At 34.0% G+C, this 63,240-nt stretch overlaps 3 protein-coding genes across 7 annotated transcripts in view; 2 read left to right on the top strand and 1 right to left on the bottom strand.

Annotated features, from left to right (window-relative positions):
* NUCB1 (Nucleobindin 1) overlaps positions 1-7,380 on the bottom strand; it is an 8,788-nt gene extending 1,408 nt beyond the window's left edge. Inside the window, exons 1-10 of one of the 5 annotated variants that reach the window (XM_085205971.1) lie at positions 7,180-7,380; positions 6,603-6,719; positions 4,552-4,659; positions 4,198-4,305; positions 3,658-3,843; positions 3,164-3,286; positions 2,410-2,509; positions 470-703; positions 285-388; positions 1-47 (exon numbers count right to left, since the gene is read on the bottom strand). The exon at positions 1-47 is cut by the window's left edge and continues 1,408 nt beyond it. In XM_085205971.1, the coding sequence (XP_085062097.1) occupies positions 1-47; positions 285-388; positions 470-703; positions 2,410-2,509; positions 3,164-3,286; positions 3,658-3,843; positions 4,198-4,305; positions 4,552-4,659; positions 6,603-6,713 (1,121 nt within the window). In that variant the 5' untranslated portion in view covers positions 6,714-6,719; positions 7,180-7,380. The other 4 variants (XM_085205966.1, XM_085205969.1, XM_085205967.1 and 1 more) reach the window with 4 other exon arrangements.
* Positions 7,381-8,912: 1,532 nt separating this feature from the next.
* LOC146527256 (transcription initiation factor TFIID subunit 7-like) lies at positions 8,913-11,784 on the top strand. Its single transcript, XM_085206212.1, has one exon. It carries the CDS (start codon positions 9,103-9,105, stop codon positions 10,342-10,344), a length of 1,242 nt encoding a protein of 413 aa, XP_085062338.1. The 5' UTR covers positions 8,913-9,102; the 3' UTR covers positions 10,345-11,784.
* Positions 11,785-15,170: 3,386 nt separating this feature from the next.
* LOC146527255 (N(G),N(G)-dimethylarginine dimethylaminohydrolase 1) lies at positions 15,171-62,998 on the top strand. Its single transcript, XM_085205710.1, has 5 exons — positions 15,171-15,431; positions 18,588-18,690; positions 19,849-19,946; positions 20,214-20,441; positions 56,347-62,998. The coding sequence occupies exons 1-5, from the start codon at positions 15,171-15,173 to the stop codon at positions 56,452-56,454; spliced, it is 798 nt and encodes a 265-aa protein (XP_085061836.1). The 3' UTR covers positions 56,455-62,998.
* Positions 62,999-63,240: the final 242 nt, after the last annotated feature.

Here is a 63,240-nt window from a genome sequence, read left to right as displayed (position 1 = left end):
TGGATTTGATGCTCTGAACCGGGCACGGGGCGGCCATGAGGATCGATCTGAAAGGTATAATTATTTATAATTATTGTATTAATTTAATGTACCTATAATGCATTATTTAAACAAATATTAGCATTCTGCACTATTTCTCTATATAAACTATAACTGTGTCAATTTTTTCAACCAACCAAACAAGTTTGTGCTTTTCTTATGAATATATAGATATAACGTGTAATATATACATATATTGAGAACGTAAGTTATATATAATTAGTTAGTACATCTGAAATATATACCAAGCCACGTTGTTGTAGATAATGTATAGTGTCGAGTCTCTTCTTCTCGTACGTTTCGTACTCAGCCTGAGTGTAAATCTGATTCTCATCTATGGGTTTCCAGCCTAAAAAACAAGATATTTATCACATTTTTAATATACGGCCTCTGTCTTAATTAATAGCAAAAAAAAACAAAAACCAAATACCTTCATCCTGATTAAACTCCTCCTTCTGCGTTTCGGCCATGAACTCGCTATATTCAATCAGACCGTCGTGATTCCGATCGTTTTCCTTGAAGAAGTGCTCCCTCATCCTTTCCATTTCTTCGGCACGCTCGTGGAGGTCCTTGTTGGGTCCTTCCGGTCCGTACATCTTGTCTAATTCCTTTATGAAAAGTGCCTTAACTTCATCTGGGTCCCAAGCGCCATTGCCGTCGACATCTGTGACAATTATCGATATATTTTTAAATAAATATTAGGTTCCTTCTGATTGTTTCACTTAAAATTCAATCTTATCATTTATTTATTTTTTTAAAATCTAACGGTCGCTTAAGCTTTCGATAATGTAGAATGAAAATCACATTTCAAGAATTATACGGGGTACATACCGATTTCTTTTATCTTCTCTTTTCGTTATTTTCGTTATTAGGTATAACTAAAAAAACGAAAAGGGAAGATAGAAAGCTTAGAGTGTAAACCTGCTAATAGCCTATTAAGCAAATTCTCAGGAGAGACAATACACATTTAAAAAACTATTAGGATATATATATTACAGGGCCTTTTACAATTTAGTAAATTGGTTTGTATTCCCAACTATATAAAATAAAATAAAGATCGATTTTGTATTTTTTTTACACCTTAGAATGGTAAAAAATGTAAGAGTATTTAAAAAACGGTCTTAGCAGGTTTACACTCTAAGCAGCATACAATATGTTACTACAAATTAAAATAAAGCAAACTAATAAAAACTTATAAAAACTTCAACTTTACCTTGCCATACAAATAAAAAAAATATTCATTCCAAATGCACGTGGCTGGGAAATTTTGACAAAAGATCATTCATTTCCTTCAAAGTAGCTGCTAATTTAAAGTTTTTTTTTTCAAGCATTCAACAAAAGTGAGTACAATATAAAATTGTGGGATTAAAACAAACATTAGTAATTAAGTAATTAAAATAACTATTACATGAAATATGTAATAGTTATTTTAGTTGTTATTTTTAGTACTTAATGTACTGCTTGTGTACAAACTGGCTTTTTCTTTCGATTATTTTTCTTAGCATACATTCCAGTTGCTTATACATAACGTATGTCATATAGATTTTATTTCAATAACCAAAATTCATATTTGCTAAACTTTTTTTTTTAATCTATCTATATATATAAAAGGACTTGTCCTCACTGACTGAGGTAAGACGCACGCACAGCCGTAACCGCTGTGCGTAGAAACGTGAAACTTGAACAGATGTTTACTTTTGTAATCTGGACATCCACTAAGAAGGGATTTTGAAAAATTTTAACCCTAAAGGGGTGAAATAGGGTAGGATTAGGTTGAAAGTTTGTATGGGAAAATTCTTAAATCGCCACTGATTTTTATAAAATTTGATATTTAGACTCTTAAAAATATTTCATTGAACACATGTTTCATGGGTTATTAGAATTCACCTTTAAATACACAAGCGAAGCTGCGCGCGTCCGCTAGTCTATCAATACACGAAAATACAATACTAAAGGAAATGCAAATAATTTTATCGACCTAAATCAATCTAAGTACCATGCAATATAATAACAACTAACACAACACGAACTAAAAATATATATCTATGAACAATTATTAGCAACATCCATATACGGAACTGACTAAATATGTTAAACTATACAACACTTTCAAAATGTGATATATCTCATGATAACTACAACAAATAAAGACACAACAACAACAACAAAAAACAAACAAGAAAATAACAAAATCAATCCTACCAACTGTACAAAACAATCTTACCATGCATCACGAAAAACACTTTCGGATCGAAATCCTTCTCATCCATATTGTCCGATGTTTTCCATACATTTAAGACTTGCCTCTTGGACACGGGATGGAGAAGCTGCGCAGAGAAGAATATATGAATGTATGTTTGTATTACTCACCGTGCATCATGAAGAAGGCTTTTGGATCGAACTGTTGGTCCATGTGGTCCTGTTTCTCCCATACTTCCTCTAACTGTTGCTTAGAGCCAGGATGGTGAAGCTGTTACCAATGTTTGTTTTTAAAGTGTTTAATATTAATGCTATTGGATTCTCCGCCATTTTTGTACATACCATAATATGAACATTTATTGTTTTTTTCTAGCATATTATTGTGAATGGTATCCGTTTAATACTACAAATAATCAGTTTTTTTTTCTGATTAATATTTTAATTTAAAACAACAAAAATGAAGAGCTAAGTGTTGCCTAAACGAGTATTTGTCGTAGGGTAAAATAAAGAGTGATTGCCCACTAACAATGATTAGCCAAATTCAAAATTCTCATCTGTTAAATATGGAATTTGGACTAATTAGGTTCAGTTATAATTCTCTGGATGTTCCTGTGGTTATTTTAAAAATAAAATAATAATTATACGCCAATAATGTTTATAAAAAATACCGTAACCGTTGATTCTTAGAATGGCAATTTTCCTAAGGGCTTACGTGAAAGTTCTATTTGTAGGTATTTTTATATATTCAACTGTTTACTTAACATATAGCAAAATAATTATTCATTAAGAAAAAAATACTATATTCAAGAGGTATCTCCCTCTAGTAGCAAGGTAGGCAAAGGGAACATAGTGTTAAGACACTGTTCCCAATTTCTAGAGTTCAAATTGTTAAACATTTTCTAAAAATACTATAGACCTTTCTTACCGGTTCGTGATGTTTTTTAGCTTCATCTTCTTTCTTCAATGTTTCCATGTACTCCTTTTTGTGAGACTCGTCCATTTGTTCAATTTTTTGTTGTTTCTCAAACTCTTTTTGCATTTCATATTCCTTAAATTATAAAAACATTTTTATAGAAATACATTAAAATTATTTCTTATTATTATTTATAGTACAATTAATATTTCATTTTCATTTCCTCGCTATGGTAACTAGCAAAGCAAAAGCGAAAGTATCGCCACTCAACATGCAACGCCTCCAGAATTCGGCGGACTAAGGAGATTGGACGTGTCTTAATGGAAATAGAGTTTCTTAACAGTGGGTGATGTGATCTCACATCTATGGTTACAATCTAATTGTGTAATACAAAAGCTAATGAAATTCTAATTTCACGCATATCCATAATTTGAATATTTTTGAGCTATTTAATTTTTAAAATCTATAAAAATAAATTACCCTGAAACTAAAATTATAATAAATACCTTAAACTGTTCTCTACGTTTTTTATCAACGGCTTCCAAATCTTCGGTGGTTTTTTGAATAAGCTTTTTCAAATCTTCAACTTCAAATGTATGGGGATTTTTGTGGTCCAAGTGCTCACTATCTAAGTTTGGGTAAACGGGAGGTACCCGCACGGGCATGTCAAGGTCGTTTGTTAGTTCATATTCCTTAAATATTATTATGTTTTTATAAAATATTATTTTGTTTACATTTATTAACATTGTTAAGATTTTTTTTCATACAGTATCCTATATATATATATATATATAGCTAGGCAGACAGAACCTAGTGCTAAGATATTTTTATCATTAAACAGATATTTAAGAATGATTTAGGATTCCAATTTTCTATTATATAAATATTAGTTACTAAGGCAAATGATTGATAAAATATTAATATATTTTGATATCATATTTTATTTTAAATCGTCTTTTTTAGTATTGCAAATGAAATCAATAGGTAATTTAAATATAAAATGTCTATTTCAAAAATAATATTCATTTCTGATTTATTAAAATTACCTTAGTAGCGAGATGTCGCAGCCGCTCTATCTCCCTCCGTTTTATTTCATCCAACTGGGTTCTTACATTGTGGTGTACAAAGTCGAGATCCTCAGCTATCTTACCTGACTGAAAAATATAATCACAATTATTTTAACTATAAAACTGACTAGATGTGGCAAGGACAGCCAAGTTGTGTGACGTCAATTATGTCTCACGGAAAAGCAGGATTTAAATCTATGGAATTGTTACTAACATATTAAAAAAATAATTAAAAAAGAATTTACATAGGACGTAAAAGAATAAACAAAAAGCGAAACCACGTCTGTTCCACCAATGTCCCGGACATTTAAATTTTAGTACAGAAGTACTTACCCGAACATCTTCTTCATTAGCTCTTTCCAATCGATCTCTAAACTGGGGATCACTTTCAAGCGCTTGCACAACCTCTTTCAGGTACCTATGGTACTCTGTATATTGCGCCTAAAATTGAAAAATAAATAAATCGTAAGTTAAATATACTATTGAATAAATTAATTTAAAATTATGTTATTTGTAGATGTATATTATATAGCTTAGCAATAATGTTCATTCGCTTTTAATTTCTAAGCTACTTTCGCTTCGCTATGATGTTATTGTAAACAAAAGTTACATTCTGCCCACATTTACAAATTCTAAATAGATATAATCATCTTCGCCATTACAAGAGAATATTTCCAAGTACTTATTTATCGAAACAGCAAAATATTAAATCATAAAATGTCAAACAACGACATTTCAGTTCTCAGATAAGGCCCAGCATGTTGACATTAAGATAGCTTTAAACGCCGCCATGTTGTTTTTTAATAAGAAAAAAACAATATAAAAATATTGAAACTTCTAAGTAACAACATACTTATAATGTTAAATAAACAATATCGCATGTAGCTAATAATGAATTAAAAAATTAAAGGTTTCTGATCAATTATAATCATTCACATTGAAATAACAAGGCAACTTAATTACAGCTTAGATTTCTATTAGCATTTTCAATTTAAGTTTATGTATTAACTTATGCATGACTGAATTCAATATACTCCAACTGACATCACGCGTCCCGCATATGGCAGGATAGACAGAGAAGGAGGAGGTTTTCTTGCCACCCAAAATTTGAAACTTTGAGTGGTGTACGGAAGCACTTTTCAACCAGAGCGAAGAAATACAAATAATATAAATGTCATTCAATCATTTGTATGAGTGGGGATTGAACCCACAAACAATCTTTAATCTTGTGAATTCACAAACAATCTTTAATTAATAAATTATAAAATTGATAAAAAAATTATGTCTATAACATTTCAAGATTTGAATTACAATCTGCAGATTTAAATGATTTCTTATCATTAATTACTTTAGTTCAAGATAAATAACAAAATGGAAGCAAACTTGTTATTAATTTATAATATTATAACACACACTTTATGACTAACATATACATGTTATATGATGGACACTTAGCCTCTTTACCAGAGCAAGGAAATGAATTATTTCAATGCCCCATGTGGGAATTGAACCCACAACCGTTACAGTCACATACTTGTGCCCTTGAGCCATGACACTCTTCATTGAATAACTCTTTGATAAATAAAACTTGTATAAATTTATTAAATCTAAAAATGGCAAAGCTAAATGCTAATGACTAATGTGACAAATTGATTTGATGATTGATAGCAATTGCCTTAGCATTACTTTTCTAAGTAAATTCAATATTGCATAAACACACATTAAATGTATAGGTTCAATAATTTATTACTATAAAATATGGCACCAGGTAAAGATAAAGTGACATTTTCAAGTCAAATATAAAATATTAAAAAAAAACTAGTTAAATAAAGGCCACTGTGGTGGGGTGGAGTTGGAGTTTCCCCACTCAATAAAATTGGACAGAAATTGGAGAATACAGTGTCTTAACAATAGGTTCATTCTGCCTACTCAACTATATGCAGGATACAGTGTAAAACTAAAAAAAAATGCTTTACATAAACTAGATAGGTAATTTTAAACATTAAAGTAAACCAGTTTAAGTAACCTTTTCCATCAAGTGAAAAAAGTACCTATAAGTAGACCCTTTCATTAAGGCACTGTCAATAATTAAAAGGAAAAAATATATATTTAATATTCAGAGGAAATAAACATGATTAATAATAAAAATAACAATTACACATTTCTTGCAAATCCAATTGTTTTATTAGATTTTAATATAAATATTACAAATTAGCAACTTTGCAAATAAGTGCAAAATGAATAAATTCTTAAAAATTACTTTGTAATCCATACAAAGTAATGTTTTAAACAATCTAAGCACTATATTCTTATAGTTAAACGAAATCAGTTTCAAGTCTAGTAAGTTTTGTTTTTAATCTGCATTTACTAAAAGTTTAACTTACCAAATCATTTTCATCCTTTTCTTCCTCTTTACGTTTATCAGGCGTAACAGGGGGTGCAAATGAACAATGTAGTATAGCAGCTATAAAAGCTAAGTAAATAAAAATCCTCATTGTGACCTGCAAAATTGAATTAGGAAATTTACTTTAAATACACTTACAATTTGTTAGATTTGTAATATAATAACACAAACGTCACAGAGCTTACGTAAATAAAGAAAAATTATAAATCAACTTCACGCTGTATCCCGCACAAAGCAGGGTAGGCAGAGGGAACCTGGCGTTAAGACACACCTTTCCTCACTTAATGCCAAATTCTGGAGGCATTGCGTGTTGAGGGGCAGAACTCAACGCCGCGCTTTGACGGCTTACGTAAATATATATTTCGTTTATACAATTAAGTTCTTTTAACATGAATATGAATCACACTTTGCTCAGTAGTTAGTTCATTCCGTGTTTCCAGAAAAAACGGGAATTACCGACAGGAATAAAACCAGTTCTGACAAACTAAAACAATGTATTGATTTTGATTATCTAGGTAATGTGAAAGGTCAATCCAATGAAAATAATCAATACTGACCTTAGGTAAAGTTTCTCGAGTATCATATAGCAAATTTTAATCACTACTGTTAATACATTAACAATTTCATAAGTCTCTACAGTATATATTATGTTTGGAAAAATTTTGAAAATTTTTCCAACACCATGACGTGTCGTGTCCCAATCAAATATCAATTCAGTTCATAGTCATACACAGAACTAGTGTTGCCGATCGATAGTCGACTATCGATAGGCTATCGTTATTCTATCGATAGTTGTCCGATAGTAGGACTATCGATATTTTAATCGACAGTATCGATATTTTCGATAGTATCGAAACTATCGATAGTTCAACAGAGGACAAATGCAATACTATCGATATTATCGATAGTATTGTATCTCCCAGTCAGAAAGATATCGATACTATCGATAGTATCGATACTAATGAATTTCCAGGAAACGATAGTATCGATAGTATCGACAGTATCGATCTATATCGATTATTGTGAACTATCGGTCGCATGCTAAGTTGCGATAGTATCGTTTACTATTTTCATTTATAGTAACCAATCATCATAATATTAGAAACGAAGTTGAAGTACCTAACTATATTTCAGTATTAAGTAATCTTTCTTTTCACCAAAATATGAAAAAACAAAAGAAATGTAACAAAAATGTTTCTTGTTCTTTTCATTTCATCTTGTAGCTATGCTTAAGAATCATATTCAATACTATCGCGAATTAACATACAATTGATAGTCCAAAATTAAATAGTATCGATACTATCGATTGTATTGATGCTTTTCTGATTAGGAGATACGATACTATCGATAGTATTGCACTTAGCCAATAGTATTGTATTCTTTTAAACTATCGATAGTATCGATACTATCGATTGTCCTGTCGATCGCATAGGCTTTCTTAGATTAAAACTATCGATTGCGAAACAATTGATAGTTTGGCAACGCTAATAGATGACTAGACCATCATAGACAACTTTTTATTTTGTAGCATTGTATTCGCATAAGTAGAGTCTTACAAATCTCGACGTCGCTTTGGAATTTAATATATCAATTTACGTCAACAGATTTCGCTGCAAATGGATTACTAACTACTTAATAATATTAAATTAATTTATTAATTTTGTATACTTATAACAGTAATTATATTTACCACAAATAATTTATTGTATAGCTCATAAAAAAAGTGATATATTTTTCGCAATCCATTTTTAACCGTCTATGGTAATTTTCTCTGACTGAGTCTGTGGTACTCTAGTCTATGTTCTATATATATTGAGTATTAAGTAAATGTGTTCTGTGGAGTGTGGACTAGTGCTGACAACTATCGAAAGTTTCGCAATCGATAGTTTTAATATAAAAAGCCCATGCGATCGATAGAACGATCGATAGCATCGATTGCATAGATAGTATCGAAACTATCGATAGTTCAAAAGGATACAATACTATCGGACTATGCAATACTATCAATACTATCGATAGTTTCGTATCTCCCAGTCAGAAAAGTATTGATACTATCGATTGTTGTGAACTATCGATTGCATGCTAAGTATAGTTTTCTGACTGGAAGATACAATACTATGGATAGTATTGATAGAATTGCATTGTTCAATAGTATTGTACCCTTTTGAACTATCGATAGTTTCGATAATATTTAGTCAAACGATACTGTCGATTAAACTATCGATCGCATGGGCTTTTTATATTAAAACTATCGATAGAATATCGATAGCCTATCGATCGGCAACACTAGTGTGGACATCAAAATACGCGTTCTGCGCAATTTGCCGCACGTGCTTCTATAATCAACACACAACAACAAGTTTGTCAGACTATATCTCGGTTTAAAGCTTTGGGATTTGATTTCTTCTTTCTAAAATATTCTCTATTACTTTTATTGTGCGGAGTTTCTCAATTATGGAGACGCTTATTTTCGTGTGATAATGGCCAAATTGCCAACAATGAATAGAGATAAACGCAAGGTAGAGGTTATGGCAGAACTTGAGTCACAATTTATTATGCGACTGCCTGAGGAGCCTTCAAAAATGCTACGAGAGCTACTCAAATCCGGTGACAACATCAAGAACCGATTGACTATCCAAATAGATAATGATATGCGACATGGAGTGGTTAGGTTCGACCATTGGATTATGCACGCTAAACTTGTAGATTTACCTACAATCACTGAGTCTTTGAAAACAATAGATAACAAGAATTTTTATAAAACAGCAGATATATGTCAAATTATGATATGTAAGGAAGAACCAGATCAAACTCCGACAGAAGAAGAGTCACCTGCGAAGAAAAAAGATCCATACAAAGTTGACAAAAAATTTCTTTACCCTCATGGACTGACACCACCTACTAAAAATGTAAGAAAAAGAAGATTTAGAAAAACTTTGAAAAAGAAATATGTAGAAGCACCTGAAATAGAAAAAGAAGTGAAAAGATTATTAAGAGCAGATAATGAGGCCGAGAGCTCCACTTATGAAGTGATTAAAGAGGAAGATGAGCAATATAGCAAGCCTGAACCAGCTCCACCAGGAACCAGGAAACAAGAGAAGAAAACAAAAGCTGAGCGTAATACTGAAAAGAAAAATGAAAAAGAAGCAATTGCTCTTGCAAATGCCAATGCTGCAAACCAGGGACCATCCAATGTAGTAGATATATTTGGAGGTGCAGTTAGTGACAGTGATATTGAAGATGATAATGACAATCTTAAAGAGGAATTGCAAGACAGTCATTTATCTGCGTACAATAGTCGATTATCTGACAATAGTTCCATGCTTGGTACAGAGATGCAGAGACGGGAAACTTACCCAATCGAATTTGAATCACAAATGTTCTATACTCAAAGTTCTCAATTGATAAAATCAAGCAGAAGTCGTGCAACATCACCAGCTACTTCAACTGTTACCAGGAGGGGCATGTCATCTGAAGGGGATTATGACTCTTCTCTAGATATACATATAAATAAGATTTCTTTAAGAATAGAGCAGTTACGGACCAAATTGGAAGATCTGAAGAAAATAAGACAGAGAACTCAAAATGAAATTGCTGGAATGGAAAATCAAGCACTGTGTCAACGTTTCCAAGATTTCTTGCACACTTTGAATCAAGATATTATGTATAAGGAGATGGAATACCAGGGACTTATAACGGTGCAGAATTCTGAGGACATATGAGGAACATATTTTGTTAACTACTAAACCATAGGAGTTAAATTCTTTGGACTCCAGTGAAAGTGATACTTGGTTAATATTAGGTTCTTTAAGTTTCATTTTATACACTTTATATTTGTTGTTTAATTCTAAGTTTTAAATGTAGAGTTACATTGCTAACCTACTATTTACATATATTGCATTGTTTATCTCATTTGCAAAGTTAATTGTTATTTTTATTTCTGTGTTATTTTTCCAGATTTTGAATGTATAATGTATACAAACTTCTCAACTTGTGTATAATATTGGTTGGGATATTGTTAACTACTCATAGGTAAGTGAAAGTATGTTTTTAGCATAGTAAGTATTAGTAGTAGTATTTAAATGCTCTATGTTTATGGACCTGATGTAAACATCAGATCCTTAAAATGGATACATTGTATCAAAAATGAATATATATATTTAACAGGCTTACTTACTAATTAAAATTACATATATAATAGGCATGTGATATTGATATTGTTTTACCTTCAATAATACCTATTATATGTAATCAACGAGATTAAAGCTTATTAAAGTTTACATAATAATATATCAGAAAGAAGACATTTAGTTGAACATATCATTTTTCATTCAGGTTTCATTTTTGCATGTTCTTGGTGCCCTGTTATTCAAGGAAGGAAGCAGTTTTACTTAATGATGAAATTATACTTAAACTTTATTAGTAGGTAAGCTTATGTTAGTAAACTTTGTTAATTTATAATATATTTTTGAGAGTTATATTTATACTTACTTCTATTTTTTTAATTAATATTTTTAAGATTAAATACCTTAGATTTAATATTACTAAGGTGTTTAAAGTATAGTATTTTAAAACAATATAAAATGTATGGTTTTAGCATATGTGATTAAAAAAGACTGGTTTATATACAAGGGTAGGATATACAATGGGTACAATTTATTATAGTAGTATTCATATCCAAAAATTTCTGTTACTTTTAATTTGGGATGTTTTTGTGTATATATGTATCTCAATAAAATATTTTGAACTCCTCTAGTAGCTCAACCTGTCATAGATGTTTTAAAATAAGGGAACAATCACAAAATATTTGAAATGAATATTTTATCGTTATCAATAAGATACATAGAGCTTGCAAGGTCTAAGCTGAGCTTTGAATCTGTTAATGTATAGTCTAGGTGTAGCGTAAATTGCTTAGCCTAAAATTATATTGCTTTTTGATAACCATTCGATCACACCTCTTGTACTGGTATAATGGTATAAGCGTCTCATATATTTTTTTATATATGTGTACGATTTATTAAGTGAAATATAAAATTGGCATTATCATTCTTTTACAAAATAGAAAATGTACTTGAAAAATGATGTGTATCATTTGTAATAGTTTCAGTCAATATTAAGTGTATCACATTTAATGTATTCTATAAATACATTAAAGTTAGAAATAGTTGCCTTTTATTTAAACCCCAGCGATCCGCACGCATCTTTGCCCATTTGTGTTACGTAATTTTTAATTTATTACTTTGTAATATTTTCCTATTCTAATGATAATATTATTTTGAAAACCATAGCTAAGTATACCGATATTGAAAAATGAAGATTCAGTTAATTTATATACTTAACTAGCGGACGCGCGCAGCTTCGCTTACGTATTTAGGGGTTAATTCCAAAAAAAACCACGAAACATGTGTTCAATGAAATATTTTTAAGAGTCTAAATTTCAAATTTTATAAAAATCGGTGGCGATTTAATGATTTTTCCATACAAACTTTCAATCCCTTATTTGCACCCTGAGGGGGTGAATTCTAGAAAACCATGAAACACATGTTCAAATTAATATTTTTAAGAGTAAATTAAAATTTTTATAATAATCGGTGGCGTTTTAAAGATTTTTCTATACAAACTTTCAACCCTTTATTTGCACCCACCCTTAGGGGAAGAATTCAAGAAAACATGAAACATGTGTTCAATTAAATAATTTTAAGAGTCTGAATTCCAAATTTTATAAAAATTGGTGCCGATTTAAAAAAAATCTATACAAACTTTCAACCCTTATTTGTACCATTAGGGGGAGAATTCTAGAAAACGATGAAACACGTGTTCAATTAAATACTTTTAAAAATCTAAATTTCAAATTTTATAAAAATCGGTGCCGATTTAAATTTTTTTCCATACAAACTTTCAACCCTTATTTCACCCCTTTAGGGTTAAAATTTTTCAAAATCCCTTCTTAGTGGATGTCCAGATTACGAAAGTAAACATCTGTCCAAATTCCACGTTTCTACGCACAGCGGTTTCGGCTGTGCGTGCGTCTTACCTCAGTCAGTTAGGACAAGTCCTTTTATATATATAGATTATATAAAAGGACATGTTCTCACTGACTGAGGTAAGACGCACGCACAGCTGTAACTGCTGATGGTAGAAACTTGAAATTTGGACAGATGTTTACTTTTGTAATCTGAACATCCACTAAGAAGGGATTTTGAAAAATTTTAACTCTTGAAAATGTTTCATTAAAATTCACCCCTAAGGGTGCAAATAAGCAGGCGAAGGCGCGCGTCCACTAGTTCAATAATAAAGTTATAGTATTTTTGTCAAACAACACAAGCGAAGACGAAACGAAAAAATTAACTACACTTATGATATTAGCTGACAATTTTTTTTTAAATTGTATTTGGTTCTATTTCGTTATTAAATGCTAATGCGTTTTAGCACGTTTATCAAAAAATATAAAAAAGAAACTAAATTTTAAGTTGTAGCCAATATAATCAAAACACAAATTAAGTATTGATTATATATAGTATTCTGATTTTACAAAAATAGTCTTCAAATATTTATCGAGTCTAATAGTTAAGTTTTAATCTATACTAGTCTATACTAATATAATAAAGCGGAAGAGTTTGTTTGTTTGTTTGTTTGTTTGTTTGAACGCTAAGATCTCTGGATCTACTGGTCCGATTTTCATTGTTTTTGTTTTGTATGAAAGCTGCATTCTTCAGAAGTGCTATAGGCTATATAATATTACATTACACATATATACTAATATATTTTAAAATACTTTCTAATTTGACATGCAATTTATTCTGCCATGTTAATAACAACCGTCGTTGCTACGCGACCGCTACCGCGACGTTTTGATATTCAACCTTATGAAAATAAATATAATAGTCACTTTTAGCATTTTATCTAGATTGAAATTATAGTTTACTGAGAGAATGTATACTGTATAACATACTAATAAATAATTAAGGAGATGTCACTGGTTCCAAATGACCTAGCCACCTAGCGGGCGGCACAGTATGACCGACGCGAACGGGCAGATGACGTTGACGGTTTTATAAATTTTCATACATTTTCGAACTTTAGTTGTTGTTTATAATTAATTTAAAATACACTTTGATTCTCTTCTTATTTTATTTGATATTGCCCGCTAAAATTATCCTACTTAATAGAGAGAAATGTTTAGTTATTTCGTAGAGTCGATATCTATGTACGCACGTACGGAAAACTTTAGGTACTTTTTCTAATATTAAGAATATCTATCCTTTAGTTACTTTTAATCCTTTTGTTAGTTCATTTCAATAACTCAGATATTTTTTTCTAATAATGTGTATCTACTTATTATTCTTTTTGATTATTTTAGCTTATATTTTCTTACTAATTCTATTGAGAATTGAAAATAATTTCATGAATATATTTAATAAATATTCTTATAGTTGAAGCAGGCGTAGCCGCGTCCGGGTCCCCTAGTGTCGGTATAATATTTTAAAAACCTGTACTAGGGTTTTTTTAACTAATATGTAAGAAAAATACAATGTCCTGGAAAAGATTATGTGTAGAGTAATGAATTTCTAAACCATAACCGGTATTATAATTGTATTATGAGTATCGACTATGATACTACTAGTCGAATAAAGTGATCTATGATCGAATACCTTGTTCGATTAATTTATATTCGAATTGCTCGTCTATTTCTTTAGCTTAAATCAGTGACCAACCGAATGTTCAGTATCTATAATATCGACCAAAACTGAACATATTGTTCAGTTTTGGTCGATATTATAGAGGCAAGGATGAGGTCTCAATAACTATTCACATTCTCAATTATATCGATATTACATGTGATACAGACATTAGACTGTAACGATAATTCCGGTAGGTACACCCCTAGAAGCTGTGCTGTAAGTTGACGTCCCTGGGCAAGTAGGCAGTCTCAGACACAGAGCTCTTTCAGTCAGTGTAATTTGGCAAATTTGAATTTTGGTATAAAATTGGGATTTTAAACATAGTATCTTTTTTCATATATTCATATTGTAACTAAAATTAGAATTTTAAAATATATATATATCTCTATCATATTTGACACGTAAATTTGTATACTCACAACTCACAACTGCCACGTTTACAGTGACATGCCTGCACTCTATAATATCGACCAAAACTGAACAATATGTTCAGTTTTGGTCGATATTATAGAGGCAAGGATGAGGTCTCAATAACTATTCACATTCTCAATTATATCGATATTACATGTGATACAGACATTAGACTGTAACGATAATTCCGGTAGGTACACCCCTAGAAGCTGTGCTGTAAGTTGACGTCCCTGGGCAAGTAGGCAGTCTCAGACACAGAGCTCTTTCAGTCAGTGTAATTTGGCAAATTTGAATTTTGGTATAAAATTGGGATTTTAAACATAGTATCTTTTTTCATATATTCATATTGTAACTAAAATTAGAATTTTAAAATATATATATATCTCTATCATATTTGACACGTAAATTTGTATACCCAGCCGGCGTTAAATTTATTCACTAAGGGATCAACAAAAATGGATTTTAAATTGCATGAATATACCCACGCTGTTGTTGGTAAAGTAACCGCTCTACGTCTCACCGATAAAGCAGATTTAAATGATGCCCGTCGTCAATACGATTATTATCTTCGACTTCTTAAAGAACTGAATTTGGAGGTGATCGAAGTCGAGACAGACGCGTACTTCCCTGAAAATATAGTATTTGAAGATTTAGCCATCATCTGCCACGGCATCGTACTCATGCCCAAACCTATTTCTGCCACTGAGCAGATTATAGTAAGTTTTTTTTCGCTAATTTTCTCCATAAAATATATTTTATAAAGAACACAAGTTGGTAAAATAAATGTGTTGTAGAAACAAGGTTTGTTTATGCCTTAAGTATTTTATTACAATAACATAGAGCTCCACTTGAGGAAATGAAATATTTATTTAAATTTATATTTTCCTTTTTTTGCGCTGGTGCCAAGGCAAAGTATGGCGTAGAGTTTTCTATATATATATAAGGTGTGTTAAGTAGCTAAAGCATCTAGAATTCGATGGAAAACAAAGTTTATGTTTTTTTTTAATGGAAAATGTGAGAGAATGAGAATAATTTTTGTTGTTCTCATTCAATACTAACATAATATTATGTTCTGTGAATAACTTACATTAAGGCTGAGATGGTGCAGTTATTTACATATCTGACTAAATGTGACAGTTGTGGATTCTTTTTTTCCCGTTCAGGGGAATGAAATATAATTCTGTTTCTCAAAATGCTATGTCTCAAAAACGTAATAAATATGAAGATGTGAGGTTGAATGCTTTTGAATTTTTTACAGAATATGTATGAAGCAATAACATTATAACTTTTATATTGAAAAGCGCAACTAATGAGTTTATTGCCAGCTGTTTCTTAGCAGAAAGGCCTTATGAGCTGGTGGTATGCTATGATCATTAAACAATTCAAAATTGTGATTGCAAGTCTTTTTAAATAAAGACTATTTTGAATTACAATTTTTTTAATGGCATGCAATTTATTTCATTTACAATTTAAAAATATTTTTAATTTAATATAACATTTCTTTCTTTTAAAAATTATGAATACAATATATGCAATTTGTATTTTCCAAAGTTGAAAATATATTGCAATAAAAAATCTATTGTATTAATATTATATGAAGAAGAAGAATACATTTTACTTGATTAATGGAGTGCTTTAATATTAATACAATTATTATTTATGTTTACAATTTGTATATTAAGATATTTGTCAAATAACATACTAATTAGTCTAATTTTATTCTGTTATAATTTTACTTAAGTTCAATATTATAATTGACATTTCTTATGTAAGAATCTTTTTCTTTATTTACTCTATCAAATATTCTATGGCGGTTGTGGATCAAGGTGCAGGCATGTCACTGTAAACGTGGCAGTTGTGAGTTTGTTGGGGGAATTAAATATTTAATATAAAAGGACTTGTCCTCACTGACTGAGGTAAGACGCACGCACAGCCGTAACCGCTGTGCGTAGAAACATGAAATTTGGACAGATGTTTACTTTCGTAATCTGGACATCCACTAAGAAGGGATTTTGAAAAATTTTAACCCTAAAGAGGTGATATAGGGGTTGAAAGTTTGTATAGAAAATAATTTAAATCGGCACCGATTCTTATAAAATTTGAAATTTAGATTTTTAAAAGTATTTAATTGAATACGTGTTTCAACGTTTTCAAGAATTTTCCCCCTACGGGTACAAATAAGGGTTTGAAAGTTTGTATGGAAAAAAAATTAAATCGGCACCGATTCTTATAAAACTTGAAATTCAGACTCTTAAAAGTATTTAATTGAACACATGTTTCATGGCTTATTAGAATTCACCCCTAATTATGCAAGCGAAGCTGCGCGCGCCCGCTAGTATTTAATATTTTCATTTCCTTGTTGTGAAGTGTCTTAATGAAACTGGAATGTCTTAACACTAGGTTCCCTCTGCCAATCCAGTTAAATAAAGTATTTTGACAAAATTTACTTTACAGTAATGTTTTTAACTATGCCTTATTGGTATTTAACAGTTTTAGCAATCTACCATAATAAATCCCAAACTGATTTCTTTTAACTCCTGTCTTATCAATATCATACCTGACAGAATATAAATAATACATAAATGATAAATAAAGATGTTATAATAGAAGTAAGAGCTAGCTCACATGACCTAATTTTCTATAAATTGCTATTTGACCTAGTAATTAACCTGTATTCTTAATGTCTCTAAAGTAATATAATTTTAACAAAGCATTTAAATGATATATAAGTGAACAACCTTAACATTAAACAATTTAAATATATATATTTAGAATAACTGTAATAAATAATATATAAATAAACTGTAAATGCTATCGGGGTAAAGAGGGATAGTCTAAATATCTTTCATATATATGGTTGGCTTAGAGTATAAACCTGTTAATAGGATATTAAGAAAATTATTGGGAGGCATAACAGACTTATTAGTGATAATATTATCTATCATATTTTTACTATTTTGAAAATGGATTTGAAGAGAACTATTATATAACATAAAAGTCGATTTAGTTTGTTTTTTACTCTTAAATGCCATAAAAATGTACATAGCGATGAAAAACGTACTTAGCAGGTTTGCAGTCCAAGCCAACGATACTTTCTTGATGATAGATTATTTGTAAGTTTTAGATAAATAAAAAAAAAACATTTACAATCGGCCAAAAGCTATCCTAATAAAATTTAACAAAACAGGAACATGCAATTTTTGTAAAAAATATATAGTTTATTATTTGATATACTCGCCAGTTATTATATTTGTATTTTTTATGGCAATACTATAATTTATAATGCTGTTTTTAAATAGACAGAAATCGAATGACAAATATATTTAAAATTTATTTGACATTTACCCAAAAACATGGCGCTTAGCGGTTATAGGTAAATTTTATTGGCTTCTTTTATTTCTTATTAGCGAATTTGTACATATATTGAAATATTTTGACAACAGGAAATAAAAATATCTATATAAATAAAAGTAAAGCATCAAGCATGTAAGATTATCTATTCTTTAAATTTTCGTACACATTTTTCCTTCCTTTCAACTCACGCATCGGATTTTAAGGTCGTAGTTTGGACAAACTGAAGTTTTGTATATATGTAATAGTATTTTATGTTAAAACTAAAGTGTATGGATGGAAAGATGATGATGATGAGGATCTTAAACAAATAGTGTTTGTGCGTTCTACCGTCAAAATTGTTCTTGAAAAAACGGCCTGGTTATGGCCGTAGACCACGCGACTTAAGCAGCGAGTTAAACATTTTAACTTTAATATATACTTAACATCGTTTACGTTAGCTTTAATATATACTTAACTATAACTTAACATCGTTTTATAAAAATAAAGAAAATGTGAAACACGATTAATTATTATTTCAGATGGCAGCTTTAAAAGAAGTTATGACAAAAGAACTCGGCCAAACTGTAACGGAAATACAAGACCCGGAAGCCAAACTCGCTGGCTCCGATGTTTTATTTACAGGTATTTATCTTTACATATTAAAAAAAATTACATGTGTATCTGCAATTTTAAAATAGCGCATATCCATAGTTATTTATACGATACCAAACTACAAACACAATTAAGATTTCTTTGTCATTCTGTTTGTCCGGGCTAAGCTTATTTTTATATTATAGCCAAATAATTACATAAATTAGTATGTTATTACATAAATTGTAGCCTATGTGTTATTCTTATGTATAAGCCATTTTACTATATTACACTATAGTTTCATCAAGCCAAGTATATAGTCATTAGTAGTTTTTGCGTGAAAGTGGTACAAACATCCATCCTAAAAAACTTTCATATTTATAATATTACTAGCGGCTTTGCCCACTTGAACTACATGATTATTCATTTAATAAACAGAGTTGATTGACGGTCAAATTAAATAGTAAATTATTGATTTGGGTAAGAATTCATAATATTCATTGTAAAATAACTTAAATATCCAAATCGAATCGAATAATCCAATATGAAAATTGAATCCAAAATAATTAATCAAATAAATGAATTGAATATCAATTTGAAAATATTTAAGAACCTTCTCCTTGTTTTGAAAGTGGTTTAAAAATACAGATTTATCACAACCAAATACAGATTTATTATAAGTATAACCAACTGATGCCTGGATTTCATTCAAATGCTGATAACTTTTTTTAATAACCAATTTTGATGAAACAAACTTTAGATGTTAAGTTGAGTTAAAACAAAGCAATTGGTGAGTTTTAAGTAAACCGGTACACTAAACATGATTATACATACAGAAAGCCAGACAAGAAATTAAAAAAAAAAAATTTTTAAGTGTCCCTCTATCCATTTCAGTCAAAAATACTAAAGAGTACAGACAAAATATTTTTACTGTTTTATTATAAGTATAGATTAGAAGGATAGATGAGGGAGACTGGGAACTTAGTATTAAAACACTCAGCCTTTCATTAAGACACCTCAGTTTTCCGACTTTCCGCAGGATCCTTGAAGTATTGCGCGGAATTCAACGCCGTGTTTTGCTGCAGTTATCAGAGGAAATGTTAAATATTTAATATCCCTGCATCTCTTCCCCTGTGCTAATATTGTGCCCTTTCGTCACGACGGCCACGAGTATTTTTTGTTAAATATAATTATAATTTACATTTCCAGGCAGAGAATTTTTCGTTGGTATATCTGATACTAGTAATGAAGCTGGTGCTAGTGCAGTTGCTGAAGCTTTCCCTGAATTCCCCTGCACACCTATCAAGGTTTTTATCTTCACGCTGTAACTTGCATATGATTGTTTAGTGGGTGTGGTATGCAGAGGGGCCTAATGTCAAGACACTCCATTCCACCATGCACTGCCTAATTTAAGAGATATTGAATGGCAGAATTCAACAGAGCGCATTTTCTTTACGGCCAGTTACTGTCTACTACACCACCTATATCCTTATCTTAATAAGTAAATAAGTGTTGTGTTTAAATAATAAGTGTTGATGAAGATAATTTATTATTATTTTTAAATAACTTTTCAGGTAGCTCAAGGTGTACGCCACCTTAAGAGATATATCAGCATGGCTGGGTCGGATATCCTCTGCGTATCCTCCAGCAAGGAGGCAAAAGAGATGCTAAAGAGGATTGAAAGGGAGGCCACGTTCACATATCAAACACTCACTGTACCAGAAAACGGTGCTGCCAATTGTTTGTACGTGAACGGCACTCTCATACATCGTGCTATTGAAGAAATACCTGAATCGTTTAAGGTATATAGCTATTAATTCACCTTCACGCTGTATCCCGCACACGGTAGCGTAGGCAGAGGGAACCTAGTGTTAAGATACTGTGTTCCTCAATTTCTGCCGAAATCTGGAGCTTTTGAGATGATTCTCATTGTTTGTTGAGTGCCAGAACTCAACGCCGCGCTTTGCCTCGACACCAGAGCGAAGAAATGGAAATATAAACGTAAATAAATATTTCACTTCCTCGAGTGGGGATCGAACCCACAACCGTCGCGTTGCAGTTACACCCTTGCGCGGCTGTGCCATGACAGCCTCCAATTTTTTTATATATATATTTTTTAAATTCAGCTTCACTCGGTATTCGGCACATACACAGCAGGGTAGGCGGAGGAAACCTGGTGTTAAAAGGCTTTAGTCACCATCAGAATTCTGGAGGAGTTGCGTGTTAAGTGGTGGAACTCAACGCCGCGCTTGACTTTAGTTACAGCTTTTTCAAAGCTTCGCGCTGTTACCTGCACATAGAAGGGTAGGCAGAGGGGACCTGGGAGCCCAGTGTTAAGACACTCCGTTCCCATTAAGACACTTCCGTTTTCCAGTTTCGGCCGAAATCTGCAGTCATTGAAAGCGTGTTGAAAGATAGGACTAAACACCGCACTTTGCCCCATTACTAAGTTACATTTTTTCCTCAGAGTGGGAATCGAATTGTTCAGTTGCATATATTTTGTACTATGTATGTGAGGTGGTGGTGCGGTATTTTCTTCTAAAACGTGAAGATAGATTTTTAAAAAATATCTTCACGTTCTAGAAGAGTATACAGTGTATATAGTTACTTTATACTGAATAGTTTTGGCAGAAGCCAACCCCAAGCTTTTTCTTATCGGAAAGATGGAAATAATGTAAACTGTAAATTAAGTTCAGTTGGGAATCGAATCCAACGCGTTGGATACTGTCCCCCACTGCCTTGATAGTTTTTTTGTATCATTATATATTGCTAACAATATTTCGATATACGAGCGGTATCAATACCTATCACGACCATTCCCACTCATATAAAACAAGCGGGCAGTCGTGTACAACCTAATTTGCGAGTTGGTCGTCGTCTGGGAAGGTGTTTGGTGGCAATACTGTGAGTTCGTTCTATTTTATTATATTTGTCATGTCATTTTATCTTTGAAAGATAATGATTGTTAAATATTAACATCAGATCATTCTACATTCTTTTAGTTTTATATTTAGCGCTTCTGATTTCTAATAATATATATATAATAATATATATAGTTCGCAAGGCTTAATCTGAGCTATTAAATAAAAAAAATGTCAATTCATCTACTCATAATTTTTACTCTCGTTTGTGTTTTGTCATTATAATTGTGCCTTATGGACGAAAACAATTATTTTTTTTGTCCAAATTTTACTTTCTTGTATTGAACTGAGGGATTACCTACTTTATCTCAATCATTTATAATAAATCGAACACAAAAATAAAATGTCACAATTTAAATATCTGATGCTGTTATCAGTACAAGAGTTGTGTGCGGTTGTCAAAAATTAGTATACTCAAGACTAAGCTAGTGATGTCATATAGGTGACATTATACATGAATACACACAAATGTTAACCTATTCAGACCTCACGGACTAGCTTTTGATTGTATTGTTTTAGAGTATTACAGTATCTAGTTTGAAATGTTGTGTGAATATATTTATAAGTTGCAATATTCATTTGGCTTTTGAAAGGAATCTATATTTATAATATATACTCTTTATTGCATTTTATGATTCACATTAATACCATAAAATTGTTACATTATTGGCAAAGGCCCGTCCACCTGTAACAATCTCTAATAGAGATTTCTATCAGTCAACCTATGGGTATGAGAAAGAGTAAAAACAATTTGCAGGTCTAAAAGGCAAGTGCAATATATACTCATATACATTATTTGTTTTTTTAATAATTTTCTTTATACTGCTATCTGTCGTCAATGTGGGACATTCAGCGGTAGGTATGTCGATGATTTGGTTGACCTATGTAGGCATAGAGACTTAAGTCAAACCCTACTTAAATAGAAATCTGCTTTTATTGCAGCATGTCTTGGGGAATCTTTCGCTTAAGTCGGCGTCGGCAATTTATATCATCCATAAGCTTTTGGCCAAGTGCGTTTGTCAAACATGATTCCTTATTTATACAAAAACGCTCATAAAAATGATATAATATTTGGCCGCTTTTAAGAACTCTTGTAATTCGGTCCGATGTAATGTAAAATAGGCATCTCTTTTTAAATTCATCGCTACGTAATCTGCTGTAGGAATGACACTGACGGTATTATTCTGGATTTCTTGAGGTACAGCTATTAGACGATAAAGTATATACAAGTCTCGGTGTACCAAAGGTAAAATTATCTCAAATATTAAAAATTACTGAGTCATCCTATTTCTGATATTTAAAAGACTAGGGTAAGCTGGTCTAGGAGTACTCACTTAAAGTTTAAAATATTCTAAAAGAAACAAAATGGAATAAAAAAAAATAACTAGTCATTTATTGCGTCTATAATTTAATCATATACCATAAAAAACAGAAAAAATAACAAAAATACTTTTAAACTCTCAGGATAACAAAAATAATGACAAGTGGGAATTGCGTACTCTTACATATATGGTTGTGTAAGAGTACGCTTTTGGGTTGATAAGAGTACGCGGATCATCGATTAACTTATGGTCACTTGCAGAGCCGGCAAATTAGATATCCTAAGCCCTCATACATTGTGCAAGCTTCATGCCACCATTTCGAGTATTCTATCCCTATGTGGGGGGTTTACATACATTTAAATGCATGATGGGCATCTCCAAACCATTTTAGGCATTTTCTTTGGCACTTTAAAGGTACTTCTGAACTTTTTAGAAAGACTCTTTGAATCCTTTTTTGGTACTTTCTTTGAAGAAAGCTTTGAAGCTTCCTCGAAAGCTAGTTTATATGGAGATCCACTAATCATATCCGACTTAGCTCTTTTGTGGTGAGATTGTGATAAAAATTCTGCTCGCGGTAGGAATTCAACGTTTTGAATTTGAAGACAAGCAAGTGGTGTATGAGCTCTGTCTCAACTAATGGTTGAAGAAGTGTAAAATTTTGTGAGCACGAAGGCTGCGGAGAAATGCCTAGAAAATAATTATTATGCTCAACGTTTTGTTGCAACACATTAGCCAGTTGGAAAATGTGTTCTTCATTCGATTCTGCCAAAGGTACATTTTATGCCAAATGATGTTCAGGGTTCGTCACGTGATTCTGCCAAAGGTACCTTTTATGCCAAATGATGTTCAGGGTTCGTCACGTGATTCTGCCAAAGGCATATGTTTTGTGCATGTAAGAGTACGCGCGTACTCTTATAAGATGCACAACTGAGTACTCATACACATTCTAGCCAAATCGTAAACAAGCGAAGTTTATTGCCAATACTTCACAGTTTACTCTGATTTTACTAAATAATAGCATTTTTGTCTCAATAACACTTAAAATGGTAAAAATATTTAAAGTTTTGAGTAAAAATCTTAAAACTTATGTAATTTCTATGTTTTCCTTCGAATTTGTTTTTTTTTCGCCCAGCACTTTCTTACATCGCTGGGATCCCATTACGACTGAGACAAGCCGCGTATCGTAAACAACTTCCCGGATATTTGGGTTGCGTACTCTTATCGGATGCGTCCTCATGGACCAGGTTACTCTATATATTTTAAATAAATCGGTATCCAAATTTTCTAACGGTAAAGTACGTTCTTGTGATAAATGTCCTGAAATGATGTGTAACTGTTGTCGAAGTTGCTCTGGTTGGATAAGATGAAAGTTGAGTTGTCCATGATGAACGTCAGTGATCGTATCTAATATTTTATCTTGAATATGACGTAGATTTTGTAGTAAGTTATTTGCTGTAATTGAGGAAAGTGTAAATTCCTCATTGAACGAAATATTATTTTTATTTCTGATTATTATACAGGTGGACCAATAGAGAGTTAACCTTTGAAATAGCTATAAAAATAAAAGTAACTGTTTTTGTTTCAACAAAAAATTATTCTGTAAGAAAGAACACATCTTAGGGTTTTATTTTTTTAATATGACATCTTGTAAACGTGAACCATTATTATTCTTACACTACTGTAACCGGGACTGGAAATTTCAATTACCGCCAGACAAGTGCTCGTGGAAATGTTCTGCATCTCATTGCAAATATTTTCTTTTAACTGTTCAATAGATTGTGGGTTATTTATGTATACCTTGCTTTTAAAATATCCCCAAAGGAAAAAGTCCATTGGGGATAAATCTGGGCTGCGGGGTGGCCAATTCATGTCACTTCTCTTGGATATCAATTTATTGCCGAAAATTTTACGTATTACCGCTAAAGAATCATTTGAGGTGTGGCATGTTGCCCCGTCTTGTTGAAACCAGCTTCTTTGATTGAAGCCAAAGAAGTCCTTTAACGCTGGTTCAAAAAAGCTCTGTATCATTCCAACGTATCGCTCTGAGTTAACTGTGAGAGGACGGCTTCTCTCATCTTCGTAAAAATAAGGACCAATAATTCCTCTACCTGATAATGCTGCCCACACGGTGACTTTGGGCGAGTGTAATGGTTTTTCGTGTTTTAATTTTGGGTTGGTGTCAATCCAATACCTACAATTTTGTCGATTGACGTAGCCATTTAGGTGAAAATGTGCTTCATCTGACAATAAAATGTTATTGAAGCTGGAAAACTTTTCCAGCATTTCGTCCGCAAATTTAAGCCTCTGAGCATAGTCACTGGGTTTCAAAGCCTGTACAATTTGGATTTTGTAAGGGTGTAGATGTAGATCCTTGTGTAAAATGCGATTTAGAGATGTTCTAGGCAAATTCAAAACACTAGCTCTCTTACGCGTCGATAGCCTAGGTTGCTCCCGAATAGACTCTCGTACTCGCTCTACGTTCACGGGTTCCCTGGATGTCCGGGGTCGACCGGAACGTGGTTTATTCAATGTTGATCCCGTCGCCTCATGTACCCATTTCTGTATAGTTTGAATACTTGGAGCATGTTTTGCATTGCGTATTTTGTAATGAGTACAAAACTTTCGCCTTGCTTCGGCCGCAGAATCGTGGTTGCGATAATACTCGCGCACCCACAGAGCACGTTGCATTCCACTGAAAGGCGCCATGGCACTTAATCCGCCACTAAAACTCACCCGCGCCCAAGTAACGGCCATTTTATAAGTTAACTCTCTATTGGTCCACCCTGTATATTGTAATAGTCTTAGCTTGCGCCGCCGTTCCGATTTGCGCCAACAAATCAAATCAAATCAAAAACACTTTATTGCACAAAGAAAATACAATTAAATTTGTAATTGTATACATACAGTGCATAGGCGGCCTTATCACTATAACTGATTTCTTACAGGCAACCTTTTATTTTTTAACAAAAACAAAACAAAATTTATATCATTATAATTATACATATGTACTGGCCGCGCCTTGCTGCCATTCGACGTAGAGCTGCTAAAAGCGCAGAAAAGCTCAAATCCCATACTATTTCTAAATGAACTGCTTTAGTAACTTTTCACACAAATACGGCTATGTAGCCCTTACAAGTTTTTATTCCTCTTCCTTTATTCGCTGTGATATCGACGTATCCCGTATAATCCACTCCGGTATGATAAAATGGATATGATGAATTTACCCTTGCTAATGGAAGATCTACCATTAATTGATTGTTAGTAGTGGTATTACCACTTTCTGCAGGTAACGCAGTTTTATTGTATAAAATTTTTGGTTGCATGGTTTCCCCCGATAATCCAATATTTCATAAAATGTTAGTATATGTGCTTGATCAATCAATAAGTCCGTTAAACGGCCTTTATGTGGATTTAATAAGGGATATTTCATGTCTGAGCTCATAGTGGCGTGATGTAGTCGCCCACCTACACGTAATAGCCCAAAATCATCGATAAATGAATTTAAATTTAGTAATTTACTGCTTGATTGTAATACTTCATCATTTTTTAAATTGTTAATATCACAAGTAAACTCTGTACGCTGAACATGTTTTATTATTAATTTACTGGCATATTTTCGTCCGTGTAATGCAAGATACTCGCCGCTCCATTGTTTTCGCTTGCCGTGGATAGCTCGAACGACATAAAAATTATAACAGGCTTTTGGCCTGAACACAATGACAAGTGTTTTAAGTTAATATATTCGTGCTGATAAATAGCTTATAATCCTCTGCATATTTCTTATTTTCATTAAAATTCAAAATTTTGAAATTGTACTATAGCTACTTGCTTTGATGAACCTAAATTCTTCTGAATTTCGGGTCTCATATCGAACTTCATATCGACCACTTTTCAATCGTTTCTTTGTTGAATTATATTTATTTACGCATTCAAGATCTTCTGAAGACAAATTTAATACGTCGAAAATATCCTCTATTTCCCAAAATTTTTGTATGTCGTCAATATTATTAAAAACGACGTTGCAATTAAAAAATTGCGAATTCTCACATACGATCCAACGGTTGGTTTTCGCTACTGTTTTTTATAATACCTGCCAAAACGATTGTTGAATAAATATCGGCGCCTAATAAAAGAGCTACTGGGCTGCTGATATGGAATTCTGGATCCGCTAGATCAATGTGCTCTAGATGTGTCCACGTTGGCTTTACGAAACTTCTATTCGGCAAATTTTTAAAATGTATAAAAAATATTATAAATGATATAATTCTTACATTTACGGGCTGTTTAAATGTTTCGTGGCCGTCCACAGAGAGTAGACTGTAGTGGAGGTTGCGTCCAGTCCACTTAAAAAAAACTCCCAAAGCTACTATTCCGCCCCATTGTAATGATATTAGTGAACAGCCTAGTGGTATGGGTTAATCGTTTTTTTAATCGAGGGCACAGGCTTGATTGCCACCATTGACGGAGTTTTCTTTTCTTGTGTAAAAGTTCTAGTATATTTATTAGTTATATAGTAATTATCAGCCTTTCTTTTGCTTTCTGGAGTAGAGTACTATGCCGCATTTTGTATAGTTTTTGTAAAGTATTCAACTGCACAACAGAAACAGACATTATGTTTGCTTTAAACGAGGTTGTAATGGAGGCTTTTCAGCGTCACTTGCTTGTGTAGTCGATACTTCCATGCGTTTTCTATACTTTTTATTCTGTACAGCAAATTTAACCAGGTCTTAATTTTGAGAATATGGCTTGAGTTGCAAAGGAGTGAGCTATGCTCTGCTTACTTCAGATGCATCGAAAAAACGACGTGGTAATGTGTAACTAGTAATATTGTTCTGTATCTGGACAATCATCCACCATGGCTGGCCACCATAGCGATCCACCAAGCCTGGTGAGTACTATGGAACCAGCGGAATATTCAGCATACAATATATTTTCTGTATTTCTTATTGATATTGCTTCTTGAGGTATAGAACATATGTTTAGAGAAATATTTGATAATATTTAGCTTTCCTGTTTTAAAAAACATGTAAAAGACAATCACCATATCTTCAGCACGTGTTTTAACAAACTAAGTACCTACATCTTTAGTGTTTTTTGAAGATACTTTATAAAAACTACATAAAAAAATGGACTACGGACGCGAGCAACTTTGTCTCCCCTATCATATACATAAATTTACATATATACATGTACAAGTGGGTTCATGAAATGAAAAACGTATGTACATTTAATAATTATATTTACACGTCTGAGTAAACGGACTCACGCGGAAGGAGTGATTTATAAAATGTGGTTCAAATATGTCTCTAGCCTTTTCTTTACTCCTCCGCACAAAAAATGTATAAAAAATATTATAAATGATATAATTCTTACATTCTCGGGCTGTTTAAATGTTTTTGTGGCCTTCCACAGAGAGTTGACTGTAGTGGAGGTTGCGTCCAGTCCACTCAAAAAACTCCCAAAGCTACTATTCCGCCCCATTGTAATGATATTAGTGAACAGCCTAGTGTAGGGTAGGGTTTAATCGTTTCTTTAATCGAGGGCACTGGTTTGTTTGCCACTTTTTACGGAGTTTTCTGTTCTTGTTTAAAAGTTCTAGTATATTGTTAGTTATATAGTAATTATCAGCCTTTCTTTTGATTTCTGGAGTAGAGTTCCATGCCGCTTTTTGTATAGTTTTTGTAAAGTATTCAACTGCACAACAGAAACAGACATCATTATGTCTGCTTTAAAGGAGCTTGTAATGTAGCCTTCTCAGCGTCACTTGCTTGTGTTATCGATACTTCCAGACGTTTTCTATACTTTTTATTCTGTACAGCAAATTTAACCAGGTCTTAATTTTGAGAATATGGCTTGAGTTGCAAAGGAGTGAGTTATGCTCTGCTTACTTCAGATGCATCGAAAAAACGACGTGGTAATGTGTAACTAGTAATATTGTTCTGTACCTGGACAATGATCCACCACGGCTGGCCACCACAGCGATCCACCAAGCCTGGCCAGTACAATGGAACCAGCGGAATATTCAACATACAATATATTTTCTGTATTTCTTATTGATATTGGTAAGCTGAAGTGGCAATGGGCGGGGCATATCTGTCGTGGAGCCGACGGCCGCTGGGACAGACGTCTCGTAGAATGGAGACCCCGTACAAAACGACCGGTGGGACGACCCCCTGCCAGATGGGCCAACGACATAAAGAGGTTGGCGGGAAGCGGATGGGTCCGAAAAGCTGAGGATCGAGTGTCTTGGCGAGAATTGGGGAAGGCCTATGTCCAACAGTAGAGAAAAGATGGCTGTTGATGATGATGATGATGATGGTTCTTAAGGGATATAACATTTGTTTAGAGGAGTATTTGATAATATTTAGCTTTCCTGTTTAAGAAAACTTGTAAAAGACGATCACGATATCTTCAGCACGTGTTTTAACAAACTAAGTACCTACATCTTTAGTGTTTTTTGAAGATACTTTATAAAAACTACATAAAAAAACGGACTACGGACGCGAGCAACTTTGTCTCCCCCTATCATATACATAAATTTACATATATACATGTACAAGTGGGTTCATGAAATGAAAAACGTATGTACATTTAATAATTATATTTACACGTCTGAGTAAACGGACTCACGTGGAAGGAGTGATTTATAAAATGTGGTTCAAATATGTCTCTTGCCTTTTCTTCACTCCTCCGCACAAAAAATGTATAAAAAATGTTATAAATGATATAATTCTAACGTTTTCGGGCTGTTTAAATGTTTTTGTGGTCTTCCACAGAGAGTAGTCTGTAGTGGAGGTTGCGTCCAGTCCACTCAAAAAACTCCCAAAAATACTATTCCGCCGCATTGTAATGATGTTAGTGAGCAGCCTAGTGGTATTGTTTAATCGTTTCTGTAATCGAGGGCACTGGTTTGTTTGCCACTTTTTACGGAGTTTTCTTTTCTTGTTTAAAAGTTCTAGTATATTGTTAGTTATGTAGTAATTATCAGTCTTTCTTTTGCTTTCTGTATTAGAGTTCCATGCCGCATTTTGTATAGTTTTTGTAAAGTATTCAACTGCACAACAGAAACAGACATCATTATGTCTTCTTTAAACGAGGTTGTAATGGAGACTGTTCAGCGTCACTTGCTTGTGTTATCGATACTTCCAGACGTTTTCTATACTTTTTATTCATTGAAACAAATTTAACCAGGTCTTAATTTTGAGAATATGGCTTGAGTTGCAAAGGAGTGAGCTATGCTCTGCTTACTTCAGATGCATCGAAAAAACGACGTGGTAATGTGTAACTAGTAATATTGTTCTGTACCTGGACAATGATCCACCACGGCTGGCCACCACAGCGATCCACCAAGCCTGGCCAGTACAATGGAACCAGCGGAATATTCAGCATACAATATATTTTCTGTATTTCTTATTGATATTGGTAAGCTGAAGTGGCAATGGGCGGGGCATATCTGTCGTGGAGCCGACGGCCGCTGGGACAGACGTCTCGTAGAATGGAGACCCCGTACAAAACGACCGGTGGGACGACCCCCTGCCAGATGGGCCAACGACATAAAGAGGTTGGCGGGAAGCGGATGGGTCCGAAAAGCTGAGGATCGAGTGTCTTGGCGAGAATTGGGGAAGGCCTATGTCCAACAGTAGAGAAAAGATGGCTGTTGATGATGATGATGATGATTGGTTCTTAAGGGATATAACATTTGTTTAGAGGAGTATTTGATAATATTTGGCTTTCCTGTTTAAGAAAACTTGTAAAAGACGATCACGATATCTTCAGCACGTGTTTTAACAAACTAAGTACCTACATCTTTAGTGTTTTTTGAAGATACTTTATAAAAACTACATAAAAAAATGGACTACGGACGCGAGCAACTTTGTCTCCCCTATCATATACATAAATTTACATATATACATGTACAAGTGGGTTCATGAAATGAAAAACGTATGTACATTTAATAATTATATTTACACGTCTGAGTAAACGGACTCACGCGGAAGGAGTGATTTATAAAATGTGGTTCAAATATGTCTCTAGTCTTTTCTTTACTCCTCCGCACAAAAAATGTATAAAAAATATTATAAATGATATAATTCTTACATTTTCGGGCTGTTTAAATGTTTTGTGGCCTTCCACAGAGAGTAGACTGTAGTGGAGGTTGCGTCCAGTCCACTCAAAAAACTTCCAAAGCTACTATTCCGCCCCATTGTAATGATGTTAGTGAGCAGCCTAGTGGTATGGTTTAATCGTTTCTTTAATCGAGGGCACTGGTTTGTTTGCCACTTTTTACGGAGTTTTCTTTTCTTGTTTAAAAGTTCTAGTATATTGTTAGTTATATAGTAATTATCAGCCTTTCTTTTGATTTCTGGAGTAGAGTTCCATGCCGCATTTTGTATAGTTTTTGTAAAGTATTCAACTGCACAACAGAAACAGACATCATTATGTCTGCTTTAAAGGAGCTTGTAATGTAGCCTTTTCAGCGTCACTTGCTTGTGTTATCGATACTTCAAGACGTTTTCTATACTTTTTATTCTGTACAGCAAATTTAACCAGGTCTTAATTTTGAGAATATGGCTTGAGTTGCTAAGGAGTGAGCTATGCTCTGCTTACTTCAGATGCATCGAAAAAACGACGTGGTAATGTGTAACTAGTAATATTGTTCTGTACCTGGACAATGATCCACCACGGCTGGCCACCACAGCGATCCACCAAGCCTGGCCAGTACAATGGAACCAGCGGAATATTCAGCATACAATATATTTTCTGTATTTCTTATTGATATTGGTAAGCTGAAGTGGCAATGGGCGAGGCATATCTGTCGTGGAGCCGACGGCCGCTGGGACAGACGTCTCGTAGAATGGAGACCCCGTACAAAACGACCGGTGGGACGACCCCCTGCCAGATGGGCCAACGACATAAAGAGGTTGGCGGGAAGCGGATGGGTCCGAAAAGCTGAGGATCGAGTGTCTTGGCGAGAATTGGGGAAGGCCTATGTCCAACAGTAGAGAAAAGATGGCTGTTGATGATGATGATGATGATTGGTTCTTAAGGGATATAACATTTGTTTAGAGGAGTATTTGATAATATTTAGCTTTCCTGTTTAAGAAAACTTGAAAAAGACGATCACGATATCTTCAGCACGTGTTTTAACAAACTAAGTACCTACATCTTTAGTGTTTTTTGAAGATACTTTATAAAAACTACATAAAAAAATGGACTACGGACGCGAGCAACTTTGTCTCCCCTATCATATACATAAATTTACATATATACATGTACAAGTGGGTTCATGAAATGAAAAACGTATGTACATTTAATAATTATATTTACACGTCTGAGTAAACGGACTCACGCGGAAGGAGTGATTTATAAAATGTGGTTCAAATATGTCTCTAGTCTTTTCTTTACTCCTCCGCACAAAAAATGTATAAAAAATGTTATAAATGATATAATTCTTACGTCTTCGGGCTGTTTAAATGTTTTTGTGGTCTTCCACAGAGAGTAGACTGTAGTGGAGGTTGCGTCCAGTCCACTCAAAAAACTTCCAAAGCTACTATTCCGCCCCATTGTAATGATGTTAGTGAACAGCCTAGTGGTATGGTTAATTCGTTTTTTTAATCGAGGGCACTGGCTTGATTGCCACCATTGACGGAGTTTTCTTTTCTTGTTTAAAAGTTCTAGTATATTGTTAGTTATATAGTAATTATCAGCCTTTCTTTTGATTTCTGGAGTAGAGTTCCATGCCGCATTTTGTATAGTTTTTGTAAAGTATTCAACTGCACAACAGAAACAGACATCATTATGTCTGCTTTAAAGGAGCTTGTAATGTAGCCTTTTCAGCGTCACTTGCTTGTGTTATCGATACTTCAAGACGTTTTCTATACTTTTTATTCTGTACAGCAAATTTAACCAGGTCTTAATTTTGAGAATATGGCTTGAGTTGCAAAGGAGTGAGCTATGCTCTGCTTACTTCAGATGCATCGAAAAAACGACGTGGTAATGTGTAACTAGTAATATTGTTCTGTACCTGGACAATGATCCACCACGGCTGGCCACCACAGCGATCCACCAAGCCTGGCCAGTACAATGGAACCAGCGGAATATTCAGCATACAATATATTTTCTGTATTTCTTATTGATATTGGTAAGCTGAAGTGGCAATGGGCGAGGCATATCTGTCGTGGAGCCGACGGCCGCTGGGACAGACGTCTCGTAGAATGGAGACCCCGTACAAAACGACCGGTGGGACGACCCCCTGCCAGATGGGCCAACGACATAAAGAGGTTGGCGGGAAGCGGATGGGTCCGAAAAGCTGAGGATCGAGTGTCTTGGCGAGAATTGGGGAAGGCCTATGTCCAACAGTAGAGAAAAGATGGCTGTTGATGATGATGATGATGATTGGTTCTTAAGGGATATAACATTTGTTTGGAGGAGTATTTGATAATATTTAGCTTTCCTGTTTAAGAAAACTTGTAAAAGACGATCACGATATCTTCAGCACGTGTTTTAACAAACTAAGTACCTACATCTTTAGTGTTTTTTGAAGATACTTTATAAAAACTACATAAAAAAATGGACTACGGACGCGAGCAACTTTGTCTCCCCTATCATATACATAAATTTACATATATACATGTACAAGTGGGTTCATGAAATGAAAAACGTATGTACATTTAATAATTATATTTACACGTCTGAGTAAACGGACTCACGCGGAAGGAGTGATTTATAAAATGTGGTTCAAATATGTCTCTAGCCTTTTCTTTACTCCTCCGCACAAAAAATGTATAAAAAATGTTATAAATGATATAATTCTTACGTCTTCGGGCTGTTTAAATGTTTTTGTGGTCTTCCACAGAGAGTAGACTGTAGTGGAGGTTGCGTTCAGTCCACTCAAAAAAACTGCCAAAGCTACTATTCCGCCCCATTGTAATGATGTTAGTGAACAGCCTAGTGGTATGGTTAATTCGTTTTTTTAATCGAGGGCACTGGCTTGATTGCCACCATTGACGGAGTTTTCTTTTCTTGTGTCAAAGTTCTAGTATATTGTTAGTTATATAGTAATTATCAGCCTTCCTTTTGATTTCTGGAGTAGAGTTCCATGCCGCATTTTGTATAGTTTTTGTAAAGTATTCAACTGCACAACAGAAACAGACATCATTATGTCTTCTTTAAACGAGGTTGTAATGGAGGCTGTTCAGCGTCACTTGCTTGTGTTATCGATACTTCCAGACGTTTTCTATACTTTTTATTCATTGAAACAAATTTAACCAGGTCTTAATTTTGAGAATATGGCTTGAGTTGCAAAGGAGTGAACCATGCTCTGCTTACTTCAGATGCATCGAAAAAACGACGTGGTAATGTGTAACTAGTAATATTGTTCTGTATCTGGACAATCATCCACCATGGCTGGCCACCAAATCGATCCACCAAGCTTGGCGAGTACTATGGAACCAGCGGAATATTCAGCATACAATATATTTTCTGTATTTCTCATTGATATTGGTTCTTGAGGTATATTACATTTGTTTAGAGAAATATTTGATAATATTTAGCTTTCCTGTTTTAAAAAACATGTAAAAGACGATCACCATATCTTCAGCACTTGTTTTAACAAACTAAGTACCTACATCTTTAGTGTTTTTTGAAGATACTTTATAAAAACTACATAAAAAAATGGACTACGGACGCGAGCAACTTTGTCTCCCCTATCATATACATAAATTTACATATATACATGTACAAGTGGGTTCATGAAATGAAAAACGTATGTACATTTAATAATTATATTTACACGTCTGAGTAAACGGACTCACGCGGAAGGAGTGATTTATAAAATGTGGTTCAAATATGTCTCTAGTCTTTTCTTTACTCCTCCGCACAAAAAATGTATAAAAAATATTATAAATGATATAATTCTTACATTTTCGGGCTGTTTAAATGTTTTTGTGGCCTTCCACAGAGAGTAGACTGTAGTGGAGGTTGCGTCCAGTCCACTCAAAAAACTTCCAAAGCTACTATTCCGCCCCATTGTAATGATGTTAGTGAGCAGCCTAGTGGTATGGTTTAATCGTTTCTTTAATCGAGGGCACTGGTTTGTTTGCCACTTTTTACGGAGTTTTCTTTTCTTGTTTAAAAGTTCTAGTATATTGTTAGTTATATAGTAATTACCAGCCTTTCTTTTGATTTCTGGAGTAGAGTTCCATGCCGCATTTTGTATAGTTTTTGTAAAGTATTCAACTGCACAACAGAAACAGACATCATTATGTCTGCTTTAAAGGAGCTTGTAATGTAGCCTTTTCAGCGTCACTTGCTTGTGTTATCGATACTTCAAGACGTTTTCTATACTTTTTATTCTGTACAGCAAATTTAAGCAGGTCTTAATTTTGAGAATATGGCTTGAGTTGCAAAGGAGTGAGCTATGCTCTGCTTACTTCAGATGCATCGAAAAAACGACGTGGTAATGTGTAACTAGTAATATTGTTCTGTACCTGGACAATGATCCACCACGGCTGGCCACCACAGCGATCCACCAAGCCTGGCCAGTACAATGGAACCAGCGGAATATTCAGCATACAATATATTTTCTGTATTTCTTATTGATATTGGTAAGCTGAAGTGGCAATGGGCGAGGCATATCTGTCGTGGAGCCGACGGCCGCTGGGACAGACGTCTCGTAGAATGGAGACCTCGTACAAAACGACCGGTGGGACGACCCCCTGCCAGATGGGCCAACGACATAAAGAGGTTGGCGGGAAGCGGATGGGTCCGAAAAGCTGAGGATCGAGTGTCTTGGCGAGAATTGGGGAAGGCCTATGTCCAACAGTAGAGAAAAGATGGCTGTTGATGATGATGATGATGATTGGTTCTTAAGGGATATAACATTTGTTTGGAGGAGTATTTGATAATATTTAGCTTTCCTGTTTAAGAAAACTTGTAAAAGACGATCACGATATCTTCAGCACGTGTTTTAACAAACTAAGTACCTACAGCTTTAGTGTTTTTTGAAGATACTTTATAAAAACTACATAAAAAAATGGACTACGGACGCGAGCAACTTTGTCTCCCCTATCATATACATAAATTTACATATATACATGTACAAGTGGGTTCATGAAATGAAAAACGTATGTACATTTAATAATTATATTTACACGTCTGAGTAAACGGACTCACGCGGAAGGAGTGATTTATAAAATGTGGTTCAAATATGTCTCTAGCCTTTTCTTTACTCCTCCGCACAAAAAATGTATAAAAAATGTTATAAATGATATAATTCTTACGTCTTCGGGCTGTTTAAATGTTTTTGTGGTCTTCCACAGAGAGTAGACTGTAGTGGAGGTTGCGTTCAGTCCACTCAAAAAAACTGCCAAAGCTACTATTCCGCCCCATTGTAATGATGTTAGTGAACAGCCTAGTGGTATGGTTTAATCGTTTTTTTAATCGAGGGCACTGGCTTGATTGCCACCATTGACGGAGTTTTCTTTTCTTGTGTCAAAGTTCTAGTATATTGTTAGTTATATAGTAATTATCAGCCTTCCTTTTGCTTTCTGGAGTAGAATTCCATGCCGCATTTTGTATAGTTTTTGTAAAGTATTCAACTGCACAACAGAAACAGACATCATTATGTCTTCTTTAAACGAGGTTGTAATGGAGGCTGTTCAGCGTCACTTGCTTGTGTTATCGATACTTCCAGACGTTTTCTATACTTTTTATTCATTGAAACAAATTTAACCAGGTCTTAATTTTGAGAATATGGCTTGAGTTTCAAAGGAGTGAACCATGCTCTGCTTACTTCAGATGCATCGAAAAAACGACGTGGTAATGTGTAACTAGTAATATTGTTCTGTATCTGGACAATCATCCACCATGGCTGGCCACCAAAGCGATCCACCAAGCTTGGCGAGTACTATGGAACCAGCGGAATATTCAGCATACAATATATTTTCTGTATTTCTCATTGATATTGGTTCTTGAGGTATATTACATTTGTTTAGAGAAATATTTGATAATATTTAGCTTTCCTGTTTTAAAAAACATGTAAAAGACGATCACCATATCTTCAGCACTTGTTTTAACAAACTAAGTACCTACATCTTTAGTGTTTTTTGAAGATACTTTATAAAAACTAAATAAAAAAACGGACTACGGACGCGAGCAACTTTGTCTCCCCTATTCATATACTTAAATTTACATATATACATGTACAAGTGGGTTCATGAAATGAAAAACGTATGTACATTTAATAATTATATTTACACGTCTGAGTAAACGGACTCACGCGGAAGGAGTGATTTATAAAATGTGGTTCAAATATGTCTCTTGCCTTTCCTTTACTCCTCCGCAAAAAAAAATGTATAAAAAATGTTATAAATGATATAATTCTTACGTTTTCGGGCTGTTTAAATGTTTTTGTGGTCTTCCACAGAGAGTAGTCTGTAGTGGAGGTTGCGTCCAGTCCACTCAAAAAACTCCCAAAGCTACTATTCCGCCCCATTGTAATGATGTTAGTGAGCAGCCTAGTGTAGGGTAGAGTTTAATCGTTTCTTTAATCGAGGGCACTGGTTTGTTTGCCACTTTTTACGGAGTTTTCTTTTCTTGTTTAAAAGTTCTAGTATATTGTTAGTTATATAGTAATTATCAGCCTTTCTTTTGATTTCTGGAGTAGAGTTCCATGCCGCATTTTGTATAGTTTTTGTAAAGTATTCAACTGCACAACAGAAACAGACATCATAATGTCTGCTTTAAAGGAGCTTGTAATGTAGCCTTTTCAGCGTCACTTGCTTGTGTTATCGATACTTCAAGACGTTTTCTATACTTTTTATTCTGTACAGCAAATTTAACCAGGTCTTAATTTTGAGAATATGGCTTGAGTTGCTAAGGAGTGAGCTATGCTCTGCTTACTTCAGATGCATCGAAAAAACGACGTGGTAATGTGTAACTAGTAATATTGTTCTGTACCTGGACAATGATCCACCACGGCTGGCCACCACAGCGATCCACCAAGCCTGGCCAGTACAATGGAACCAGCGGAATATTCAGCATACAATATATTTTCTGTATTTCTTATTGATATTGGTAAGCTGAAGTGGCAATGGGCGAGGCATATCTGTCGTGGAGCCGACGGCCGCTGGGACAGACGTCTCGTAGAATGGAGACCCCGTACAAAACGACCGGTGGGACGACCCCCTGCCAGATGGGCCAACGACATAAAGAGGTTGGCGGGAAGCGGATGGGTCCGAAAAGCTGAGGATCGAGTGTCTTGGCGAGAATTGGGGAAGGCCTATGTCCAACAGTAGAGAAAAGATGGCTGTTGATGATGATGATGATGATTGGTTCTTAAGGGATATAACATTTGTTTAGAGGAGTATTTGATAATATTTAGCTTTCCTGTTTAAGAAAACTTGAAAAAGACGATCACGATATCTTCAGCACGTGTTTTAACAAACTAAGTACCTACATCTTTAGTGTTTTTTGAAGATACTTTATAAAAACTACATAAAAAAATGGACTACGGACGCGAGCAACTTTGTCTCCCCTATCATATACATAAATTTACATATATACATGTACAAGTGGGTTCATGAAATGAAAAACGTATGTACATTTAATAATTATATTTACACGTCTGAGTAAACGGACTCACGCGGAAGGAGTGATTTATAAAATGTGGTTCAAATATGTCTCTAGTCTTTTCTTTACTCCTCCGCACAAAAAATGTATAAAAAATGTTATAAATGATATAATTCTTACGTCTTCGGGCTGTTTAAATGTTTTTGTGGTCTTCCACAGAGAGTAGACTGTAGTGGAGGTTGCGTCCAGTCCACTCAAAAAACTTCCAAAGCTACTATTCCGCCCCATTGTAATGATGTTAGTGAACAGCCTAGTGGTATGGTTAATTCGTTTTTTTAATCGAGGGCACTGGCTTGATTGCCACCATTGACGGAGTTTTCTTTTCTTGTTTAAAAGTTCTAGTATATTGTTAGTTATATAGTAATTATCAGCCTTTCTTTTGATTTCTGGAGTAGAGTTCCATGCCGCATTTTGTATAGTTTTTGTAAAGTATTCAACTGCACAACAGAAACAGACATCATTATGTCTGCTTTAAAGGAGCTTGTAATGTAGCCTTTTCAGCGTCACTTGCTTGTGTTATCGATACTTCAAGACGTTTTCTATACTTTTTATTCTGTACAGCAAATTTAACCAGGTCTTAATTTTGAGAATATGGCTTGAGTTGCAAAGGAGTGAGCTATGCTCTGCTTACTTCAGATGCATCGAAAAAACGACGTGGTAATGTGTAACTAGTAATATTGTTCTGTACCTGGACAATGATCCACCACGGCTGGCCACCACAGCGATCCACCAAGCCTGGCCAGTACAATGGAACCAGCGGAATATTCAGCATACAATATATTTTCTGTATTTCTTATTGATATTGGTAAGCTGAAGTGGCAATGGGCGAGGCATATCTGTCGTGGAGCCGACGGCCGCTGGGACAGACGTCTCGTAGAATGGAGACCCCGTACAAAACGACCGGTGGGACGACCCCCTGCCAGATGGGCCAACGACATAAAGAGGTTGGCGGGAAGCGGATGGGTCCGAAAAGCTGAGGATCGAGTGTCTTGGCGAGAATTGGGGAAGGCCTATGTCCAACAGTAGAGAAAAGATGGCTGTTGATGATGATGATGATGATTGGTTCTTAAGGGATATAACATTTGTTTGGAGGAGTATTTGATAATATTTAGCTTTCCTGTTTAAGAAAACTTGTAAAAGACGATCACGATATCTTCAGCACGTGTTTTAACAAACTAAGTACCTACATCTTTAGTGTTTTTTGAAGATACTTTATAAAAACTACATAAAAAAATGGACTACGGACGCGAGCAACTTTGTCTCCCCTATCATATACATAAATTTACATATATACATGTACAAGTGGGTTCATGAAATGAAAAACGTATGTACATTTAATAATTATATTTACACGTCTGAGTAAACGGACTCACGCGGAAGGAGTGATTTATAAAATGTGGTTCAAATATGTCTCTAGCCTTTTCTTTACTCCTCCGCACAAAAAATGTATAAAAAATGTTATAAATGATATAATTCTTACGTCTTCGGGCTGTTTAAATGTTTTTGTGGTCTTCCACAGAGAGTAGACTGTAGTGGAGGTTGCGTTCAGTCCACTCAAAAAAACTGCCAAAGCTACTATTCCGCCCCATTGTAATGATGTTAGTGAACAGCCTAGTGGTATGGTTAATTCGTTTTTTTAATCGAGGGCACTGGCTTGATTGCCACCATTGACGGAGTTTTCTTTTCTTGTGTCAAAGTTCTAGTATATTGTTAGTTATATAGTAATTATCAGCCTTCCTTTTGATTTCTGGAGTAGAGTTCCATGCCGCATTTTGTATAGTTTTTGTAAAGTATTCAACTGCACAACAGAAACAGACATCATTATGTCTTCTTTAAACGAGGTTGTAATGGAGGCTGTTCAGCGTCACTTGCTTGTGTTATCGATACTTCCAGACGTTTTCTATACTTTTTATTCATTGAAACAAATTTAACCAGGTCTTAATTTTGAGAATATGGCTTGAGTTGCAAAGGAGTGAACCATGCTCTGCTTACTTCAGATGCATCGAAAAAACGACGTGGTAATGTGTAACTAGTAATATTGTTCTGTATCTGGACAATCATCCACCATGGCTGGCCACCAAATCGATCCACCAAGCTTGGCGAGTACTATGGAACCAGCGGAATATTCAGCATACAATATATTTTCTGTATTTCTCATTGATATTGGTTCTTGAGGTATATTACATTTGTTTAGAGAAATATTTGATAATATTTAGCTTTCCTGTTTTAAAAAACATGTAAAAGACGATCACCATATCTTCAGCACTTGTTTTAACAAACTAAGTACCTACATCTTTAGTGTTTTTTGAAGATACTTTATAAAAACTACATAAAAAAATGGACTACGGACGCGAGCAACTTTGTCTCCCCTATCATATACATAAATTTACATATATACATGTACAAGTGGGTTCATGAAATGAAAAACGTATGTACATTTAATAATTATATTTACACGTCTGAGTAAACGGACTCACGCGGAAGGAGTGATTTATAAAATGTGGTTCAAATATGTCTCTAGTCTTTTCTTTACTCCTCCGCACAAAAAATGTATAAAAAATATTATAAATGATATAATTCTTACATTTTCGGGCTGTTTAAATGTTTTTGTGGCCTTCCACAGAGAGTAGACTGTAGTGGAGGTTGCGTCCAGTCCACTCAAAAAACTTCCAAAGCTACTATTCCGCCCCATTGTAATGATGTTAGTGAGCAGCCTAGTGGTATGGTTTAATCGTTTCTTTAATCGAGGGCACTGGTTTGTTTGCCACTTTTTACGGAGTTTTCTTTTCTTGTTTAAAAGTTCTAGTATATTGTTAGTTATATAGTAATTACCAGCCTTTCTTTTGATTTCTGGAGTAGAGTTCCATGCCGCATTTTGTATAGTTTTTGTAAAGTATTCAACTGCACAACAGAAACAGACATCATTATGTCTGCTTTAAAGGAGCTTGTAATGTAGCCTTTTCAGCGTCACTTGCTTGTGTTATCGATACTTCAAGACGTTTTCTATACTTTTTATTCTGTACAGCAAATTTAAGCAGGTCTTAATTTTGAGAATATGGCTTGAGTTGCAAAGGAGTGAGCTATGCTCTGCTTACTTCAGATGCATCGAAAAAACGACGTGGTAATGTGTAACTAGTAATATTGTTCTGTACCTGGACAATGATCCACCACGGCTGGCCACCACAGCGATCCACCAAGCCTGGCCAGTACAATGGAACCAGCGGAATATTCAGCATACAATATATTTTCTGTATTTCTTATTGATATTGGTAAGCTGAAGTGGCAATGGGCGAGGCATATCTGTCGTGGAGCCGACGGCCGCTGGGACAGACGTCTCGTAGAATGGAGACCTCGTACAAAACGACCGGTGGGACGACCCCCTGCCAGATGGGCCAACGACATAAAGAGGTTGGCGGGAAGCGGATGGGTCCGAAAAGCTGAGGATCGAGTGTCTTGGCGAGAATTGGGGAAGGCCTATGTCCAACAGTAGAGAAAAGATGGCTGTTGATGATGATGATGATGATTGGTTCTTAAGGGATATAACATTTGTTTGGAGGAGTATTTGATAATATTTAGCTTTCCTGTTTAAGAAAACTTGTAAAAGACGATCACGATATCTTCAGCACGTGTTTTAACAAACTAAGTACCTACAGCTTTAGTGTTTTTTGAAGATACTTTATAAAAACTACATAAAAAAATGGACTACGGACGCGAGCAACTTTGTCTCCCCTATCATATACATAAATTTACATATATACATGTACAAGTGGGTTCATGAAATGAAAAACGTATGTACATTTAATAATTATATTTACACGTCTGAGTAAACGGACTCACGCGGAAGGAGTGATTTATAAAATGTGGTTCAAATATGTCTCTAGCCTTTTCTTTACTCCTCCGCACAAAAAATGTATAAAAAATGTTATAAATGATATAATTCTTACGTCTTCGGGCTGTTTAAATGTTTTTGTGGTCTTCCACAGAGAGTAGACTGTAGTGGAGGTTGCGTTCAGTCCACTCAAAAAAACTGCCAAAGCTACTATTCCGCCCCATTGTAATGATGTTAGTGAACAGCCTAGTGGTATGGTTTAATCGTTTTTTTAATCGAGGGCACTGGCTTGATTGCCACCATTGACGGAGTTTTCTTTTCTTGTGTCAAAGTTCTAGTATATTGTTAGTTATATAGTAATTATCAGCCTTCCTTTTGCTTTCTGGAGTAGAATTCCATGCCGCATTTTGTATAGTTTTTGTAAAGTATTCAACTGCACAACAGAAACAGACATCATTATGTCTTCTTTAAACGAGGTTGTAATGGAGGCTGTTCAGCGTCACTTGCTTGTGTTATCGATACTTCCAGACGTTTTCTATACTTTTTATTCATTGAAACAAATTTAACCAGGTCTTAATTTTGAGAATATGGCTTGAGTTTCAAAGGAGTGAACCATGCTCTGCTTACTTCAGATGCATCGAAAAAACGACGTGGTAATGTGTAACTAGTAATATTGTTCTGTATCTGGACAATCATCCACCATGGCTGGCCACCAAAGCGATCCACCAAGCTTGGCGAGTACTATGGAACCAGCGGAATATTCAGCATACAATATATTTTCTGTATTTCTCATTGATATTGGTTCTTGAGGTATATTACATTTGTTTAGAGAAATATTTGATAATATTTAGCTTTCCTGTTTTAAAAAACATGTAAAAGACGATCACCATATCTTCAGCACTTGTTTTAACAAACTAAGTACCTACATCTTTAGTGTTTTTTGAAGATACTTTATAAAAACTAAATAAAAAAACGGACTACGGACGCGAGCAACTTTGTCTCCCCTATTCATATACTTAAATTTACATATATACATGTACAAGTGGGTTCATGAAATGAAAAACGTATGTACATTTAATAATTATATTTACACGTCTGAGTAAACGGACTCACGCGGAAGGAGTGATTTATAAAATGTGGTTCAAATATGTCTCTTGCCTTTCCTTTACTCCTCCGCAAAAAAAAATGTATAAAAAATGTTATAAATGATATAATTCTTACGTTTTCGGGCTGTTTAAATGTTTTTGTGGTCTTCCACAGAGAGTAGTCTGTAGTGGAGGTTGCGTCCAGTCCACTCAAAAAACTCCCAAAGCTACTATTCCGCCCCATTGTAATGATGTTAGTGAGCAGCCTAGTGTAGGGTAGAGTTTAATCGTTTCTTTAATCGAGGGCACTGGTTTGTTTGCCACTTTTTACGGAGTTTTCTGTTCTTGTTTAAAAGTTCTAGTATATTGTTAGTTATATAGTAATTATCAGCCTTTCTTTTGATTTCTGGAGTAGAGTTCCATGCCGCTTTTTGTATAGTTTTTGTAAAGTATTCAACTGCACAACAGAAACAGACATCATTATGTCTGCTTTAAAGGAGCTTGTAATGTAGCCTTTTCAGCGTCACTTGCTTGTGTTATCGATACTTCAAGACGTTTTCTATACTTTTTATTCTGTACAGCAAATTTAAGCAGGTCTTAATTTTGAGAATATGGCTTGAGTTGCAAAGGAGTGAGCTATGCTCTGCTTACTTCAGATGCATCGAAAAAACGACGTGGTAATGTGTAACTAGTAATATTGTTCTGTACCTGGACAATGATCCACCACGGCTGGCCACCACAGCGATCCACCAAGCCTGGCCAGTACAATGGAACCAGCGGAATATTCAGCATACAATATATTTTCTGTATTTCTTATTGATATTGGTAAGCTGAAGTGGCAATGGGCGAGGCATATCTGTCGTGGAGCCGACGGCCGCTGGGACAGACGTCTCGTAGAATGGAGACCCCGTACAAAACGACCGGTGGGACGACCCCCTGCCAGATGGGCCAACGACATAAAGAGGTTGGCGGGAAGCGGATGGGTCCGAAAAGCTGAGGATCGAGTGTCTTGGCGAGAATTGGGGAAGGCCTATGTCCAACAGTAGAGAAAAGATGGCTGTTGATGATGATGATGATGATTGGTTCTTAAGGGATATAACATTTGTTTAGAGGAGTATTTGATAATATTTAGCTTTCCTGTTTAAGAAAACTTGAAAAAGACGATCACGATATCTTCAGCACGTGTTTTAACAAACTAAGTACCTACATCTTTAGTGTTTTTTGAAGATACTTTATAAAAACTACATAAAAAAATGGACTACGGACGCGAGCAACTTTGTCTCCCCTATCATATACATAAATTTACATATATACATGTACAAGTGGGTTCATGAAATGAAAAACGTATGTACATTTAATAATTATATTTACACGTCTGAGTAAACGGACTCACGCGGAAGGAGTGATTTATAAAATGTGGTTCAAATATGTCTCTAGTCTTTTCTTTACTCCTCCGCACAAAAAATGTATAAAAAATATTATAAATGATATAATTCTTACATTTTCGGGCTGTTTAAATGTTTTTGTGGCCTTCCACAGAGAGTAGACTGTAGTGGAGGTTGCGTCCAGTCCACTCAAAAAACTTCCAAAGCTACTATTCCGCCCCATTGTAATGATGTTAGTGAGCAGCCTAGTGGTATGGTTTAATCGTTTCTTTAATCGAGGGCACTGGTTTGTTTGCCACTTTTTACGGAGTTTTCTTTTCTTGTTTAAAAGTTCTAGTATATTGTTAGTTATATAGTAATTATCAGCCTTTCTTTTGATTTCTGGAGTAGAGTTCCATGCCGCATTTTGTATAGTTTTTGTAAAGTATTCAACTGCACAACAGAAACAGACATCATTATGTCTGCTTTAAAGGAGCTTGTAATGTAGCCTTTTCAGCGTCACTTGCTTGTGTTATCGATACTTCAAGACGTTTTCTATACTTTTTATTCTGTACAGCAAATTTAACCAGGTCTTAATTTTGAGAATATGGCTTGAGTTGCAAAGGAGTGAGCTATGCTCTGCTTACTTCAGATGCATCGAAAAAACGACGTGGTAATGTGTAACTAGTAATATTGTTCTGTACCTGGACAATGATCCACCACGGCTGGCCACCACAGCGATCCACCAAGCCTGGCCAGTACAATGGAACCAGCGGAATATTCAGCATACAATATATTTTCTGTATTTCTTATTGATATTGGTAAGCTGAAGTGGCAATGGGCGAGGCATATCTGTCGTGGAGCCGACGGCCGCTGGGACAGACGTCTCGTAGAATGGAGACCCCGTACAAAACGACCGGTGGGACGACCCCCTGCCAGATGGGCCAACGACATAAAGAGGTTGGCGGGAAGCGGATGGGTCCGAAAAGCTGAGGATCGAGTGTCTTGGCGAGAATTGGGGAAGGCCTATGTCCAACAGTAGAGAAAAGATGGCTGTTGATGATGATGATGATGATTGGTTCTTAAGGGATATAACATTTGTTTGGAGGAGTATTTGATAATATTTAGCTTTCCTGTTTAAGAAAACTTGTAAAAGACGATCACGATATCTTCAGCACGTGTTTTAACAAACTAAGTACCTACATCTTTAGTGTTTTTTGAAGATACTTTATAAAAACTACATAAAAAAATGGACTACGGACGCGAGCAACTTTGTCTCCCCTATCATATACATAAATTTACATATATACATGTACAAGTGGGTTCATGAAATGAAAAACGTATGTACATTTAATAATTATATTTACACGTCTGAGTAAACGGACTCACGCGGAAGGAGTGATTTATAAAATGTGGTTCAAATATGTCTCTAGCCTTTTCTTTACTCCTCCGCACAAAAAATGTATAAAAAATGTTATAAATGATATAATTCTTACGTCTTCGGGCTGTTTAAATGTTTTTGTGGTCTTCCACAGAGAGTAGACTGTAGTGGAGGTTGCGTCCAGTCCACTCAAAAAACTTCCAAAGCTACTATTCCGCCCCATTGTAATGATGTTAGTGAACAGCCTAGTGGTATGGTTAATTCGTTTTTTTAATCGAGGGCACTGGCTTGATTGCCACCATTGACGGAGTTTTCTTTTCTTGTGTCAAAGTTCTAGTATATTGTTAGTTATATAGTAATTATCAGCCTTCCTTTTGATTTCTGGAGTAGAGTTCCATGCCGCATTTTGTATAGTTTTTGTAAAGTATTCAACTGCACAACAGAAACAGACATCATTATGTCTTCTTTAAACGAGGTTGTAATGGAGGCTGTTCAGCGTCACTTGCTTGTGTTATCGATACTTCCAGACGTTTTCTATACTTTTTATTCATTGAAACAAATTTAACCAGGTCTTAATTTTGAGAATATGGCTTGAGTTGCAAAGGAGTGAACCATGCTCTGCTTACTTCAGATGCATCGAAAAAACGACGTGGTAATGTGTAACTAGTAATATTGTTCTGTATCTGGACAATCATCCACCATGGCTGGCCACCAAAGCGATCCACCAAGCTTGGCGAGTACTATGGAACCAGCGGAATATTCAGCATACAATATATTTTCTGTATTTCTCATTGATATTGGTTCTTGAGGTATATTACATTTGTTTAGAGAAATATTTGATAATATTTAGCTTTCCTGTTTTAAAAAACATGTAAAAGACCATCACCATATCTTCAGCACTTGTTTTAACAAACTAAGTACCTACATCTTTAGTGTTTTTTGAAGATACTTTATAAAAACTACATAAAAAAATGGACTACGGACGCGAGCAACTTTGTCTCCCCTATCATATACATAAATTTACATATATACATGTACAAGTGGGTTCATGAAATGAAAAACGTATGTACATTTAATAATTATATTTACACGTCTGAGTAAACGGACTCACGCGGAAGGAGTGATTTATAAAATGTGGTTCAAATATGTCTCTAGTCTTTTCTTTACTCCTCCGCACAAAAAATGTATAAAAAATATTATAAATGATATAATTCTTACATTTTCGGGCTGTTTAAATGTTTTTGTGGCCTTCCACAGAGAGTAGACTGTAGTGGAGGTTGCGTCCAGTCCACTCAAAAAACTTCCAAAGCTACTATTCCGCCCCATTGTAATGATGTTAGTGAGCAGCCTAGTGGTATGGTTTAATCGTTTCTTTAATCGAGGGCACTGGTTTGTTTGCCACTTTTTACGGAGTTTTCTTTTCTTGTTTAAAAGTTCTAGTATATTGTTAGTTATATAGTAATTACCAGCCTTTCTTTTGATTTCTGGAGTAGAGTTCCATGCCGCATTTTGTATAGTTTTTGTAAAGTATTCAACTGCACAACAGAAACAGACATCATTATGTCTGCTTTAAAGGAGCTTGTAATGTAGCCTTTTCAGCGTCACTTGCTTGTGTTATCGATACTTCAAGACGTTTTCTATACTTTTTATTCTGTACAGCAAATTTAAGCAGGTCTTAATTTTGAGAATATGGCTTGAGTTGCAAAGGAGTGAGCTATGCTCTGCTTACTTCAGATGCATCGAAAAAACGACGTGGTAATGTGTAACTAGTAATATTGTTCTGTACCTGGACAATGATCCACCACGGCTGGCCACCACAGCGATCCACCAAGCCTGGCCAGTACAATGGAACCAGCGGAATATTCAGCATACAATATATTTTCTGTATTTCTTATTGATATTGGTAAGCTGAAGTGGCAATGGGCGAGGCATATCTGTCGTGGAGCCGACGGCCGCTGGGACAGACGTCTCGTAGAATGGAGACCTCGTACAAAACGACCGGTGGGACGACCCCCTGCCAGATGGGCCAACGACATAAAGAGGTTGGCGGGAAGCGGATGGGTCCGAAAAGCTGAGGATCGAGTGTCTTGGCGAGAATTGGGGAAGGCCTATGTCCAACAGTAGAGAAAAGATGGCTGTTGATGATGATGATGATGATTGGTTCTTAAGGGATATAACATTTGTTTGGAGGAGTATTTGATAATATTTAGCTTTCCTGTTTAAGAAAACTTGTAAAAGACGATCACGATATCTTCAGCACGTGTTTTAACAAACTAAGTACCTACAGCTTTAGTGTTTTTTGAAGATACTTTATAAAAACTACATAAAAAAATGGACTACGGACGCGAGCAACTTTGTCTCCCCTATCATATACATAAATTTACATATATACATGTACAAGTGGGTTCATGAAATGAAAAACGTATGTACATTTAATAATTATATTTACACGTCTGAGTAAACGGACTCACGCGGAAGGAGTGATTTATAAAATGTGGTTCAAATATGTCTCTAGCCTTTTCTTTACTCCTCCGCACAAAAAATGTATAAAAAATGTTATAAATGATATAATTCTTACGTCTTCGGGCTGTTTAAATGTTTTTGTGGTCTTCCACAGAGAGTAGACTGTAGTGGAGGTTGCGTTCAGTCCACTCAAAAAAACTGCCAAAGCTACTATTCCGCCCCATTGTAATGATGTTAGTGAACAGCCTAGTGGTATGGTTTAATCGTTTTTTTAATCGAGGGCACTGGCTTGATTGCCACCATTGACGGAGTTTTCTTTTCTTGTGTCAAAGTTCTAGTATATTGTTAGTTATATAGTAATTATCAGCCTTCCTTTTGCTTTCTGGAGTAGAATTCCATGCCGCATTTTGTATAGTTTTTGTAAAGTATTCAACTGCACAACAGAAACAGACATCATTATGTCTTCTTTAAACGAGGTTGTAATGGAGGCTGTTCAGCGTCACTTGCTTGTGTTATCGATACTTCCAGACGTTTTCTATACTTTTTATTCATTGAAACAAATTTAACCAGGTCTTAATTTTGAGAATATGGCTTGAGTTTCAAAGGAGTGAACCATGCTCTGCTTACTTCAGATGCATCGAAAAAACGACGTGGTAATGTGTAACTAGTAATATTGTTCTGTATCTGGACAATCATCCACCATGGCTGGCCACCAAAGCGATCCACCAAGCTTGGCGAGTACTATGGAACCAGCGGAATATTCAGCATACAATATATTTTCTGTATTTCTCATTGATATTGGTTCTTGAGGTATATTACATTTGTTTAGAGAAATATTTGATAATATTTAGCTTTCCTGTTTTAAAAAACATGTAAAAGACGATCACCATATCTTCAGCACTTGTTTTAACAAACTAAGTACCTACATCTTTAGTGTTTTTTGAAGATACTTTATAAAAACTAAATAAAAAAACGGACTACGGACGCGAGCAACTTTGTCTCCCCTATTCATATACTTAAATTTACATATATACATGTACAAGTGGGTTCATGAAATGAAAAACGTATGTACATTTAATAATTATATTTACACGTCTGAGTAAACGGACTCACGCGGAAGGAGTGATTTATAAAATGTGGTTCAAATATGTCTCTTGCCTTTCCTTTACTCCTCCGCAAAAAAAAATGTATAAAAAATGTTATAAATGATATAATTCTTACGTTTTCGGGCTGTTTAAATGTTTTTGTGGTCTTCCACAGAGAGTAGTCTGTAGTGGAGGTTGCGTCCAGTCCACTCAAAAAACTCCCAAAGCTACTATTCCGCCCCATTGTAATGATGTTAGTGAGCAGCCTAGTGTAGGGTAGAGTTTAATCGTTTCTTTAATCGAGGGCACTGGTTTGTTTGCCACTTTTTACGGAGTTTTCTGTTCTTGTTTAAAAGTTCTAGTATATTGTTAGTTATATAGTAATTATCAGCCTTTCTTTTGATTTCTGGAGTAGAGTTCCATGCCGCTTTTTGTATAGTTTTTGTAAAGTATTCAACTGCACAACAGAAACAGACATCATTATGTCTGCTTTAAAGGAGCTTGTAATGTAGCCTTTTCAGCGTTACTTGCTTGTGTTATCGATACTTCCAGACGTTTTCTATACTTTTTATTCTGTACAGCAAATTTAACCAGGTCTTAATTTTGAGAATATGGCTTGAGTTGCAAAGGAGTGACCTATGCTCTGCTTACTTCAGATGCATCGAAAAAACCGACGTGGTAATGTGTAACTAGTAATATTGTTCTGTACCTGGACAATGATCCACCACGGCTGGCCACCACAGCGATCCACCAAGCCTGGCCAATACTATGGAACCAGCGGAATATTCAGCATACAATATATTTTTTGTATTTCTTATTGATATTGGTTCTTAAGGGATATAACATTTGTTTAGAGAAACATTTGATAATATTTAGCTTTTCTATTTAACAAACTAAGTACCTAAAACACGTGCTGAAGATATCGTGATCGTCTTTTACATGTTTTTTTTAAAAAAAACAGAAAAGCTAAATATTATCAAATATTTCTCTAAACAAATGTTATATCCCTTAAGAACCAATATCAATAAATACAGAAAATATATTGTATGTCGAATATTCCGCTGGTTCCATAGTACTGGCTAGGCTTGGTGGATCGCTGTGGTGGCCAGCCATGGTGGATCATTGTCCAAATACAGAACAATATTACTAGTTACACATTACCACATCGTTTTTTCGATGCATCTGAAGTAAGCAGAGCATGGCTCACTCCTTTGCAGCTCAAGCCATATTCTCAAAATTAAGACCTGCTTAAATTTGCTGTACAGAATAAAAAGTATAGAAAACGTCTGGAAGTATCGATTATACAAGCAAGTGACGCTGAACAGCCTCCATTACAACCTCGTTTAAAGCAGACATAATGTCTGTTTCTGTTGTGCAGTTGAATACTTTATAAAAACTTTCTGTTTTAAAAAAACATGCAAAAGACAATCACGATATCTTCAGCACGTGTTTTAACAAACTAAGTACCTACATCTTTAGTGTTGTTTGAAGATACTTTATAAAAACTAAATAAAAAAACGGACTACGGACGCGAGCAACTTTGTCTCCCCTATTCATATACTTAAATTTACATATATACATGTACAAGTGGGCTCATGAAATGAAAAACGTATGTACATTTAATAATTATATTTACACGTCTGAGTAAACGGACTCACGCGGAAGGAGTGGTTTATAAAATGTGGTTCAAATATGTCTCTTGCCTTTCTTTTACTCCTCCGCAAAAAAAATGTATAAAAAATATTATAAATGATATAATTCTTACATATTGCATACATATTGTTTCTATGTATATTGAACAATATGTATTTCTTACATATTGTTCTTGAGGTATATTACATTTGTTTAGAGAAATATTTGATAATATTTAGCTTTCCTGTTTTAAAAAACATGTAAAAGACAATCACCATATCTTCAGCACGTTTTTTAACAAACTAAGTACCTACATCTTTAGTGTTTTTTGAAGATACTTTATAAAAACTAAATAAAAAAACGGACTACGGACGCGAGCAACTTTGTCTCCCCTATTCATATACTTAAATTTACATATATACATGTACAAGTGGGCTCATGAAATGAAAAACGTATGTACATTTAATAATTATATTTACACGTCTGAGTAAACGGACTCACGCGGAAGGAGTGATTTATAAAATGTGGTTCAAATATGTCTCTTGCCTTTCTTTTACTCCTCCGCAAAAAAAATGTATAAAAAATATTATAAATGATATAATTCTTACATTTTCGGGCAGTTTAAATGTTTTCGTGGCCCTTCACAGAGAGTAGACTGTAGTGGAGGTTGCGTTCAGTCCACTCAAAAAAACTGCCAGAGCTACTATTCCGCCCCATTGTAATGATGTTAGTGAACAGCCTAGTGGTATGGTTTAATCGTTTTTTTAATCGAGGGCACTGGCTTGTTTGCCACCATTGACGGAGTTTTCTTTTCTTGTGTAAAGTTCTAGTATATTGTTAGTTATATAGTAATTATCAGCCTTTCTTTTGCTTTCTGGAGTAGAGTTCCATGCCGCATTTTGTATAGTTTTTGTAAAGTATTCAACTGCACAACAGAAACAGACATCATTATGTCTTCTTTAAACGAGGTTGTAATGGAGGCTGTTCAGCGTCACTTGCTTGTGTTATCGATACTTCCAGACGTTTTCTATACTTTTTATTCATTGAAACAAATTTAACCAGGTCTTAATTTTGAGAATATGGCTTGAGTTGCAAAGTAGTGAACCATGCTCTGCTTACTTCAGATGCATCGAAAAAACGACGTGGTAATGTGTAACTAGTAATATTGTTCTGTATCTGGACAATCATCCACCATGGCTGGCCACCAAAGCGATCCACCAAGCCTGGCGAGTACTATGGAACCAGCGGAATATTCAGCATACAATATATTTTCTGTATTTCTCATTGATATTGGTTCTTGAGGTATATTACATTTGTTTAGAGAAATATTTGATAATATTTAGCTTTCCTGTTTTAAAAAACATGTAAAAGACGATCACCATATCTTCAGCACTTGTTTTAACAAACTAAGTACCTACATCTTTAGTGTTTTTTTGAAGATACTTTATAAAAACTAAATAAAAAAACGGACTACGGACGCGAGCAACTTTGTCTCCCCTATTCATATACTTAAATTTACATATATACATGTACAAGTGGGCTCATGAAATGAAAAACGTATGTACATTTAATAATTATATTTACACGTCTGAGTAAACGGACTCACGCGGAAGGAGTGATTTATAAAATGTGGTTCAAATATGTCTCTTGCCTTTCTTTTACTCCTCCGCAAAAAAAATGTATAAAAAATATTATAAATGATATAATTCTTACATTTTCGGGCAGTTTAAATGTTTTCGTGGCCCTCCACAGAGAGTAGACTGTAGTGGAGGTTGCGTTCAGTCCACTCAAAAAAACTGCCAAAGCTACTATTCCGCCCCATTGTAATGATGTTAGTGAACAGCCTAGTGGTATGGTTTAATCGTTTTTTTAATCGAGGGCACTGGCTTGTTTGCCACCATTGACGGAGTTTTCTTTTCTTGTGTAAAGTTCTAGTATATTGTTAGTTATATAGTAATTATCAGCCTTTCTTTTGCTTTCTGGAGTAGAGTTCCATGCCGCATTTTGTATAGTTTTTGTAAAGTATTCAACTGCACAACAGAAACAGACATCATTATGTCTTCTTTAAACGAGGTTGTAATGGAGGCTGTTCAGCGTCACTTGCTTGTGTTATCGATACTTCCAGACGTTTTCTATACTTTTTATTCATTGAAACAAATTTAACCAGGTCTTAATTTTGAGAATATGGCTTGAGTTGCAAAGTAGTGAACCATGCTCTGCTTACTTCAGATGCATCGAAAAAACGACGTGGTAATGTGTAACTAGTAATATTGTTCTGTATCTGGACAATCATCCACCATGGCTGGCCACCAAAGCGATCCACCAAGCCTGGCGAGTACTATGGAACCAGCGGAATATTCAGCATACAATATATTTTCTGTATTTCTCATTGATATTGGTTCTTGAGGTATATTACATTTGTTTAGAGAAATATTTGATAATATTTAGCTTTCCTGTTTTAAAAAACATGTAAAAGACGATCACCATATCTTCAGCACTTGTTTTAACAAACTAAGTACCTACATCTTTAGTGTTTTTTTGAAGATACTTTATAAAAACTAAATAAAAAAACGGACTACGGACGCGAGCAACTTTGTCTCCCCTATTCATATACTTAAATTTACATATATACATGTACAAGTGGGCTCATGAAATGATAAACGTATGTACATTTAATAATTATATTTACACGTCTGAGTAAACGCACTCACGCGGAAGGAGTGATTTATAAAATGTGGTTCAAATATGTCTCTTGCCTTTCCTTTACTCCTCCGCAAAAATAAAATGTATAAAAAATATTATAAATGATTCGTACATTTTCGGGTTGCTTAAATGTTTTCGTAGCCTTCCACAGAGAGTAGTCTGTAGTGGAAGTTGCGTCCAGTCCACTCAAAAAGACTCCCAAAGCTACTATTCCGCCCTATTGTAATGACATTTGTGAACAGCCTAGTGGTATGGTTTAATCGTTTTTTTAATCGAGGGCACTGGCTTGATTGCCACTTTTTACGGAGTTTTCTTTTCTTGTGTAAAAGTTCTAGTATATTGTTAGTTATATAGTAATTATCAGCCTTTCTTTTGCTTTCTGGAGTAGAGTTCCATGCCGCATTTTGTATAGTTTTTGTAAAGTATTCAACTGCACAATAGAAACAGACATCATTATTTCTGCTTTAAACGAGGTTGTAATGGAGGCTGTTCAGCGTCACTTGCTTGTGTAATCGATATTTCCAGGTGTTTTCTTTACTTTTTATTCTATAAAGCATTTTACCCGGTCTTTACTTTGAAAATCTGGCTCGAGTTGCAAAGGATATAGCCATGCTCTGCTTACTTCAGATGCATAAAAAAAAACGACTTAGTAACTAAAAATAATGTATTTACTTAGTGGTTGTTGAATAATATTTTGTGTAAACGCATGTCATTTATTTTAGTAAAATGGTTTAAATATTTCCCCTCTGATATTTCTTGACTATTTTCGTGAGCCAGCAATGTAGTTTTTTTAATAGATTTTATTTTCTTCCTTTACATACTCGGAACTCCAAACGCACATGCGCAGATATGGACTCCGAACAACCAAAACTAAGTCCGTTAAGAGCTTTCCAAGCTTTCCAAGGTATTTGTTGTTGACTGTACCGACTTTTTGGTAACAATATTCGTCCTGTTTGATAGCAGTTATCTTTAAATGTTATTGTAAAACAGTGCTTCAAGAAAATATGAAGCTAATTTAGAATTCGATGACTACGAACTGAATCAAGCTAGCGGTTTAGAACCGTATGCGGGCGAAGCCGCGAGTGAGCCGCTATTCTACTATAAACTAAATGTTATTGTCACCAGAACTAAATTGTTGATCATTCAGGTCCGCTTCAGAACCGACTCGGGTCAATCTGTGTACAGAAAGGGGATAAAATTTAAATTACTAGTTTATATACCCATTTAACCCATGATGAAGTCAAGCTAAATAAAACCGTTTAAACTTATTTTATTTGTACCCTTCCATACATATTTTAACAAACAAGACTACTGCGTACATTTTGATTTAACACATGACATTACGATGAAAAAAAAGTTCCTATAATTTATGTAACAGTATTAATTTATATATTTTAAAAATATATAAAAACACTAGTGGGCCCGGACGCGGCTACGCCCGCCAAAATATAAGCCTAAATAATTAAAATAAGTTAAAAAATAATAATAAGTGGAGATTTATTATTAGAAAAAATATCTGAGTAACCGAAATGAACAAACAAAAGAAGTAAAAGTAACTAAAGGAAATTCTTAATATTAGAAAAAGTACCTAAAGTTTGCCGTGCGCGCGTACTAAACATTTTTCTATATTGAATAATTATTAATTTTTGCGAACTATATTAAATAAAATCCCAAATGATTAAAATTACGATATTTTAAGTGTATAACATTGGTATAGATAACCGAACTGACATAAATTAATTATAAGCAGCAAATAATTACATAAAACATAATAGTAATTCGAAAATATATAAAAATTTAGAATTTTATACAGTAAACCATAATTTCCATCTAGATGAAATGATGAAAGTGACTATTATATTTATTTTCATAAGGATCAATATCAAATTATAGAAATCATCAAATTTTTGTTAATGTATACAAATCTATATCGGCGCGCGGAATGTATGCATTAAGCAAACTCACTTTGGGTGACGTTTTCTTAAAACAACAAACTCTGCAAGCCGTTGCTTAGCAACGCGTAGCGACGATTGTTATTAACATGGCGGAAGAAATTGCATGTCAAATTAATTATTTTAATATATTGGTATATATCGAAAATATTACAAATATGAGAAAAATAAGTATCCTATGTTCATCCCGAGACCCTCAAGTATCTCTATATGAGTATATTATCACAATTAAATTAGCGGTTTGGCCCTGATTGCGTAAAAGACACACACACAGACAGACAGACAGAGTTACTTTCGAATTTATAATATAGGTATGGATGAAAATTGAAATAAATTTCAGGTATTCTGTGAGAAGATCGACTTTGCGAGACGATCTATTTGCTTCTCTGAGCTCGCCAAGGTATCGACAGGACTCACTGCTTGTTGCCTTTTGGTAAGAAAAGTCTAAATATTTACACAAGGTATTATGATGCGATACAAAATATGTAGAAATTGTAAAATTTTGCAAAACCGTAAACGTTTATAAAATAAAATTACTTTGATATAATAAATAATTCTAAGTAGAATAATTGATGCATATAACTTACATAGAAATTCCGTTTAAAAGATGATGCTTGTATCGTATCGTGAGTTAACGAAAAGGCTAAATATACAATGTGTTCAAAATTAAATGTGACTTCTCTAAAATAAATAAATAGCTTGGTTTTGCATATGACTTACAATGAACAGCTAAAAAGCTTTTAGTGCTATTTATAATATTAAATTTTAAGTGACACTACCGACAATTGTGTCCAACTTTTACGTACAATGTATAAATTTAATGTTATTCGAACGTCACTAGTAACCTGCTGCAATTTTTCTGTTTTTATTAACTATAAAAGAAATCTAGATGTTTCGATGTTGACCATGCGATCTTATAATGTATAATATTATTCATGTTATCTGAAATAACGACATAAGTAATAATAGATGATTAATATTTTGATCGATTTATTACTCGTCTAGTTCACTGTTATGACTTTTATGAACAAAAAATTTGTAAAGAAATGTTTCGGACGATATTAAATCTAAAATCGACAAATACTAATCATTTATATTTCTTACGTGTATTGTCGACAGGAACATTTATTGTAATAAAACTATTTTATTGCAGTATTTATTATTGATTTCTGTTTCTGTCTTTATTGTTTACCAACCATTCCTTTAGTTCCAAGACTGAGAAAAGTGTACAACTTGAGATATATTTAAAAACTATTCTATGTAATTTCCATTCCAATATTATACCTATGTTTATATAATTGGTATTTGTATTTTTAAGTTTTCTAATCATTCCTATACTTCATTACTTCATGAATAAGTCAATAAGTAGTCGATGGTAGGAGGCCATCGTGGCGCAACGGCACAAGGGTGTGACTGTAACGCGACCCACTCGAGGAAGTGAAATATTTACATTTATATTTCAATTTCTTCGCTCTGGTGACGAGGCAAAGCGCGGCGTTGAGTTTTGCCACTCAACACGCAATGTCTCCAGAATTCGGCAGAAAGTTGTTTTAACAAATAATATCGATTTATCAGTATCAAATATTATTATCGATTTATAATTTTATTCTTGTTCCTAAATCCAGTCCTTTTAACTTTGGTTGTATTAAGAAAAATGTACAAACCCATGTCTATGTACCTGTACTTCATTATTAGATATAACTATAAAGTATACACCAATTTATTCTTAGGTAGTTCACAATCGTTTACACTTTTCAAATAAATTTTGGGTTATATATAATTATAATACATCTGTATGAGTATGTTTGTTTACAATAACAGTGATTTATTTTTAATATAATAGACAAAACTACATCACTGCAAAGTATAAAAAAACCCACAAATATATTTTCAAATTTGGTACAGTGTGCTACAAACATAAAGACTTTTCTAGATGTATACATGTAGAAAAGTCTCAAAGTTTTTGTAGATAATTGTAAGGTCGATTTTTTTAATTTCCTTAACATTTGTTATTTAGTTTTTAATTATTGCCTAACATGTATGCTACTTAATATAAGCATAATTAATTTGTATGAACTAAAAAAACAAATGCTTAGACAAGTGTAAACGATTTATCGATTATAAGTCAAGAAAATAAAAATAACCTATACATGACATTATATTTAATACATATGTTTAAAATATGTGCTTGTAAATTAACTATTGTAAGGATGAAGTATATTCTATTTCAAAATCGATTTTATAATCGTCAATATACCAGATATATTCTACAATAGTCGAAGTATAAAACACAATACTTTTTATTTATGATACTTTATTCATTATTAAGAGCTTATTGAATATCTCTTCTTAAGAATTAACATTTGATCTGAGCATATAAAAAAAATTTTGGATTGGAAATTAATATTAATATTGAACATTGTTTATATTGTTACTTATTTATTTTGAAAGTATATCTATAGATGGGGAGGTGAGGATGCTAACTCGGGATTTGCTCGAGCGTTATAGAGACCTATTGATTTGCGAAGATTAGATGATAACAAGAAAAAAATGTCATATAATATATATCTTTTGATCGGTGGGGTGAGCGGCGATAGATTTTCAAAAATGTAAAAAAAAACTGTTGCATGGACATACTCGAACGCGTCAGATATTGATACCATTCATTTCCTACGTATTCTTAAACATGTAAATATGTTAATCTGACTGTTTCCATGATGGAGGTGGTCTTACGTGGGAGTTAAAAATGAAAAAAGAAAAAAAATATGATCGAGCGCGTCAGATTTTCTAAGGGGGTGTTAAAGATGGTAAAGAGACAATATTACGCAATAGTAGAATGCACGTTATAAATACGCCCAGCTAAGATACTGCCTTCACCTATAAGATAAACAAAATTTATATACAATATATACATAATAAAGTGTTAGTAATAAATGATATTTAACAAAATTGTTAGCTTATACTTTAATATTATTATATCTAATATATTTACATAAAAATTTGCACAAAGGAGTGAATACAAATATTAATAAACATTGAAAATTAAGGGGACGAGGAACATCATACAATGAGGAAGGATATCATACAAGATGACGACGACGAATTAACTTAGGACAGGTGAAAAGGATGTGGGAAGGGGAACCTTCGTCCAGGCCACACTCACACAGTGAGTGGTCCCTGACCCTGATCTTAGCTAGGTGCACAGGAGTACATGCATACCCAAGGCGCAAACGACAAATAGTTGATATAATCCTCTGTTCAGCAAATTTTTGAGAAAAAGACCATGGTCGCCTTGGGATATTGGGTTGGATAGTAACATAATACTTATTTCTGAGATTTTGTTAATTCATAAAATTCAGACCAGGACAGATCCAAATTAGTTAATGCAAGAGACAACAAATCCTGGGTCGAAATAAAAAAGTTACCTAAATTACCATACTTAATGCCCAATTTTGCGCAAGAGTCTGCAGATTCATTCCCACTGATTGCAGAATGCCCTGGAAACCATGCCAAAGTAACATCCAAGCCCTTTAGATAACATGAGTACAGTTCTTCACGAATCCTTAAAATAATTGCAGACCTTAATTTACTATGAAATGGATTTCCCTTGATAGCCAATATGCAACTTAATGAGTCGGTAAATATGACAGTCTGTTTAAAGTCATGGGAGAGTGTGAACCGGATTGCTTCTAATAAAGCAACAACCTCTCCAGTAAACACAGATGATTCGGGAGGACACTTAAATTGTAATATAATTTTGAATTTTGGTATCCAGCATGCTGCACCAACACAGCTTTCCTTAGAAAGCTTTGATGCATCTGTAAAGATGTGGACATGGTTAGTAAATTTTTATTTACTATAGCTTGAAGTTTTGTGTTGGTGTCAACAGCTCCCTTGGTTTAGCCAAGATTAGTGATGACAGAAGAATGGTGTACTAGAGTCTTATCGATTACTTTTATAAATTATCATCTTCATCGATGACTAAGGGGTAATAAAAAGAGAAAAAGTGAGAGAGGAATATAAATACAGAGAGGAATATAGGAACTATAGCTACATTAAACTTTATCGATCGATTTCTATTATTTCGGCTTGTGGATTTTGTCAGATTATATATTCTTCGTAATCCTTGAATTATTGCCTCTAAAATAAAAATAAAAATTAGTCACGTTGGAGAATGTAGAGATACCGTTTTTTTACAACTTTGTACCCCCTCCACTTCTTTACGTCCCTCTTAAATTGCCAGATTAGTGGAATATACACGATTTAGCATGTAAGTAACTTACTCTACCTTAATCTGACGCGCTCAAGAATTACAAATTATCATTTTTTTTACAAATCTGATCCTTTATCCTAGACGGGCGGCCATATATATGGAGCTCATATTTGGTGGAAGTACGTAACCGAGTACAAGGAACCCCCAGTATCTTTATCTGCCCCGCTCGAGTAAATCCTGAAAGTCCCCTGATCGCCGCCCGTACTACTAAGTGTAAATAATTTATTTTATTCTAAAGTGTAAAGCATAAAATATTTTAATGAATCTCTCTTAATATATATTGGTGAATAACTTATCATATTATATTTACAATTTTATTAAATCTATTAAGAACTGTCAGATTTTTTTTGGAATGTGGAAATAAATATTGTATTACAATTTTGAATACTGCTCTATACGGTAAAAATGGTTTAAGTCTGTCGGTCTTTAATATAGGACATATAAATATGTAATAATCGCTTGGCTGAATCAGTTATTTGATTTGTTATTGTAATTAATGCTAGTTCTCAGAAGTAATAATTTATGAAAAATTCATAAATATTAAAATAAAATTATTTCAGCGATTCAGTACATACTGAATATTTAACTAATTCTTGCACTAGAGTTGAATGTGGGCTAAGAAAAATAATGTTTTAATAAAAGTTATCAATTGTATCAATATTGCCATGACCAAAGTTTGCATTCTTCAAAATTGTAAGATATACTACTGTTTGTTGTGGATTTTTAGCTGCATATTATTTTCTGTTTATACTTAAAATTAGTCATTTTCTTAATATTGATTATTATATTATTCATTATCTTCTCGATCTTCCGAACTGTAACTCATAATAAGTTATTACAATAAGTTAGTATGATATATTAAAGCTACAGTTGAATAAGTATCATATCATTTCGATCGGTGGAAAATATTATTCTAAAATTTTTATTATATTTGTAATCTTCTTTAAGAGAAAAAGTAGTATTTTGAAGTTAGAGAGTACTTCAGTTCAGTTTAATATAAATATAGATGAATTGCGATTTTCTACAATATTTAATATTCTTAAACGAATTCCCATTTTTATAGAAAGATTGTACTTCAATAACATATTCAATGTATATTATCTTAAATTTTTATAGTCATTAATGTAACGTACCCCCACGTGCAACAACCTAATAACTACCTAGAAGTTAATAACACAGCGACATGTACAACAAGCCCAGTAGAGATGAGATCAGTCGTTGGAACGGTGTTCTTCAAAATATATATCCATCGGCATGCATCCACTGATCTCAGTGACGAGCGACCCGTGCTTTCTTCGGGTATTCCATCGGCCATAATGTCGGCAAAAAATCTATATTCCGTTTATACGCCATAGTCATCTGTCGTTTATAAGCTTGCTTAATGTTTGTCATCGCTTTTCTTATTTTTTTCTGTTTTGGCGAGCTTGGTGACGATCTTTCTGGAATGGCCCGACGGATCGAGGCTCACTTCTTTTTTGGTGCGGTACTTGCCGCTGTGGTTGGAGAAGATTAAAGTCGTGCTCAAAGCAATACAATAGCCTATAGAAACTAAATTAGATCAAACCGTAGTGAAACTACATACTAAGGTAGCAAACCTATACTTCAGTTATGTATGCGTATTGTGGATTTTTTTACCTATTTTATTTAGTTTAATATTTTTCACGTCATGACCCTGAAGTCAGAACTGTATGTGCAACTGTACATTTAATAATATATTTAATTTTTAATTTAGTATGTACTGTCTGTACACGTGTTGCTTAACAAAATATGTTAATTAAAAAAAATCTACATTATTAGCACTACGTACTAAAGAAATAAATACTTTTTGATTCTTCCTAATTTGCACAATTAGCTTAGAGCTCACATATTAATTACGCACTTAAAATATTTAGCATTCCCAAATGTATACTTATAAATATTACTGTATATTATTGTTTGGCTATATAATACATTTAATATGTTGTTATGATGGTGTATGTAACTTTGATTATAGTTTGGGCCAATATGGGTAACAAGTATGGAAATTGTTTTCTTGTCACGTTTTTTTTTTTTAATATTTTATATAACGCTGTTCTTTTGAAACTTATCTACTCATACTGATCTAATGGCCACTTCAAGATAAACGTAAATAATAATCAAGATATTATCATTTACTAATAAAGCTTGTTTCGTGAACATAGTAAAAATTGTCCTTCTTTGGTTATTTCAACCCAAGCCTTTTTGATCATATACCGCATACAAAGTATAAGTGTAAATTTGGTGTATGTATATGAACTAAATATTGATAATTGGCTCGAAAATCTATTTATCTTGATTATTATTGCATTATAAAATGTTTGCTTTAAGCGATTACGACAAAGACAACTAAATGATTAAATTTGTAACTATATTAGGCAATCTATTAAAAAAGAAAAACTAAGACAGTAAATGTTGAATGTGATGCAATTATAAACTTTACTTCTAAAATTTAAAAAGCAGTCAATATTTTAATAATACTAATGTTAATTTTTACGTAGATAAATAAACTTATCAATCTAAAAGTGATTGTTATTAATAAAGCTTGCTCTATTTCTTATTCTTATAAATAAGTTTATTTATTCTTATGCTAAGCTAAGCTCTCCTGTTTGGAATCTTATTTCCCTTACGTATTTTTAGTTAATAACCTCAAAGGCGATATGAATGTATGGTAGAAATCCAATAAAGTGATGTTACGAGTGTCCTTTGATTTTACTTTTTACCCCCTTTCCCAGTCCTTCGATTTATTTGCTATAAAATTTGACTAGCAGCGACATTTACAAATTGAATCCGAGCTAATACTCTGATAGTAGACATACTTATAGGCATATTTTGTTACAGTATCTAGTTTGAAATGTTGTGTGAATATATTTATAAGTTGCAATATTCATTTGGCTTTTGAAAGGAATCAATATTTATAACTGCTACTACTCTTTATTGCATTTT

Source organism: Heliconius melpomene, chromosome 21 (genome assembly GCF_056956725.1).
Source record: "Heliconius melpomene rosina isolate 202511_hmr_F chromosome 21, ASM5695672v1, whole genome shotgun sequence".
NCBI lineage: Eukaryota > Metazoa > Arthropoda > Insecta > Lepidoptera > Nymphalidae > Heliconius > Heliconius melpomene.
Note: the sequence above shows the minus strand (reverse complement) of the source record. Positions and strands in the feature narration are given on the sequence as shown.

Bases quoted from the DNA above. Each gene is read 5' to 3' on its own strand.
- LOC146527255 (XM_085205710.1), top strand. From the start codon at position 15,171: ATGGATTTTAAATTGCATGAATATACCCACGCTGTTGTTGGTAAAGTA. The intron at 18,691-19,848 runs GTATTTATCTTT...TTACATTTCCAG, and splicing joins CTCCGATGTTTTATTTACAG to GCAGAGAATTTTTCGTTGGT. The intron at 20,442-56,346 runs GTATATAGCTAT...AATAAATTTCAG, and splicing joins AAATACCTGAATCGTTTAAG to GTATTCTGTGAGAAGATCGA.
- LOC146527256 (XM_085206212.1), top strand. From the start codon at position 9,103: ATGGCCAAATTGCCAACAATGAATAGAGATAAACGCAAGGTAGAGGTT.